This window comes from Cornus florida, unplaced genomic scaffold (genome assembly GCF_030987335.1).
Source record: "Cornus florida cultivar Cherokee Brave unplaced genomic scaffold, ASM3098733v1 CherokeeBrave_3.0.0_Hap2_Chr07, whole genome shotgun sequence".
Taxonomy (NCBI): Eukaryota; Viridiplantae; Streptophyta; class Magnoliopsida; order Cornales; family Cornaceae; genus Cornus; species Cornus florida.
In genome coordinates, this window is record NW_026775577.1 from 13,983,310 (window position 1) to 14,055,398 (window position 72,089).

The 72,089-nt window shown below is 35.5% G+C and overlaps 2 protein-coding genes across 2 annotated transcripts; both read left to right on the forward strand.

Annotated features, from left to right (window-relative positions):
* Positions 1 to 24,566: 24,566 nt before the first annotated feature.
* Positions 24,567 to 30,293, forward strand: LOC132316284 (uncharacterized). The gene is made up of 2 exons (XM_059814791.1): positions 24,567 to 25,029; positions 30,214 to 30,293. The coding sequence occupies exons 1-2, from the start codon at positions 24,567 to 24,569 to the stop codon at positions 30,291 to 30,293; spliced, it is 543 nt and encodes a 180-aa protein (XP_059670774.1).
* A 1,280-nt stretch (positions 30,294 to 31,573) lies between these two features.
* LOC132316285 (E3 ubiquitin-protein ligase RSL1-like) lies at positions 31,574 to 36,228 on the forward strand. Its single transcript, XM_059814792.1, has 3 exons — positions 31,574 to 32,187; positions 32,311 to 32,387; positions 35,981 to 36,228. The coding sequence occupies exons 1-3, from the start codon at positions 31,574 to 31,576 to the stop codon at positions 36,226 to 36,228; spliced, it is 939 nt and encodes a 312-aa protein (XP_059670775.1).
* Positions 36,229 to 72,089: the final 35,861 nt, after the last annotated feature.

Consider the following 72,089-nt stretch of genomic DNA (forward strand, 5'->3'; position numbering starts at 1 on the left):
TTGTTCTGTTGTGTTTATCATACGTGCTTTATGTTATTTTTTTTTTTGTTAATTACTCGGGATTTGGTATGTGGTTTAGTTGGGGACATAAGTGTGTGATCAATCAATTATTGTTTTAATAACATGGAGTTATAGCGCTATTTACGCTAAATTTGTGAGCATACGGTCATAGGATTTGGTAGATACACATAAATCTAACCAATCTATTGGACCTGGACATGTGTCATTATGGTGCGTTTTGGGATGGGATAATTAAACCATCACTACGAGTCAAACAATCTAGAACGATTAATTTGATATACTTTACGTTAGGTGTGGATTCGTATCATATTACAACGCCATGATATTGGTGATTGTTAATGTTTCGGTATATGTGAGGTAGTGGTAAATAAAGATCACTAAAACGCCATGATGATATATCAGAGGTGCTGGATTTGCTGAACATCTTCTTGAAAATTTTAGAAGTTGTTACCAAGTCGGAAGGAGGATTTAGTACTGGATTAAGTACTTATTGGAATGACACCGAGTGAGGATAGGAGACTGAATAAATATTCAGCACTAAATTCTTAATCAAGAATTTATTCAAGAGGGTGTGTCATTAGGAGGAATTTACCGGTGTTGCACATGGAAGAGGAAGCTAAGTATTTTTATTTCCATAAATAATATGGAATTATTTTTTTAGTCACAATTTACAACAAATAGTTGTTGCAAGGAAATTGATGACTTATGTGGAGGATGGAAAGATTTCATATTCTTTTGAAGTTAGACAAAGAAGTTGGATTGACACTAACTTGTCTTAAAGAAGCAGGGTGTGTCAAAGATAAGATGGAAATGTCATAATTTGTTGACTTTTGTTGAGTTAAAATCATAGTTGACTATTGATAAATGGAATTACCGATTGACTTTCAATATCGGTAAGTTTATCACAGATTAGTAGTGGATAGATTTAGTTGCAGAATTCGCTTTTGAAGATGCTCCAATTTAAACAATGGGTACAGACGAAAACTGGTGGTACCGGATTAACAGTACTTTCTACAGACAGATTGGATGGAGGATGCAAAGACTAAGTTTCACAACTCTTAGTTCTTTATTTATCCTAGTGGAAATATGATACTTCACGGTATGAAGTAGACGTTTATATATATAGTGCAAGAATCCTACCAGTTAATAGGGCATTAAATTGTCAAAACCACTCACCAATAATTAATTATCAGACATACCTAGACCAAGCCCCCCCTTTTATAATTTTCTCATAAAGTAAACCCCACTCACCTTAACTCCATCCTAAACAGTAATTTAGTCATTTAAACATATAGCAATTTAAATATGCACCGGCAAATCAACCTTACCTTTTATAAATATATTTATTTATATATTAGCAATTCAACCATGCTTCCTTCCGTATATTTACTTTTGCAATTAATTAGCAATTCAACCATGCTTCCCATATATGAAATTTATTCATAACCAATAAGGCAGTATATCAAAGCCTTTGGCAACTCATCCATGCCTACAATTCAACCATGTACTAACTTTAAACTTATAGACTTCTCATGCATATAATAAGCATGTCCTTAATTTAATAACCGTGTATCTATTACGATTTTAAATCAACCATACCATCCACGAATCAAGTCATACCAAACAAGATTTATAATATTTAATAATCTTAAATAATATATATACACATATATTTTATAATATATATATATATGTGTGTATCATACATTCCATACCAATTGTTGACTATTTAAAATCATATCTACATATATATATATATATATATACACCTCCTTTCATTGCAAAAATATTTAATTAAGTGTATTTATACCACTAAATGCTACTAGGTATCTTAGTAACACTCTGAGGCTCTCAGAACATCAAGAACACACCCTCTAATGATTAATTTTAACCCTAACACGCTTAAGATAAATACTGGAAATTCACCGGAGTCTCAAGCAACTTTCCAGGGCCTCACACGCATCCCCACGCGCCTCCACGCGCCACCACATACCCCTAGACTACTCCCACGCGCCTTCACGCGCTTCCCCTTACCGGCAGGCGCGTCCACGCGCCTGCACGCGCCCTCACGCGCCTGAGCCACTCTCGGCGCGTGTGTGGCTTGTTCCTATTGGCCAGCCTTCTGCGTTCTAGTGTATTTGCTTGCACTGGATCATTTTCCTGTTGACTGGACCACATCTATGGTCCAGATTTAATGCGTACACAAATTTTATACAACCGCAACACACTGAATCATCCTACACCCCTTATCTTCATCTAACGGCCCAACCTAGCGAGTGCAACCGTTTCTCATGTATTCATCCACATTGGATTATTCTCTTGTTATCAGGACCAAATGATGGTCCTGATTTGGGCGCACAAGAAAGACTGTGTGTTGCGCTGCACCAAATCCAACCCCGTTTTGTGCATGCGCCGATTTGTATGTTGCCAGTATATATAAATATATATATATATATATATATATATATATATATATAACCAAAAATTATACATAATAGTGTACATATTTTACCAACAATTTTATCAAAGGGAAAAAAAAACTAAAACAAATAATACGACTCATATGTATAAAATATCTAGAAAATTTCAGAAGCACTCAAATACTATATGTAATATTTTAAGGCCAACATTAACATATATAATAATTTAACCACCATATAATATAACTAATCATGCTACCCATCATTAAATCAACCTTTAAAAATTTCAGAAATTAAAATTAGAAAATCCTAATAGCACATACATGTATATAAAAGATTAAAGCTATATATATGCCAACAATAAATGTGATCCCAATAATCTGATTACTAATTTATTTTGATTCCATAAAATAAAATAAAACTATAATTTTGATAATGAAGGTGATAGGCTTATGAGCCCTAAGAGGAGAAGTAGAAAAGAACTTGCCTTTTCTTTTCCAAATCCGGTCTCCTCTTACGTTCTTTGATCCGGCCTCCTCTTCGTTAGCCCTTCTTCTTCTCTCTTTAATTCTCTTATTTTTCTAACGTGGAAAAACTCCTAACCCTAAAGTCTTATGTGTCTATTTATACACATCCAAAAACCTACATCCTTTTCCCATTAGGATTATTATCATATAAAATAAATAATATTTATCTTTTAAATAATATATATACATACATATATTTTAATATAAATATATATATATATATATATATATATATATATATATATATATATTACCTTCCATATATAACCATTAGTATAAATAGATTATATATACCTATATATATCAATATATAATTATATTGACATATATATCCCTCCTCATGATTTAATAATGAATTAATATACACATGTAATTATATAGGTATAATTATGCAAAGATAATTATTAAATATCCTCCCAACCACGGGCCTTTACCAATTAACCCAACAAGGCTTCCTTCAAGCCCAATACCACATCCGTTGGTCCAACTTCCTTTAATCCCAATCCAAATAACTTAAATACCTAAAATAATGAAATTAAATTTAATAGCTACCAATAATTAACAATAAAGTTACACCAACATAAAATCACGCAAATCAAATAAACACTTCACTAACTAGCATTCCACAAAGCAAACACCATATAATTTAACAAATAAAATTACAAAATATATAATTTAATTAAAACAATACAATTTACCTACGCACTTAATTAAATAAAACAACTCACAACTATCAAGCACCTAATTAAATAAAACAAATCACTTAAAAATAATAATAATAATATAATATAAATTAATTTAATTAATAAATCCTTTTCAAAATATCGGGGTATTACATTCTTCCCCCCTAATAAAAGGAATTTCGTCCTCGGAATTCACGAATCCATGAAATGAAATTTTGATTATTTGTCCCAAACTTTCATTTTCCCTTATTCCACTGTTTGCCATGTAAGATATTTAATATGTAAATATCTATAATAAAATGCTCACACTTGTGTAAATTACTTAAACACTTAGTGGTGTAATATACTAACAGTCAATGATTTGTATATATATGTATAAATATATATCACCATCATAAGCCAAAACCATCCAGATACTAATGAACATGATGCACTTATATCTACTAAGTCATTTCTACATCTACCTTGAAATAAAAAAAAACATACCTCAATTCTTCTGAGGTACCCATGCATTGCAAGGTGTGGCATTGTACACCATACCCTGATGCAACTGCTGTATAGGCTGTCCCTGCGGTGGCGGTGGTGCTGGTAAGGCCGGAAATGTCTGAGCCTGCACACGTGGAATCTGTGGAGTAGGTAATGGTTGCCACTGTCCCTGTTGCCCATGCTGTTTCTGAGCCAACCCAGGACACCGTTTGGCTGAATGCCCATAATCTCCACACTTATAGCAATGACCCCTAAATATACTTGACTGCCCCTCCTGGTGATTACCCTGTAGCTGTCCCAGTCCAGTCTGAGGTGCTCCAGTCTGCTGAGTGGAAACTCCCTCTCCCTGAACTTCTGAATTACCCTTGTGCTTCTTCCAAGGCTGCTGGCCCTGGAATCTGCCCTTGTCATTCTGTCGGTTCCCATTATCATTCACTTACATAGCTGGCTGATTAGCAAAATCTTTGCCACCCCGCTTCTCAGCCCTAGTCTGTCTGAAATCCTCATTCAGCTGATAAAGCTGCAAAGCTGCGTCCACCACTTGAGCATAAGTAGTGTAGGCTGGACTACCAGTAATAGCTCTCTTGATAGACCACATCAGTCCCTTGACAAAACTGTTGCGCTTCTTCTCCTCTGTATCCACCTCCTCCGGTGCAAAGAGAGATGAGCGTGTGAACTGCTGTTCATACTCCGCCACTGTCATGTTCCCTTGCTGCAGATTAAGAAACTCAGTCTTCATGGCTGCCCTAACTGCATAAGGGAAATACTTTTCTTCAAAGCGTGCACTGAACTCATCATAAGTCAATGCCATCCTCTCCTCTATGGTGGTAACTGACTCCCACCACTACAGTGCATCCCCAACTAGCTTGAAGGTAGCAAGCATCTGCTTCTGAACCTCCGTGCACTGAACCAAGCGAAGATGTCGCTCAATGTCCTGTTTCCACTGGTGAGCTGCTCTCGCATCCGTGGAGCCCGTGAACTCAGGTGGACTCCCTTTTGTGAAAGAAGTGTCCCTAGGGTGTCTTTCGTTATGTGAATTCCGCTTTGTGTACTCGTTTCTTTAGAGCTTAAGTTTTGGATACATTGTATTCCTTTACGGTCCGTTAAAATCGTACTGATGTCTGTCGTTCTATGTTAACAGCATGGTTAACACTGGAAGAGGACAGAATCTGAACCGTCGACAGAGGAGAGCTGCACGTAGGCAGCAAGAACACCTGCAACGTCAGCAAATGGAGGAAGAGCAGCAACGACTTGGGTTTCAAGATGAGGGTCAGCTTCAGGAGGAGCAAGAGGAAGTTCAGGCTCCGGCTCAGGGCAGGGATCCAGAGTATCCTCCTCACATCAATGACCTCATTGCTCGGGCTATAGAAGCTGGGGTAGCAGCTGTACTTCGGAATCAGCCTCAGGTACAGCCGGCACCGTTACCAGCACCGGTTGTTCAGACTGATACTTGGGAGACAATTATGGAAGTGGATGCTCTCAACAACCGATAAGATATTTAAATCTTTCGGTTAGTTGATGAGTTATCAGTTGAATTTATAACATGTGTAATAATAACACTTGTTATTAGCAAGATAATTTAGGAGGTCAACTTTGAATATCGGAGCTAACCCTCAAGAAGGTGTTACCTTACCCAGATGGAGTTTAAGGTACTGGAGGAGGAGTTAGTAGTTTCTATAAATAGTGATATGACGGTCGAGCGACTGAGATGGAAATTTATAATTTTTTTTTGGTACACCCAGACGGTTAGAAGGTACATCACGACATCAAATATCGGTTTTGATGAACAGGTACGGATAGGGACGTGTCTATAATTGCCCTAAGTGTAAAACCTGCTACAAAGGTGGAAAGTTGATCATTAGATATCATAGGAATCTTTAGCCACTTCCTATACCAAATATGGAAGTTGAACTAAACAGGAGTGATAGTCGGTGGGAATGATCGACATTGATTTGGAATTTCAATTTTCCATATGGAATCCGAGTGGTGGATTGAGAAAGATTGCTTGAGGACATAAATTTGAGTGATGCTTATTTTAGAACTTCATAGTAGTTTTATAGTTCAGTGATAGTGGTGTTATAGCATGTGGATGTCCATATTAGTGGATGCAAAGTGCTATTTCGAAGGAGCTTTATGAAGATTTTAGAGTAGCAGCTCTACTTCATAAATATAGACGGGGGAATTAATCGAGAGATTAAATTAGACCATAAAGAATATGTTTGAGGCGTATATCCTAGATTTTCATGGACTGTTGGAAGAATTTACTTCACTTGTCGGAATTTGGTCTGTGATATTGTTGGCACAAGGAGGTTAGTGTGACAACTTTGGAGGTTTTGTATCTTTCACAATGCATACCTCTCATTTATTGGTTGGAAATGGAAGTAAGGGTTGTACAATTAGACCTTGACTTCATTTAAAAATATGTCGGAAATAGATACTTCCCTTTATATTGAACTGCGCGCGGTTGGGAAGCAACAGTAGGATGTTGTAAATAGTTGAACTCGTATACTAGAGTTTTTCTATCAGGGAGTAGTTTGCTCGTTCTGTTTTCTATGTAGGAAGAAAGACGATTTTTGGAGAAATGTCAATTTTACTTATTACATTGACTTTTACACGATTGTGTTTCGCAATTGAGGCAGTCACCTCTGAATTAGCGTTACCAAATTATTAGCGCTGGGTGCATAGGAGTTTGTGCGTATATTCTATGGCACTTGGAGGTATGTAGATCATTCCCTTGTCGACATAGGAGGATTACGTTGTTATTTGATACGACCTACACATTGTATGATTATTGTGTTTCTTAAAATATAGGAACTCTGTATACCACTGGGTATATTAGAGTTAAGTGGAGCCCTTATAGTGAGGTTGCGTCTATTTGGGAATATGATGATGTTTTTCGCTCACAGTTTCCAAGCATAATAGAAGAAAGTAAGGGCGAATTCCGAGGACGGAATTCCTTTTATTAGGGGGGAAGAATGTAATACCCCTAATTTTAAAAGGATAGTCTCGGTATTTATTTATTTATTTTTATTATATATTTTTTAATTGTTTAATTGATTATTTGACTAATTGTTTATGTGTTTAATTGAATTAAGTGTTACTTGATTAATTGGTTACTTATCTATGTGTTATTTGTATTTTGTCTAGGTGTTATTTGTATTATTTGTTTAATTAGATTGTGTGCTTAAATGATGTATTTGATTAATGTTAATTAATTGTAAATTAAATGTTTTCATTTCTTTTATTATTTTATTTTATTTTTCTTTTATGGTTATGGTTAGTGGTAATTGGCCAACCAATTGGATCCCATGGACTGCTTGGATAGGAGGTTGGATGGGTATGGATAATTATCCATGGATAGTTGTATATGTATATATATAGATATATATGTATATACATATATATAAAAAGGAAAGTAATTTATTAATATTATAGTAACTTTAGTATTAATAAATAATCTGATGTATATATTTTATATATTTATATAATAAGGATATACATATATTTTATACGTAACATGTTTTAAGTTACCTTTTTAATATTATGGTAACTTTAGTATAAATAAATAATCTGATGTATATATTTTATTTATTTAATGAGAATACAGATAGATTATATACTTAACATGTTTTAAGTTACCTTTTAATATTATGGTAACTTTAGTATTACTAAATAATCTAATGTATATATTTTATTTAATTAATAAGGATATACATAGATTATATACGTAACATATTTTAAGTTACCTTTTTAATATTTTCATTTTTATTTTTTTTTATTAAGTTGACTTGGATTGGGAAAAGGAATAGGGTTATTATTTAGCCTATAAATACACAACTATAGGTTGAAAAAGGAGTGAAAATATATCACGTAATATATTCTAGAGAGAGAGTTAGAGAGAGAAGGAGAAAGAGGGAGGAAGGAGGAGAAAACCCTTTAGAGAGAAGATCAAGGAAGAAGAAGTTTAATTTTCGATTCGAAAGTTTAAGGCAAGTTCTTCTTCTATCTCTTTCCCTTTGGTTCGTGTTTCTGTACATGCCTAGGAAATTTCAGGATTTACTAAACACATAAAATTAAATAATTATGCATGTTTAATTGGATTAAAGTATAGGTTTTTGTGAAATTGGGTCATATCTGTTCTTGTGTTATAAATTAAAAAATGCATGATTTTGATTTGATTTCTGGTGTGAATTTTTATATGTTTGAATTATGTATTTTTCATATATGTGGAATGATGGAACGTAGAAACATGCCTAGGATTCCTGAACATTAAATAGGGACTAGGTTTGGGTTTAAATAAATTTAAATACACTCAATCATAACGATGCTTGCTATTTAAATGTTTACACAAACGAATGGATTTAATCTTTTAAAATGCTTTAGCAATTGAGAATAAATGTGTAGGATGAATTGGATATGGAGAATGCTTATTTGACGATATAATAAAATATCATCATATATAAGATTCAGTTTGTGTAGGACATATGATATATGAGCTTAAATAAATAATAAGTCATTCATATTCTGTGATAACTTGATATCATATTATCATAGTTATTTCTGGAATGTTTGATGTATTTCTTTAATTATTACATCAATTGTTGGATTGTGTGGTTTAATGCACCGGTATGGGACGGTGGCATTCTAGGGACGGATTAACTTATCAGTTAAGTCCTACCTATTTTATATAAGGGAATGGATTAACTAAAATGTTAAGTCCTACTTATATTTAAGTCAGGTCAGCTGAACAAGTTGAATGACTTATGGAGGATTAATTTATTATATAAGGGAATGGATTAACTAAAATGTTAAGTCCTACTTATATTCAAGTCAGGTCAGCTGAACAAGTTGAATGACTTATGGAGGATTAATTTATGCTGGATAGGATGGTTACTAGATTTTATATATATAAATATGGTGCCATGATATGAGCTTGAGTCTCAGGATCAATGGTTAGGGCGCGTATATCGCCAGGGATGTGTAGCTAGATATAGTGTAGTTGTGTACCCTGGTAGGTCTAGGTACTCATGCCCACTATATGTGCGTTTTGCATGTTGCCTACTATTCAGGTTGAGACAACCCTATAGTCCAGTGAGGTTCCTTTAGTGTGTATATATATATATACGGACTATTAGTTACTGTTGGATTGACTAGGATGTATACGTATATCGGATCTCTGCTTGGACTGTAGTAGAGTAGAACTTGTTTGTGGGCCTGACCCACCATTATTTTTCAGGTGTTCGTCACGAGTAGAGGTTGTTCGTGCTGAGCGGGGATCAGTCTACTTCATTCTTCCGATGCTACATAGGAGTTCTTTTATGATTCAGTTTCCTGTTTTAGATTACTGTCATTTGTTTAGTTTGGATTTTCTAGGGGTCCACACAGTATGGATTCCCGAGTTGTTTTTTGGAGGATCAGTTGTATCAGAATAGTTTATTAATTAATGGAAATATATTATGAGGTTTATTATTAGATTATCATTTTAGTTTTTGTCAGCATTTTATTTATTCTTCTTTATTCTTTTGTACTCTGTGTTCGTTTATTATCAATTTGTTTTGATATCCTCGGGTATTCGGGCGTGGGCCTGGCCAACCCGCATTCGGAAATTCGGGGGTATCACACTACCTATTGAGATGTGGTTGAAAGCTCCCATGAGACTTTGAAGTGGAGCTAAATGAGTAAAAAGAAAGGTGGAGACAAGTTGAATTGGGGAATTGCTGTCTGCTCTTTAGAGTGAAAGCCACCTAACTTAGAAAAATTGCTCAAAGACAATCTTATCTTTATACTTTTTGATCAATATGGTTTAGACAATGATTTATTGATAATTGATTGGAAATTGATGAGATGGATTGCACACACACGCTTGAACTTGCTAGATTGATTTTTAACTGTTTCATTAATATTTGCAAGTATAAATTCATGTTGTGATTACTCCCTGAGAATTGAAACTGACTGACTACTCTGTGGTGTCAAGAATTTTTGTTCATAGATATCTCTATAATTCTTTGGGAAATTGGATCAGGTATGGACTTGAAAAACTTTGGTTAAATTGCTCAATGATTTGTGTTTAGTTTTTTTTGTAAAGGAAAAATAAAAAAAATGAAAAAAAACTGAAAAAATTCAAAAAGATTTTTTGTTTTTAGATTAGTTTTGTTGAGGTTTGGTTTGATCATTGAGTATTTCACAAAGTCGAAGGAAAAAATTCTGAAAATTTTCAAGTTAAGAAACCATATTGTCCATTACCTACCGGTCCCCATGGCTCCTATTAGTTCTCAGTTAAAACCTTCGAGGTTCTAGTTTCTGGAGGCTTGTTACCGGTACATGATTCTCCTACCGGTTCAACAGTGGTTCAAACCATGTTGAAGTCACTGCCAAGTGGGAACCGGTATCCATTTTGGCAACCGGTTCCTGGCAGCGAGAATGAGCTTTAAAGTTTCACTTTTTGCTCTTTGTTGGGTCATATTGCATAAACCCATTCTCTCTCTAGAGTACCCACTTTCTCTCTCTATATTGCTCACATATATTCACATCTTCAAATGCATTATTCTCATAATATTGTTGTTTACATTCAATCATATATTGTTATCTTTGTATCAACATAAAGAATTGAAGATTGAAGCTTGGAAGTTGAAGAGAATTTATGGAGTTTAGGAGTTTGAGAAACTTAGAGATTGAGACTTGTTTGTGTTGTGATTGAAGCTTTGCTTGCTTTGATATTGGGTTGATTGTTGGGGTTTTGAAGAATCAAATCAAGCTTGTCCAAGAACAAGTGTTGAAGTTCACACTAAGTGTTTGATAGAATTCCTAAGAGAAGTTGAAAGCTTCAAAGTGAAAAATTGTGTGAAGAACATGGCATCTTAATTACTCAAAGAAGCCAAAGGTAAAAAAATTGAGATTTCGGAATCTCCCAAGCAAGCTAGAACTAGTATTGTCATCGTGATGCATGTGTGATCAAACAATGGATGCAGAGTCTGATGGGGATGATGATAAGAATGATGGTGGATAGTATTGATTTCTTTCTGACATTATTTCTGGACATACTAATGCCTGATATTTTGTCCTGCATCATGACATTACTTTTTGCTCAGTTTTTACATTGTCATGACTCGATATTTTTGGATGTTTTTTTTGCTCTTCGACATGTATGAAACTCTTACTTGGTTTACTCTGTTTTCCTGTTATTTCTCTATGATTTTTGTGTTATTACTTTGTCAATTTTGTTCCAAAAAGGGGGAGAACAAGGGTTACATTAAGGGGGAGAAGTTAGTTTTTAATTCATGGGGAGTTTTTAATTCATGGGGAGTTTTTAAGCTTTCACTGGTTGTTTTGCTTGATCCATGTGCAGGAATTCAGGTGAAATATTGTCCAAGTGCGGAAGAGAACAGAGTTAATCAAATTCCGTGTTTCCTTAAACAATTGTAATTTATTTTTCTGCTTTGGGTAGATTATAAATTATTTTAGGGTTTTGTCACGAAATTGCCAAAGGGGGAGATTGTGAGATATATTTTTGTAAATTGGCATATTTCGGTAACAAAACAAGTCCTAGTCGAGTTGTAATTTCAGTTACCATATCAGACTTGACATCTACTGCGGAATTCAGAGGTTGAACAGAAGAGGAAAGTACTGTTGATCATCGAAAAGGAAAAAACAACACATTAGGACATCGTTTCCCACTTAGGACATAATTACCTATATGGTATATGTTCAGAGTTACCAAAATACAGAAAATCCAAGTTTCAGTTGGATTCTGTCTAGTGGGAACCGGTTGGAAAAATGGGAACCAGTAGCCAAAGACGTCGGAAAGGTTTCTGACCTTCTTGAACCGATAGCCGATTTGGGAACCGGTAGCTCTTGAACCGATAGCCAATTTGGGAACCGGTAGCAAGAGTCCTGACAGCATTCGAACTTTCAGTTACCTGTTCTGCTGAATCCCTTTTTGATTCCACTTTCCTTTTAAAGTCTTATACACGAGATTTTCTTTATTTTATAAAGAAATAGGACTTTGCAAACCTCTATATAAACCATGTCATACACAAGGTTTAAGGGACGGCTTTTATTATACAGATTCAATATTTTTAAAGCCTTAGGAAGTTAATCCCTCTCAGAAAATCAAAGTTGATTTTTCTGTAGTCTTCCTAGAACATACACATATCCACCTAGTTAGGTTAGAGTTGTGGAGTTTGAATCCTGATCGTGATCATACAGTTGTATCAACATCGATTAGACGAAGCAGATCTTCTTCTATATCATTCAGACGATTGAAGAACAGAGGTAAATGCAATCACACTTTTGAAAGGGTTGGAGCATTCGTGGAGTGTTGTTTGATCTACCTGTTATTCTCTTACAAATATCAAGTGTCAGTCTGAGATCAAGTTGCTGTTGGATGAGGAGTCGCAAAGCCAGAAGATCGCCAGCGGTTGGTGTGGTGTAGAATGATAGGGTGTGAGCCAGAGTCAAAGTTCGGTATACTTTGTTTCAAGCATAGTGGATTGGTTTACTTTGGAATGCATAGTCCACGAGGTTTTTCCCATAACAGTTGACGTATTTTATCAACTGGGGTTTCCTCGCTAAAATCCTGGTGTCATCTCTAACTTTATACTTTGCATTATTTTATCTGCATGTGATTAACTGTTTAATTGTTAAAACATAAAATAAGCAAAGTTGTTAAGGACACAGATTTGTTTTTTAGAACAAACTAAAACTTTCTAAGAAATTTTCGCTGCTTACGACTCACAAGTCAGGCCGTGGAGTGGTGTCTACCAGCACCATGGGTCATAATATGTAATTTTTCACGTGTACAATCATAACAGCTCGTATCAGTTCCCAGCTGATGAGGTGAATCAAATGGGCCACGTATCTCAGCTGTACGTCATCAGCTCCATTCATGGAACTGGTGTCTATCGGATTGAATTTGTTCGGCGACAACATTTTTTTTGTAGTAGTAGCTTGCGTTGGCTGGTAACATGCAGTCACAACCTAATGCGGTGAATATGTTTGGCCAGTATGTATATGTGAGACTAGACATACCTAAATTTGAAACTTCAGTTGTGAGATGAGTTTGTATCATGTTAAATTGTTCGTTTTTATTATATATATATTTTTTAATGTTGTAAACAAAGAAAGGGCATATTGCAGCCTTGAGATTTTAAAGGAATAATAGTTTCAGTTATGCAAATTTGGTTGACATGGGATATCTTATTTATTATTTCCAAATTATAAGAGAGATATACATGAAATATTTGCTCAGTTCAGTATTTGTTTTCAGATTCTATATATTCAATTCCAAATTTTATACTTGATAAGGAAAAATAATCCTAACCTACCTTGACCTAACGATAGAGACAACTAAGTGTTGACCAACTGCAAGACCTCTTCAACTTTCGAACGATGATAATTTCATTGGATAAGAATGATAATATTTCATTATCAAAGATAATGAAAGATGACGTGGTTCAATAGTGTACGGATAAATTTGGCACAATTTGAGGAAGTCAAAAGGGTTAAATCATATCCCCGACAAATCTGGTAACAAACGGATCTCCTCTGATCTCGCACAAGCGGATCTCTTCTGATCCCGCAAATGAATTGAGGGAGAGTGACTATAGGAAAGAGATCCGACCAGTCAATAAAAGTACGTCAAAAAAATGATTATTACATCCCTGCCTTTCTTTTAGACCTCCGGTGACTGACTTGATCGTCGGAGAGCTCTTGGTAGGCACCACACCGGTGCCGTCAAAATTCATCGATCTTCTACTCTCTTCTGTGCAGGAAAACGGTGTTGTATCAGACCGCGTGGATTTCTCCCTCAACAATACTCTTATGGGAAAAACAAGAAAATTAGTGAATCAGCTAAAAAGAAAATTCTATAAGAGTGTAATTCACATGATGCAATAAACATCCAAGATGAAATAAAAAAGTATGAGAAGAAAAATGGGGTTAATAAATAATTGAATACATATATATACAACCATACTTTATAAAAATTATGACACAATTTGTGATACCCCTCGGATTTCCGGATGCGGGTTGGCCAGGCCCACGCCCAATTACCCGAGGATATCAAACCAATTAGCAACAAACGAACACAGAATACAATTAAGGAAACAGGAATAAATAAAAATTTGCTGAAAAGAAACTAGAATGATAAACCAAATACTGAAACCTCAGAATAAAATTAAATTAATAAAGAATTATTCTGATACATCCAAATTCTCCATTTCTAATACAACTCGGGAATCCATCTGGTAGACCCCTAATAAAATCATCACTGAGAAATGAACCACCGGAAAAGAATCCAATGCTAAACCATACAGGAACCGCCTACGTCGTCAGAAGAATGAGAAGTCGTCTCTGCTCAGCACGAACAAGATCTAAGACCTGGAACCGTCCATTACCTGAAAAATAATAGTGGGTCAGGCCCACGAACAAGTTCTATCCTAACTACAATCCAAACAGAGACCCGATACGCAGATACATCCTAGATATCTCAACCATATCTATATAGTTCGTAAATAGATATATACATATAACCACACTACATGACTTTCACTATACTATGCTGAGGGTCTCAACCTGAATAGAAGGCAATATGCAATACGCACCTGAGTGGGCATGACTACCTAAGCCTAACAGGGTATACCTCAACTAACATAGCTAGCTACGCATCCTACTGCATATACGCACCCTAACCGTCGACTATGAGACTTAAGCTCAGATCGTGGTACCATAATTTATATATATAAATTCCCATCCAAACAAATGTAGTGCCGCTCAACTATTCGTTGCCATGACACGACATAAAATTAGGATTTAAACGTTTTAGTTAAAACCCTATCCTTCCTAATACAGAAATATAAACAATCATCCAGTATGTCTTTCAACTGTGTTAGTTGACAGGACATGAAACCATGTAGGATTTAACTGTTTTAGTTAATCCATTCCGTATGTATGAATGGGTTGGAATTAGCGTTTTGATCTAATCCGTCCCTCCGTATGTCACCGTCCTATACCGGTACATACCATGTATATGATCCGTAAATGATGCATTAACTCAATTAGTACACCAAATACAATCCACATAAATCCATGTAGCTGATAAAACAAAATTGGAATAGTTTATCAACTAAATATCCACGACAATATCCATGAAATTGACGAGACAAAACCTAATCGTTCGTCAACTTAAAATCCAGAATCCATTCATATAATTGACAGAAAATATGCAATTAATTCTTCAATTAAGTCCAGGTTAACTCCCATGTAAATTACAAAACCTATGTTTTAGTTTAGCAATTTAAGTCCAAAACCATCATCCAGTTGAAAACCATCATCCAATTAATTGCAGAATAGTGTATATAATAATTTAGCAATTTAAAGCAAACCTTTTACTCATGTAATTGCAGGAAAATTAATGTTTCAGCAATATAAAAATCCAAAGCATGCACAGGTCCAATCTGTTAACTAAAAGACTCTACTATGCATCTAAAACAAAAATTAGAAACATGTTATAATTCATTAAATTGCTATATTAGAACAAACAAGTAATTTCCTATCCTTAATCTACGTAATTGCAGAACAGATTTATTAATTCAGCAATTATATTCCTGAGTGTGCACAGATCAAATTTATTAAGTAAATGACCCTAACGTGCATTTAAAACAAGATTAACATCATGTTATAATTACTTAAGTCGCCCATTTAAAAATTAAACAACTACTACTCTTCCAACCATTAACAGTATGTGAATTGTCTAAATTTCACACTGATCATTCCCTTCCTATAATAGGCTAAATTATGCAATTAGAGTGCTTAAGATCTCTTGAAATTACTTTTAAAATTGTTAGTTGACTCCCTGAAACAATTTAGAACTCCAAACATAGCCCAAACAGTTCCCAGACAGCTCTAGATTGCAACCAAACGTAACCTAACCAAAGAGCCTTAGAGCAGGCTCTTTACACCATGGAGCCTACTCTATAAAAACTTAGAGCCTGCTCTAGAAACTTAGAGCCTGCTCCATAAAAACTTAGAGCCTGCTCTTAAAGGCTTAGAGCCTCTTCTGTCCAGTTTTGCTCCGTTTCGTTTTTCAGCTTCGTCTCCGGCTATTCCCAACCTTCGGTTCATCTTTAATACTAAGTTTAAGAATCCTATTTACACCTAAAATCATCCCCATGAATGGTTTTATAATCCATTCAATCATTGAATTAAACTACACAATTTAACTTTCCTCCAACCGTTAACAGTACTGAAAAGTTGTTTACTTTCCTACTGTTTAACACTTTAGCGTAAATGTATAAAATATGCAACAAGAGGTTTAAATACACTTGAATTTTAAATTAAGAACCCCAAGTGCCCTCACAACACAATTCGAAAGAATTAAAATCATCCAAACGGTGCCTTGAAAATTAGAAAACACTAAAATACGTCAAAATAGGAGAGAGTCTGCTCTTGAAACTTAGAGCAGGCTCTTATATGCATGGAGCCAGCTCCATACCATCTTGAAGCCGGCTCTTAAAGAATGGGAGCCGGCTCTTGGCTTCCCAGAGCTGGCTCTCTCCCTCTCAGTGAGCCTCCAGTCCATTCCAGCCTTGTTTCCGACCTTCTGCTTCGACTCCGACCACTTCCAATCCCTCTGTTCTTCCTTTAAAATGATCTTAGCAGTCTAATATATATCCAGTAGCATCCCAATGATTTATTTTGGCAGTTGAAATTCATTACTGTAACTTAAAACCCCTATCGATTCATTACGCGTTACCACAAAACTTGAACTTCAATTTGCAAGCATACTTACAGATTATATTAACACGTATACAGATAATCAAAACCGATCTTAACCATCTTATATATATTCAATAACATCCTAAACCCTTGTTTATAGCAGTACGAGTTAAATCAACCATTAAAACAGTGTAAATCTGTAAGCTTAAAACATACGACGAACACAAGTCAATCAAGAATTGTTTCAGACAAATATATACACATATAGATAATCAATTTGACATATAATACGCAAGCCAGATTTGATTAATATTCAATTAAAATGCTAGAGACACCTAGGTATGCACAGAACACAGGCCAACGGGAGAGAGGAAGAACAGAACTTGCCTTTGCGGTTTCGGAATCAAAACCTTGTCGCCGTCTTCCTAGGTTTTTCCGGCGATCATGACTGCCGTCAAGCCTCCTACTGCTCAACCTTCCCTTCTCCTATGACCAATCCTTTATCCACAGTTGAAACCCTCACCAAAGATGGTCTGTTATTGTCTCACAATTTACGCTCTGTTCCTTTCTATCTCTCTGGTACGTGAAAAGGGTTTACATATTTTTTTAAAACCCTAAGTCAACATAATGATATATTTATAGGTTTAGAAAAACTAAAACCCTAATTCTAATTTTAATCCGAGAAAGAAAAAACAACCATAAAAGTTATAATGTAAGTCGGCTAAAAACGTGAGAATATATGTAACCCTAAAATTATAACCTATATTAAATTATGATTAATACCTCAAGTTTAATTATTAATAAATACCAATAATTAAAACTAACTCTATATACATATATACCCATATATATACATGTATATACTTCCATGGGTAAAACGGTACCCATTGACACTATCCAAATAGTCCGTTAATCATATCCAAGCCCAAGTTCGATTAAAAATAAAATAAAATGAAAACAATACATTTAATTTAACATTCAAATGCCACTTCATCACGCACACTTATAATTAAATAGTTAATTCATTTAAACAACAAAACAGGAAGCCACGTAACAAAAGTCATGAAAACACCTAAGAATAATAAAATAAAAAATAAAATTCCAATTATGTCCTTTTTAAATTTAGGGGTATTACATTCTTCCCCCTTAATAAAATGAATTCCGTCCTCGGAATTCACGATACTCTGAATTATTTATATTAAAATTTTGCTTCGTTCCGTTGTGGATTCTGCCTCGGTGTATGGGCTCCAATAATTTCCAAATCCGTAAAGAAAATATATAGGTCTGATATAAAGGAAGCACAAAAATTATCCAACACGTATGTTGTATTTAGCAACTACTCAGCCTTACCTAAATTTGTTTATATCGGGTAGAGGTCCACATTCTTTCAAGTTCCATAGCATAGATGTGTAAAGCTTCTATGCATCCCATCCCAATGTTTTAAAAAACACGATTCGATAGGCTACTGCCTAAATGGAGAAACACCATTCATGAAAAGTCCACTTAATACATAAAAACCGACCTTCCTCAATAACGCACCCTGCTTTTGATATGGAAGACATTCTCGATCCAATCCTCCATCTAGAGATATGAGTACAACTATAACTTCGTTGTTAGTGCAATGTAAAACTGATGCGAAATTCTAAAGTGAACATTTCGAGAATAAGGTCTAGCAGCAAACTTGCTCAATCCACCACTCTTAATTCGTACAGAAAAAAGATTCCAATAAATGTCGATAATCTCAACCAACCATCCACTTCTGACTAGTCCTACTCCAACTAATCCATATTTCCAATCCGGACAAATTAACAAAAATGAAACACGTAACCACAAAATGCAACACAGAACAACAAAAATCGAACACATAGATACACACAATACAACAAAACAACCAAAATATAATTTCTACTTAAGACATCCTCCATTTCAGAGAAGAATCCTCCTTTAAACTCAAGTTCCCAAATTATGTCACAAAAGTTCATTTCGTAGTTTCGTTGGTAATCATACAACCTTGAAACATATTTATAACCATACCTTAAAAACAACATTCTTTTGCCTAAGCAAATATCCAACGGCTTAACCCTCATCTTCCTTATACTCGGAATGCAAATCATCTATCGTGGCTTTACAACGCAATGTAGAACGTCATAACCTAATCCCCATTCGCTTCAGAATGTGATATAAAATTACGTCTTTGTTCTGTGAAGAACTTCATCCGATTCTTAAACTCCTAAAGAGTACAATGAATCCTAATATGGCTCTAAGTTTTACGAGACGCAACGCGGAAGTCTTATAATGGAAACACTTCTAAGGACACTAAAACCTGGAGTGCTCTGATACCAACTGTGATACCCCCCGGATTTCCGGATGCGGGTTGGCCAGGCCCACGCCCGATTACCCGAGGATATCAAACCAATTAGCAATAAACGAACACAGAATACAATTAAGGAAACAGGAATAAATAAAAATTTGCTGAAAAGAAACTAGATTGATAAACCAAATACTGAAACCTCAGAATAAAATTAAATTAATAAAGAATTATTCTGATACATCCAAATTCTCTATTTCTAATACAACTCGGGAATCCATCTGGAGGACCCCTAATAAAATCATCACTGAGAAATGAACCACCGAAAAAGAATCCAATGCTAAACCATACAGGAACCGCTTACGTCGTTAGAAGAATGAGAAGTCGTCTCTGCTTAGCACGAACAAGATCTAAGACCTGAAACCGTCCGTTACCTAAAAAATAATAGTGGGTTAGGCCCACGAACAAGTTCTATCCTAACTACAATCCAAACAGAGACCCGATACGCAGATACATCCTAGATGTCTCAACTATATCTATATAGTCCGTAAATAGATATATACATATAACCACACTACAAGACTCTCACTAAACTATGCTGAGGGTCTCAACTTGAATAGAAGGCAATATGCAATACGCACCTGAGTGGGCATGACTACCTAAGGCTAACAGGGTATACCTCAACCAACATAGCTAGTTACGCATCCTACTGCGTATACGCACCCTAACCGTCGACTGTGAGACTCAAGCTCAGATCGTGGTACCATAATTTATATATATAAATTTCCATCCAAACCAATGTAGTGCCGCTCAACTGTTCGTTGCCATAACACGACATAAAATTAGGATTTAAACGTTTTAGTTAAAACCCTATCCTTCCTAATACAGAAATATAAACAATCATCCAGTATGTCGTTCAACTGTGTTAGTTGACAAGACATGAAACCATGTAGGATTTAACTGTTTTATTTAATCCATTCTGTATGTATGAATGGGTTGGAATTAGCGTTTTGATCTAATCCATCCCTCCGTATGTCACCGTCCCATACCGGTACATACCATGTATATGATCCGTAAATGATGCATTAACTCAATCAGTACACCAAATACAATCCACATAAATCCATGTAGCTGGTAAAACAAAATTGGAACAGTTTATCAACTAAATATCCATGACAATATCCATGAAATTGACGAGACAAAACCTAATCTTTCGTCAACTTAAAATCCAGAATCCATTCATATAATTGACAGAAAATATGTAATTAATCCTTCAATTAAGTCCAGGTTAACTCCCGTGTAAATTACAAAACCTATGTTTTAGTTTAGCAATTTAAGTCCAAAACTATCATCCAGTTGAAAACCATCATCCAATTAATTGCAGAATAGTGTATATAATAATTCAGCAATTTAAAGCAAACCTTTTACTCATGTAATTGTAGAAAAATTAATGTTTCAGCAATATAAAAATCGAAAGCATGCACAGGTCCAATCTGTTAACTAAAAGACTCTATTATGCATCTAAAACAAAAATTAGAAACATGTTATAATTCATTAAATTGCCATATTAGAACAAACAAGTAATTTCCTATCCTTAATCTACGTAATTGCAGAACGGATTTATTAATTCAGCAATTATATTCCCGAGTGTGCATAGATCAAATTTATTAAGTAAATGACCCTAACGTGCATTTAAAACAAGATTAACATCATGTTATAATTACTTAAGTCGCCCATTTAAAAATTGAACAACTACTTCTCTTCCAACCGTTAATAGTATGTGAATTGTCTAAATTTCACACTGATCATTCCCTTCCTATAATAGGCTAAATTATGCAATTAGAGAGCTTAAGATCTCTTGAAAATACTTTTAAAATTGTTAGTAGACTCCCTGAAACAATTTAGAACTCCAAACATAGCCCAAACAGTTCCCAAACAACTCTAGATTGCAACCAAACGTAACCTAACCAAAGAGCCTTCTCTTGAAAATCATAGAGCAGGCTCTTTACACCATGGAGCCTGCTTTATAAAAACTTAGAGCCTGCTTTTAAAGGCTTAGAGCCTTGTCTAGTTTTGCTCCGTTTCGCTTTTCAGCTTCGTCTCCGGCTATTCCCAGCCTTCAGTTCATCTTTAATACTAAGTTTAAGAATCCTATTTACACCCAAAATCATCCCCATGAATGGTTTAATAATCCATTCAATCATTGAATTAAACTACGCAATTTAACTTTCCTCCAACCGTTAACAGTACTGAAAAGTTGTTTACTTTCCTACTGTTTAACACTTTAGCGTAAATGTATAAAATATGCAACAAGAGGTTTAAATACACTTGAATTTTAAATTAAGAACCCCAAGTGCCCTCACAACACAATTCGAAAGAATTAAAATCATCCAAACGGTGCCCTGAAAATCAGAAAACACTAAAATACATCAAAATAGGAGAGAGTCTGCTCTTGAAACTTAGAGCAGGCTCTTATATGCATGGAGCCGGCTCCATACCATCTTGGAGCCAGCTCTTGAAGAGTGGGAGCCGGCTCTTGGCTTCCCAAAGCTGGCTCTCTCTCTCTCAGTGAGCCTCCAGTCCATTCCAGCCTTGTTTCCGACCTTCTGCTTCGACTCCGACCACTTCCAATCCCTCTGTTCTTCCTTAAAAATGATCTTAGCAGTCTAATATATATCCAGTAGCATCCCAATGATTTGTTTTGGCAGTTGAAATTTATTACTGTAACTTAAAACCCCTACCGATTCATTACGCGTTACCACAAAACTTGGACTTCAATTTGCAAGCATACTTACAGATTATATTAACACGTATACAGATAATCAAAACCGATCTTAACCATCTTATATATATTCAATAACATCCTAAACCCTTGTTTATAGCAGTACGAGTTAAATCAACCATTAAAACATTGCAAATCTGTAAGCTTAAAACATACGACGAACACAAGTCAATCAAGAATTGTTTCAAACAAATATATATATATATATGTATGGAAAGGTAAACTCATATTCTAAAGCTAGAAGAAGTACAAAAAGATCAAACTATGAAAAATTAATGCTCAATTGATCCTTATATAAAAGTTTAAAACACCTTTTAAGTGTGAAACAATTAAAATTTTTTGAACTTTATGTGTAGAAGATTAACACCCACGAGAAAGAAAATTAGTATTAACAATTTCAGTTGTCTTAAGGCAGTAATTAAGTTTCATCACTATGGATATAACATGTATATATTAAAATATATAATAATTTCAAAGAATGAATGCAATGCAATACTAATATAAGACTCTCTATTAGTCTGCTTCTGGAGTAAAAAAAAAAAAGAAAAAAAGAAAAAGAAAAAGAATTGCAGTTCACAAAATGATCAAACAGACTCTGAATGAACGCGTATGCATTCGCGCGCATTCAAATGAATGTTGTGTGATATACATAATTTAAAAATATAGCTGAAGTATAATTAATTTTTGAAGCATAAAATGCATACTTATTCCTACTTTGAACGCTCACTATAATTTTAACAGACATTTGCTGTAACATATGGTCTAATAGCTCCACGAATTGAGTCCAATAATCCGCATTTAACTCAGCTGTGATTGACGCAAAACGGCAATCAAAACATTAAAACCAAATGAAGTCATCGATCACATTCAAGTGTTAGGGGCCCACGAATTGAGTCTACGAATTATTATGGTTTCGTGGAGTCTGATTATTTTTTAGGAATATTTAATCATATGGGAACTCCAACACTGCTGAATTTTAGGAAAAATTCAGTTTCCTGATCTGATTTAACTTCCTTATTGGTTTAAAGGAAATTCAGTTTCTGGATCTGATTTAACTTCCTTATTGGTTTTGGATTCTACAAAAGACAAGTTCTTGTAGGACAAGTTTGGATCTCCATAAATATCAACTCTATTCAGATTTTAGAGGGGGTGAAAGTTAGAGATAAATTTGTTCCAATACAAGAGAGAGCAATTGAGAGAGATTGAGAGAGAATTCTCCATTGTAATTATTCATCTTTTATATAGTGAATTTGTTCAGTGTGCTCCATGGGCGTAACCCTAAGATTTGGGTGAACCATGCATATCTTGTATTCTTGTGCGTAATTTTTTTTTTCGTGATTACTTGTTGATTCCTTGAACAGTGTTATTTATTTTGCGTTTCCGCCACAACAACTGGTATCAAATCCGTTTGATTGTGCAGTGCAACTCCAACAACTGGTATCAGAGCCTTTGGTTGAGAACCTAGGGCACAGAAGGTGTTTGACGAAATTTTAAAAGTTTTTCGATTAGATCTGTCCGTTCGAGTGGGAGTAATGTCATTAGAAGATAAGACATCCACATCCATGATCGAGAAGTTCGATGGGACAAACTTCAGTTTCTGGAAGATATAAATTGAAGACCTCTTATTTCAAAAAAATCTGTATAAACCTTTGGGAGAGAAGCTATAGGATACAAAGGATGTAGAATGAGAATTACTTGATAGGAAGGCTTTTGGCATCGTCAGATTGACGTTGTCAAAATCAGTCGCCTTCAACATCAAGAACGAGAAGACGACGATGTCTCTCATGGCAACCCTTTCTAGTATGTATGAACAGCCTTCTATAGCGAACAAGGTGCACTTGATCAAGAAGTTGTTCAACATGAAGATGGTCGAAGGTGGTAAGTTCAACGAACATCTAAATGCGTTCAACGAGATAGTTGGGCAATTAGAGTCTGCTGATATCGACTTCAAAGACGAGGTCCGACCACTGCTAATTCTAGGGTAGTTACCCGAGAGTTAGAGTGGCACAGTTACAACGATCAGTAGCTTTGCAGGGAAGACCAAGTTGAAGTTTGATGAAGTTGTGAGCATGATTCTGATTGAAGAAATCAGAAAACAAATAGCAGGGGTTTCCACCAGTGGTTTGGCATTGAATTATGAAAGCAGAGATAAGGGTTCAAACAAGAAGAAGGGTAACAGTAATAGAAATAGAGGCAGATCCAAGTCAAGGAATGAAAGGACACAGTCTCAAAATTTCAGGAATTCCATAGATCTCAGTGATGTTGAGTATTGGAATTGTGGAAAGAAGGGACATTACTATGTTGATTGCAGACTTCCAAAGAAGGGCACCGAAAGAAAAACTGAAGAAAACATTGTCTCAGAAGAATCAGATGATGCATTGATATACTCTTTAGAGAGCAAGACAGAGTCATAGGTTTTAAATTCTGGTGCATCGTTTCATGGCACCTTAAGCAAAGAGCTATTTAATAGATATGAACCGAGTAACCTTGGCAAGGTGTATCTTGGTGATGATCAGCCTTGCAGCGTCATTGGCAATTCTAACTCATATCAATAGATATATATAAACAGAGCACGTATGCGAGTCTTCTTCGTCTTATCCTCTGTTTAGAACATCGAATTAGACCATGGGAAACCCCGTGCAAAAGATTCAGAGAAACCAAAAGAGACCTCTGGAAGAAGAGGAATCAAAAGAAGACGAAACATCAACCTTCACTTGCGAGATATGTATCGAACCCATGTTATCATCATCAACCAAGAAATTTAAGAACAACAACAAGTGTGTTCATCCATTCTGCACAGATTGCATGATCAAGTACATCCACCAATTGAAGGTGGAGGAAAGCGTCGCTAACGTCCCATTTCCGGCATTGAATTATGAGCAGCTCTTAGATCATCTCTGTTGCAGGTCGATGATTCCAGCAAAACTGTTCCACAAGTGGTGCGATGTGCTGTGCGAGTCGGCCATTCTAGGGTTGGAAAGATGTTACTACCCGAATCGGAATTGCTCGGCTCTGGTTGTAAACGAATGTGGAGGGAATGTTAAGAGATCAGAGTGTCCCAATTGCAAGAGGATGTTCTGTTTCCATTGTAAGCTTCCATGGCACTCCGGCTATCGATGCAAAGAGAGTCAAGAGATTAGAAATATGAATGTTGTTCAATTTGGATTGGTTGTAGAGATGAACAATTGGAATAGATATCCCCGCTGCCACCATTGCATTGAACGTATTACAGGTTGCCAACACATTAAATGCAAGTTTCTCTCTCTCTCTATATATATATATATAATGCTGTGACTATTTTGTGTGAGTCTACGCAACGGAAAAAACTTTAGAAAGTTTTATATTTTGTAAAAACAGATCTTGTGTTTTTCTAACTTACTTTATTTTAACAATTAAATAGTTAATCACATGCAGATAAAATAAAGCAAAGTATAAAGTTAGAGATGACACCAGGATTTTAGCGAGGAAACCCCAGTTGATAAAATACGTCAACTGTTATGGGAAAAATCTCGTGAACTTGTGCAGTCTAAATAAACCAATTCATTATGCTTGAAACAAAGTATACCGAACTTTGATTCTGGTTCACACTCTATCGTTCACACCACACCAACCGTTGACGATCCTCTGGCTTTGCGGTTCCTCGTCCAACGGCAACTTGATCTCAGGCTTATACTTGATATTTGTAGAAGAGTAGCAGGTAGATCAGACATCACTCCACGAATGCTCCAACCCTTTCAAAGTGTGATTGCATTTACTTCTGTTTTTCAATCTTCTGAATGATGTAGAAGAAGATCTGCTTCGTCTGATCGATGTTAATACGACTGTATGATCACGATCAGGATTCGAACACCACAATTCTAAACTATGTTTATGTGTATGTGTTCTAGAAAGATATCAGAAAAATCAACTCTGATTTTCTACATAAATAATCTTCCTATGGCTTTGAATAATATCTGAATAACATTTGGAAGCTCTACCCCTATTTCAAGATGATATTTTGATTGATATGAATAAAACTTACTAATTGAATAGAGGACTATTCCGTATGTGCAAATTCAACTTTAATAACTCAAAATGCTAGAATTGTAGACAAGGAACTGTAAATTCAACTTTAATAAATCAAACATGCTAATGGTTGGCAAGATACTGTTGCACATGCCAAATCTATGTTAAGAAAAAAGGGTCAGGTCATAGCAAGGCAACAAAACTGTGCTATCCATATGATTTGTCTTACTCCTTTCCCAAAACTATATTCTATCTAAAAATTCACTTTTTATGTGTTAGAGAACTCAAATCATAGGTTTTATTTTATTTAATTATTTTTATTTTTATTTTCAACCTAATGAAAATAATTCTCTCAATTTTGAGTTGTGAGTTTATTAATTCAATTTTACTATCATTATTTCTAGTTTCCAAATTTAATATTTGCCAATACAATTAATTATAACAATAAAAGGTAAGTACTAAAAAAATAAAAATAATGATAATATAATAATAGTAGTATTAAAGAAAATATTAAGAAAAACAACTAATTTACAAAGAAAATCTGAAATTTAATAAAATAATAGCATGTTTTGTTGTGAATCTCCTCATTACATCAATAAATTTTTGTTATTATAGTAGAACTAGAAAAAATATATTGTGTGATTTATTTTGACAAATGAGTAATTGGAATGTGTTTACATCTAGTTAGAATTTATGACAAAGAGTTAGAGAAAAATAGATTGAATTTCTAATATTTAAATAAAATGCATTTAGGGAGGTATTCAATAATTTAAATTGTAATCTATTAATTTTTTTATGAGTGAAGTGTAGTGCAAATCACAGATTACATTAAGTTAATCAAGTAAATTTTATTTTTAATTTTTTATTATTTTTTAGTTAATGTTTCTTTGTTTTGTATGTCAATAGTGTAATTTTTAATTTCTTTTTTACACTCAAACAGATAATGTTAACTTTAGTATCAAGTTATGAAGCACGGACACCGACACGGGACACGGGTACGACACGACACGGATACGGTGACACGACAAATTTCAAAAAAATAGGATATGGACACGGCGGGGATACGACTATAAAATAATATATATATATATATATATATATTCAAAATATAATTACTAGAACCTTGCACATTCATTTTTTTTTTAATAACAAACAGGTATATATAAATACAAAATTGCAAATAAAACAACAACAAATAACATGACCAATTTCAATAATTTCATCTTTGTTATAAGAAAAACATAGACAAGACAAAATAGAAAATAAATGAAAAATTAAAGTTGATCCAAATTCCAAAACGAAGATGTGCAGAAGAGACATAGTTATAATGGGTTAAATATGTGCATGAATAAACATATATACTTTCAGTCTTTCACAAAGTCTTGTTGATGTAACTTTTAAAAAAAAAAAAAATTGTTTTGTTCATGTACAGAGATAATTAAAGAAGAGGAGAGATTGAGAGTGGAAGTGAGAAAAAATAAATTTACTGCGTAGTACTCTTGTCTGTAGTTGTTATTATTATTATTTTTTTTCAAAATTTTACTTTTAAACTTCTAAAGAATTACATTAGTTACCCCATTTATCTTAAAAAAAATTACAAAATATACCCCGCCGTGTCCGAGCCGTTTCCCCCGCGTGTCCGAGCCGTGTCCACCTGTGTTTGAGCCGTGTTCGAGCCGTGTCCATCCCATGTTCGGGCCTCGGACACGCGTGTCCATGTCCAAAAAGTGTCCGACACCGTTACGAGACCCCTAGGAGGAGTGTCCGTGCTTCATAGGTATCAAGTTATGGATGCAATTTTCCAACACTTACAAAAAAATTTATAAAAAAAAAAAATTCAATTAATTGTGAGACGTGATTTCAAGAGGTGAAGAGATTTCTATTTTTATTTTTTTAGTACTTACCTTTTATTGTTATAATTAATTCTATTGGTAAATATTAAATTTGAAAACTAGAAATAGTGATAGTGGTTTTGTATTAAAAGGAAAGCTATAGGTGGGTTTAGAATGTGACCATTAGATTTAATCTAATGGTCATTATAAAAAATGCGGAAAAATTTTCTTACTCTATGGGGAGCAAGAGATCAATACTCTATACAAATATATATTACTTAGAAATAAGTAAACAGATTTTCGTATTTTTTTTTAATAATAAAATTTCAATCATGTCCTTATAATGCTGGATCAGACAGATCTAGTAAAATCCTCTTGTGTCAATTAAAAATGAGAAATAGCTATCCTTCTTGTAAGATGTTAGTAAAAGAGGATAATTCATAAACTTCCCAAATACTGGAAATAAGTGCAAGAATGAGCGTGATATGATCATAGTCATTCAAATAATATGATTGATAGTCCTCAGGGCAAAACGGTGTTGGCAGAGATTTGGGAGGTAAGTTCTTGAGAACTCGCTTTCAAACCGCACTCCTAACTTGAATAGTGCGTGTATTATGGGGCCGAATGCCTTATAATGTGCATTATTTTCTTATTAATATATGAAATAAATTACACTCACAATTTCCTGATTTGGGTTAAAGACATGTAAAACTATAACTTAAACACTTTTTGGAAAATGCCACCCCCAGAGTTGGTAAATTAAACAATGACGCCCCCAAATCAAGATAAAAGTATCTTATTACCTTTTAACTTATGAATTGACTTTTTTTGTATTACGAATTTACTATTTTAACCTTCTCAAAATATTTTAATGGACAAAATTAACCTTCACGTACACTGCAACTTTATTTTGACAATTATGATCATTGGCCCTGGGAAGACACTATATCCACACTCTTCTAATTATTCAAGATTATATGATCTTTATTTGCCAATAAACTCTTATAAGTCCTAAACTACTAATAATAACTGACCAATAACTAAAGACTTTTTCTTTTTTCTTTTTTCTTTTCTTTTTTTTTTTTTTTTTTTTTTCTTTTTTTTTTTTCATGAAAGGTAATAACTAAAGACATTGGACCACATGATTTTTGTCTTTTTGTTTTTATTTTTTTTTCTCGACAAGAAACTCATATACCTAAACTTTAGAACAAATTAAAAATATTATTATAATTAGTATATATTATATACTACTACAAGTACTAGTACCTATTCATGAAAATATTCATTGACTATTTTTATATGATTCTTGCATTTGTTACGGATTTGATTTATATAATTAAACAGAAGTGGATTGAAAGTTATGCCAAAATAATGATGTTATTATCTTTTCTATCGCTTATCAATGTCAAATTTTTTATTTCTAACAAAAGATTGATAAAATTTAATATTTAATAATTCTATCAATTAATAAATTTTGCATCTAACCAATGCAATTGTTGAGTAATATAACTTTTTCATTTTATGAACATTATGCTTTTTGTGACAAACTATAATTTGTAATTAATTTGATATATTGTAAATAGTGGAATACAACTTGTTCATAAGCATTTTAATGGACAAAATTAAAATGCTTTTAAAAGGTTAAAATGGTAAATTCATAATTCAAATAAGTCAATTCGTAAGTCAAATTGCAATAAAATACTTTTACCTTGATTTGGAGGTGTCATTGTTCACTTTACCAAACTTAAGGGTGTCATTGTCCAATATGCCAGTTGTAACTTCGTGTCTTTAACCAAAATCTAGAGAGTGTGAGTGCAATTTATAGTTTGAATCAGAGTAAGTTGGAGAGAAGAACACTAAAGAGCAGACCCACTTGATCGAGTGTTTGTTTTAGGTGTAAATTATAGTCTTTGTTTTAGGTGTAAATTCTAATATGTTCTTCTTCTTTTTTTCATAAGTAAATAAATTTCAATAAACTCTAACGTAATGAATCTAATCTCATATCCTCAACTCGGGACTTCGAAATTTCATATCCACAATATTGGGAGTTGGAATATTCTTGTCCAACATGTAATTTGCCGAAATATTATGTATTATTTGAGTATGCATATATATATATATATATATGCACTTAAATTTTTTTTAATTTATTAAATTGCAATAAATCTTAAAAGTTTACTTTTTAATTTAATTAAAATAAACAAAATAATTACAAATACATCAAGAATTTTTGTTCAAGTCCAAAATACCCTCAAATCTCTCATTCTAAAATACCAAAATATCCTTCTTAATATCACATAATTCCAAAAGGATAATACTTAGGTCCTTAATAGTGAGGATTTACAACATACTCATCGCTGATGTGGACCAATAATAAATGGGTACGTCCTATTTTAACAAATTACTATCTTTGATTTGGTAAGTGAATGTTGCAGGGTTTGGTGGCCCGAAATTGACTTGGCTTCGCCAAAAGGCCTCATCTATAGAAGCCCAGCTCGCTTTCCACCATCTATAATTTTGTAATTTTTCACATCTTCACTAGTGAGAACCTAATTATTGTCCATTTCAAAATGCCAAAAAAATTAGGAAACTATCAAATCCTGCCGAAGTGGGTGGTTTCTGTGCTTGGAAAAAGCGTTGTGCAGGAGAGAAAAAAAATCCATAAAGAAAATGGAATCCATTACAACAAGAAGAGCTATTAGAGAGTCCCTGTATTACTCAATCAGTATTGATACAGCATATGATAGCCTCCTCTTTGTTATTGGTTCTGGTATCATCTAACACTTCGATTTGAGTTTGAAAAAGCAATTCGGTTATCCATATGCTTAGCAAGAGTACTCTCTTATTGGCACTAGGTTTGAAATGGCCGGTGTTCGACTCTTTTCAAGCCATCTATTTCTCTCGATTTATTGCTGCGTGTGTTGAGGGACCGGTGCGCATGGCACAGGTTTGTAACTTGGGGTGGGTCCATACGGGCCCTGCCCAGGGGAGTTCCTGTTTCCAAAAAAAAAAAAGAGTACTCTCTTATTTTGGCCAAAACTAAGAAAAGCCACAAGGGAATGATTTCATCATTACCTCCCTCCTTTGTTCTTAGCAAAATAGTATAGGTTTGTTTGGCAAGTTAGTTTATTTATTATTTTATATTATATTATTCTGAATTTGGTCTTAGAATAGATTATACACACAATTACTTTGAACAGACAACTTTCTTTGATTATTACTCCCTCTCACTGTCCTATTTTAGATGTCGGGAATTGAGACTCACAAAACAAGATAGTATTATATAGATTTTATTGGGCAGTTAGAAAGATAGTTTATTCTTTTATATTCAACAGTTAAGATTTAATTCACGAATAAATTCCTTACACACCAGAACAGTGAATAGTCATATATATATATATATATATATATATATATATATATATATATATTATTTTGTTGATAATTAAAAAAATTTATTGAAAAAATAAATAACAACTAGAGAGGGATTATTTTGGAATTATATTATCTTAAGAAAGATATTTTGGTAATTTAAAATAAAAACTGGACTATTTTGTCCTAAACAATAATAATTGATGCATTTACAATTATTTTATAAAATTCAATAGAATTAAAAAATGAATTAGGACTAACTCTACTTATACATAATTTTCCCAATCCTAAATGGAAAAGAATTACAATTCCGAACCTAACTGGAACTCTTTCCTTATTCAGGTTACCTTACTATATATATATATATATATGTAAAATCAGTACCAATTAATCACATAATATCCCCAGTTATGTTATTACACGATGGGAAACACAGTGCAAAAGCTCCGGCAAGAAGAAGAGGAATCGAAAGAAGAGGAGGCATCATCAACGTTCACTTGCGAGATATGCATCGAACCCATGTTATCATCGTCAACCAAGAAATTCAAGAACCAGAACAGGTGTGTTCATCCATTCTGCACAGATTGCATGATGAAGTACATCCAAGTGAAGGTGGAGGAGGACAGCGTCGCCAACGTCCCATGTCCGGCACTGAATTGCGAGCAGCTCTTAGATCCTCTCTCCTGCAGGGCGGTCGTGCCAGCAAAACTGTTCGACAAGTGGTGCGATGTGCTGTGCGAGTCGGCCGTTCTAGAGTTGAAAAGATGTTACTGCCCGAATCGGAATTGCTCGGCTCTGGTTGTGAACGAATGTGGAGGGAATGTTAAGAAATCAGTGTGTCCCAATTGCAAGAGGATTTTCTGTTTCCACTGCAAGCTTCCATGGCACTCCGGCTATCGATGTGAAGAGAGTCGAGAGATTAGAAATAGGAATGATGTTCAGTTCGGAATACTTGTAGAGAGGAAAAATTGGAAGAGATGTCCCCGCTGCCTCCATTGCATTGAACGTTTTACGGGTTGCAGAAGTATTGTATGCAGGTACTCACTCTTTCTCTCTCCCTATATATTTTGTATTTAAAGCAATCACTTTGCTATTTCACTTTCTTTATTTCATTTCAAGTTCGTTTTCTAAATATTTACTCTTAATCTATTTGAATGTAGATGTGGGGCCCATTTTTGCTACGACTGTGGAAGCGAGTTTAAAAATCTTCAGTGCAACTGCAACTCCAGCCTATGCAGTCAGATATTTATATTTATATATATATGTTTTGTTTTTGTAATAATGTGTATGGTAATAATTCACAACATGAAATCAACAAAATAATTTTTAGAAAACTGAATTAAACAGAATTTTTTTTAATAATTAAATTATTTATATTTTATTGGAACTATACCACTTTTTTTTTTAATCTATTTTTATTTTTTCTTCTTCTTTTATTACATAATCATATATGGCGGAAATTGAGTTTGCTTACCTCCTCTAAACTTAAGGAGTGTAGGGTGGTTGTTTAATTGTCCAACTATGACACAAAATTGGTAGAAGTTAAAGAAGTCATTGAGTCTCTCTCTCACAACTCAGATGAATTTAGTTATTATGAGAGATGAATTATGAGAAGATTGAATGGTCAAATGCGTGCTAAACTTATCATATATATATATATATATATATATATATATATATATATAGTGTGTATGAGTTTTATTTAAACTAAATCAAACTCAAATTGACTGGCCCATATGCCGTCCTTACTTAAATTTGATGGTCTTATATTGGCCTTTTGCTCTAACTTTTGGGCAATGATATTGGAGTTTTTTTTTTTCTTCTCTAATTTGTGAGATTTATTCGATGCCCGACTGTTCAGCCACCAACCAATAGATATATATACATGATTCAATTTTTAGTCTTTGAAAGAGAAAAAATTAGAAAAACTTGTTTTCTTGCTGGCCAAACAAGTAAAAGAAAATGATGGTATTGAAATTAGAAATGAATTACCTGTTTTCCATTTAGCCTGTTGATGTATCTATATTGTATCATGATCATATCTAATATTTCGTGTGTGAAAATTTTGATAGGAAAGTTTTAAATTGTTTTTTATTTTTATTTTTTTCAAGGTAAAAAGTGTTAGAAGTTAGATTAGTAGCAGATACAGAAAGTCGAAGTCTGATACTCCAAAATTTACGAGAGACACTAATTTACTGAACTATCGAGACATTTACAAGTTCTACCCCTATTTCAAGATGGTATTTCACAGATTGACTAATAAAATTTACCAATTGAATAGAGGACTATTCTCTATGTGCAAATTTAACTTTAATAAATCAAAATGCTAAAATTGTAGACAAGAAACCGTAAATCTAAAATCGTTGGCAAGATACTGTTGCACATGCCAAGATACTGTGTTATCCATATGATTTGTTTACTCCTTGCCCAAAAGTATAATCCATCTAAAAATGCACTTTTTATGTAGGGATTTTTTTTTTTAAAGTTATTATTATTATTTTTTCAACCTAATGAAAATAATTCTCTCAATTACTACTGTCATTATTTTTTTATTTTTTGAAAATTCAAGTAATGGCATGCGCACTTATTATATTCAGCTCAAACACTCAACCTGTGTTTGAAAAAAATGATTGTTTATACGGGTTTGTGGCCGAATGCCTTACAATGTGCACTCTTCTCTTATTATTAATATATTAGATAAATTACACTCACAATTTCTTGGTTTGGGTTAAAGATATATAATTATAACTTAAATATTTTTTTGAACAATGACATCACTAGATTTGGTAAATTAAACAATAACACTCCAAATCAAAATAAAAGTACTTTATTGTCTTTTGACTTATGAAGCGACTTCTTTGTATTATGAATTTGCTATTTTAACCTTCTCAAAGCATTTTAATGGACAAAATTAACCTTCACACTGTAACTTTATTTTGACAATTATGATCATTGATCTTGGGAAGACATTATATCTACACTCTTTTATTATTCACGATTATGTGATCTTTATTTGCCAGTAAACTCTCATAACTCCTAAACTACTCATAATAATTGACCAACAACTAAAGACAATTTATTTATTTATTTATTTATTTATTTATTTTTTTGTGAAAGGTAATAATTAAAAACATTGGACCACATGATTGTAGATAGTTTGTTTTTTTTCTTTTTCTTTTTTAATTTTTTTTTATCTTGACAAAGAAGCTCATATACCTAAACTTTAAAACAAATTAATATTATTATTATAATTAATATTACTACCTATTCATGAAAATATTCATTGCCTATTTTTATATGGTTCTTGCGTTTGTTACCAATTTGATTTATGCAATTAATTAAACATATGTGGATTGAAAGTTATGCCAAAATAATGATGTTATTATCTTCTCCATCGCTTCTCAATGTCAAATTTTTTATTTCTAATAAGAGATAGATAAAATTTAATATTTAATAATTCTATCACTAAATAAATTTTGCATCTAACCAATGCAATTGTTTATTCCTCTTTGAAGAGTAATATAACTTGTTCTTTTATGAACATTATGTTTTTTGTATAAATTATGGGATGTAACTTGTTCATAAACATTTTAATAGACAAAATTAAAATGTTTTTAGAAGGTTAAAATGATAAATTCATAATTTAAATACATCAATAAAGTTGAATGACAATAAGATACTTTTATTTTGATTTAGGCTGTCATTGTTCAATTTACCAACTTGGGGATGTTATTGTCCAAAAAATATCTAAGTTGTAACTACATGTCTTTAACCCAAGTCTAGAGAGTGTGAGTGCAATTTACCCTAATATATTTGCTTCATCTTTCAGAAAAAATAATAATAATAAATTATTATTTGAATTGCTTAGACCATTTGAATCAGAGTATGTTGGAGAGAAGAACACAACCCAATTGACCGAGTCTTTGTTTTAGGAGTAAATTCTAATATGTTGTCGGTCTTTTTTTCATAGGTAAAAAAATTTCAATAAATTCTAGCAACAATGAATCTAATCTCTTATGCTATGTTTGGTTGGAGGGATGGATTGAGGAGAGATGGATGAGAGGAGGGATGGATGAGGCTTTTCGTGTTTGGTTGGAGGGAAGGGAAGAGAGGGAGGAAGCAAGGAGGGATGCTTCATCCTTCCTTTCTTCATGTTTTTCTATCCGCCCAATTTTGGGGGGAAGGGAGGAGAGAGAAAATGAATAACTACCAACAATATGCAATTTTCAATTTTAACCTTTGTCAAAAAAATTCAAATGGATATCTATTTTTTATTATTTTATACAGTGAGGATATATTGGTAAAAAAAATATAAAAAATCTATTTCCCTTCCTTCCAACCAAACATAAAAAAATATCACCCCATCCATCCTTTCTACTATCTATTCCATTCAACCAAACAAAAAATGGAGAAGACACCTTCCGTTCCCTAGGGATTCCTCATCCATTCATCACTCTATCTCTTCCATCCATTTTTCCATCCCTCCAACAAAACGAAGCATTACCCTCAAGTTGGGAGTTCGAAATTTCATATCCTCAAGATTTGGGAGTTGGACTCTATTTTTTTATTATTATTTTTTTATAATGATAATTATCCCACATATAATTTGCCGAAATATTATGTATACATATTAGTAAAAGACACCTGTGGTCAAAATTTAAAAGTTAATTTATAATAAAAAATTTCTTTTATACATAACTAATTTCCAACTGTAAGTGCAAAAATTCATCAATTATAATAAATTGAAGAATAAAAACAAAACACTCAAAATAATAAAAGCAATGCACAATAGATACTTAGAGAAATTTTTTGATATGTGGAACCCCCAAGGGTTTCTCAAGAATGTGTTCGAATTCGTTTCTCGTGAGTCTAATCTCTTCAGAAGCGAGTCAGTAGTTAGGGTCGTAACGGCATTAGCTCATTTGGTGAAAGAAATGGTGGAGGCTGAGGAAAGAGGGAGGAAGGAGAAGGCGGAAAAGGAGATAAAGACGAACGGTGTTTGCTTCTTTGCCTGCGGTGGAGAAGGAGAAAGAACCAAGAAGGCTAGAAAAATGGCCCAAGACATTCTTAGTTCTTAGGTTTTTTTTAGCTGGTACTCACACACCCGTAAGACTTGATGTTTTCGAAGATTCGATTAAGTCTTTTTAAACTAGACGAAATAGGTTGTCTTTTTTAACTATACCAACCTCTTGAGATTAATGAAGTGCTTGTTTATGCCATTATTATTATTATTTTTATTGTAAAATAAGGAAGTGTTTATTTCAGCATTGAGATTTTGAAGAAAAAATAGTTTCAGCAGATATTTTGTTGAAATATGTTATCCAATACAATAAATACACATGAAATATTTGTTCAGTGATCGAGTTGATTTAAAACAGGTCAATAATAGTTTTAAATTTCTATATATTCAATTCCGAGTTTTAAACTCTCATGGGAAAACAAGAAATTATGCAATAAACATCCGAGATGAAATGGAAAAGATTTAGATGAGATAAAAAAGGGATCAATAATTACCTATATATAATTATATTACAAACTCATGCTTTATAAAAATTATAACACACCTGGTTCCACAACCATATATATATATATATATATATATATATATAAAGAAAAGAAATATTACAGAGAAAAAATAAAAAAGATGAAGATATATGTGAATAAAAGTATTTGTTTTTTTTTTTTTTTTTGTTTTTTGTTTTTTTTTTTTTTTTAAAGAAAAATAAAAAAGATGAAGATATATGCGTTCCAAAATATATTTGAATTTCGGAATTTGCATTTACTTTTTTTTTTTTTTTTACAAAATTTGCATTCTCTAATTCAGCTATAATTGATGCAAAACACGTGCGTACAATATCATCACATTCATTTGGTAATAGCCCTACAAATAGTGTTTAGAAATCTGTCATTACTAACTCAATGCAAAAGCATCAGCAACACGCATTAGCCAAATGAAGTCTGTCAAACTGTGATTTTCATATATTGTGATTTTCATATATTATTTCATAGAACAGAGTACAAGATATATAGATACAAGAAAACTATTTTAGGATACAGTATCTATGGCTATAATTAAGTTTGACCCTTGATTGAAGGGATTCCTATATCTAAGGTTTCTATAGCAGGCTAATTACATGACTCACGCCAGCACTCCCCCTCAAGTTGGTGCGTAGATATCTCTAACGCCTAACTTGTCAAGTGAATCATGGAAGCTTCTACTAGAAACTGTTTTGGTAAGTATGTCAGCCAGTTGATCTTCAGATTTGACGAAAGGAAACTGAATGATCTTCTCTTCCAGGTTTTGTTTGATGAAGTGCCGATCCACTTCCACATGCTTGGTGTGATCGTGTTGGATTGGGTTGTGAGATATGTTGATGGCAGCCTTATTATCATAGAATAAATTTATTGCCGAACCAGGAAGAAAACCAACTTCAGTTAGCAAACTTCTAAGCCACAGAAGCTCGCACAATCCTTTTGCCATGCCTTAGAATTTAGTTTTAGCGCTGGACAATGCCACTACTTTATGTTTTTTGCTCCTCCATGTAACTAAGTTGCCTCCCACAAATATGAAGTAGCCTGAGATAGACTTTCTATCCAAGATGTTCCCTGCCCAGTCCGCATCCGTGTACCATTCAATATTTAGATGGTCATTCTTGGAGAACATTAGTCCTTTTCCTGGTGATGACTTCAGATAACGGAGGATTCGAATTACTGCACCCATATGGTATTCACTAGGACAATGCATAAATTGGCTTACTACACTTACGGCGTAAGCAATGTCTGGGTGAGTGTGAGATAGGTAGATGAGCTTCCCCACTAGTCTTTGATACCTCACTTTATCAGCCGGTACCTGGTCCGAGTATTCCCCAAGCCTATGGTTCTGCACAATCGGGGTATCCACTGGTTTGCACTCCAATAATCCCACTTCTATCAATAAATCCAGTACATACTTCCGTTGAGAAAGAAATATGCCCCTTTCTGACCTTGCCACCTCTATTTCTAGAAAATACTTGAGCCCTCCCAAGTTCTTCATTTCAAACTCATTAGACAATTGCCCTTGTAGCCTAGAGATCTCTTCGACATCATCCCCCGTAATTATCATATCATCTATATAGATGATCAAAGCTGTCACTTTGCCTTGTTGGTGTTTCAAGAAGAGAATATGATCAGAATTACTTTGGCGATAACCATACTTTCTCATAGCTGAACTGAATCGACCAAACCACGCTCGAGGTGACTGCTTTAGCTCATACAATGCCCTCTCCAATTTATACACAATTTTGGTCTTGGAAGATCCTGTATATCCCGGCGGAATGTCCATGTATACTTCCTCGTCAAGGTCGCCATGAAGAAAGACGTTTTTCACGTTGAGTTGATGTAGTGGCCAGTTTAAGTTGGCTGCAAAAGACAACAAGACTCTAATCGTATTCAGTTTGGTTACTGGTGAGAAGGTTTTCGAATAGTCGATGCCATACGTTTGAGTAAAACCCTTCGCGACGAGCCTTGCCTTATATCGGTCGATGGATCCATCAGCCTTGTATTTTATAGAGAACACCCATTTGCATCCTACTGTCTTTTTTCTTTTCGGTAATGAGAGTAACTTCCATGTGTTATTTTTCTGTAAGGCTTCCAGTTCTTCTTGTATTGTTTGTGCCCACTTTGGATCGGATAAAGCCTTCTCAACGCTGCTGGGAATATGGCAGGAGGATAGTGCTTGAGTGGAAGTCTTAAGAGGCTTGGACAGACTTTGAGTAAACACATTATTTGCAATTGGGTACTTGGTCCTTCTTTCTTTCTCATCTGGGGTGTATCTATCTGGTGGTTTCCCACGGTTGTGTCTGAAAGGCAAGACATAACCAATAGAAGAATCTAGGATATTAGCATGTAAAGGTGCAATAGGGGTACTTACCTCAGGAACATTCTCAGGAGGAAGAAGGTCTTCGGGTACTAAGGAGTGAGGGGACTCTATATTTTCAGGTTCTCCATTTCGGCCTCTTCATGTCTAGGTTCTTTATTTTCGGGCACTGCACATGTCAATTTTGCATTTTCTGGTGATGCATCTTGTGGTTCAACTTCTCTAGTTCTAGTTTCATGCTCACTCGCAGGAGCCATCAACCACCAATTTGGCTCTTCCACTTGAGTCTCCCCCTGAAGGGAAGAATTGGGTACCAGTGAAGAGTAAAATGTCTGAGACTCAAGAAATGTGACATCCATGGTGATATAAGTTCGGTTGGTAGTGAGATCATAGCATCGAAAGCCTTTTTTATGTAAACCATATCCTAAAAATAAGCACCTAACTGCACATTGATCCAGTTTGGTACATTGATTCTTGTGGAGATGGACAAAAACAACACATTCGAAAGTTCTAGGAAGAAGTATCAATGTAGTATGTAGGGAGGTATGGGTAGAGAGGATTTGTAGGGGAGTTTTAAATTAGAGAATTTTAGATGGCATACAGTTGATTAAGTACACGGCAGTAGCCACCGTATCCCCCCAAAGGCGACTTGGTACCTTTGCTCCAAGGAGTAATGCTCGAGCAGTTTCAAGAATGTGCCTATTTTTCCTCTCGGCGACGCCATTTTGTTGCAGTGTCTGAAAGCATGAGGTCTCATGGAGGAGACTATGTTACTGGAAATAAGCCTGAAAGCTTTGGTTAATGAATTCACTACCATTATCGGAACGGAGGATTTTTATCTTTGAGGAGAATTGGGTCTGAATCATGGCATGAAATGCTTGAAACACGGTGAAAACTTCATCTTTAGTTTTCAGCTAGTAGAGCCATGTCATTCGAGTACAATCGTCAACAAAAATTACAAACCAACGGAAACTAGAGGAAGTAGTTATCGGGGATGGTCCCCACACATCGGAGTGTATCAAAACAAATGGAATATTACTTTTATTCAAGCTTATTAGATAAGGGACTCTGTGGCTTTTAACCATGATACATGTATCACATTTAAAATCTATATTCTGCAAACTGGAAATAAAACTGGGAATAAATGTCGTAGATAACCAAATGATGGATGTCCTAAACGCCGATGCCACAGCCAAATCTCCCTTTTCTTTTCTACTGATCTGATTGTGCGTGCGATTTGCTATGCCCGGGCTGAAGTCATCTACGTAATACAGTCCCCCCTCTTACTACTATGCCCAATAATCTCCTTGCTGAGAATATTCTGAAGAAAACAGAAAGTAGTGTATATCAGTACTACACAATTGAGTTCTTCTGTAACTTGACTCACAAACATCAATTTATTTGAGAGAGACGGAATAAGGAGCGTGTGAGATAAAGAAAGAGAGGGAGATAAGGGCACGGTTCCAGCCCCTGTGACTGGGTAAGTGGCCCCATTGGCATTGGCAATGCAAGTCCTCCATGGTTGAGTTGTGTTGGAGAAGTTATTTGGATCAAATGTCATATGATCAGTTGCCTCGGAGTCAATAATCCAGGCGCCATCATTCCGAGAAGTAAAGGTATATAAAAACATGACCACAATTACCTTGATCCGGGAGTGAAGTGGAAGATTCAGCTATGGGAACAAGTGGCAATTGAGATTCCGCAGTGGCCACCACTACTCGACCCGTGCCATCTTCAATCACAGGAGCATCTCGTTTCTTTTGGGCTTGTAATTCATGCCACCAGTTTGGATAGCCATGTAGTTTGAAGCATGTTTCCCGGGAATGTTTTGTACTGCCACAGTGAGTGCAATTGTTCCCATCAGCGTGACCCTTGGATCGTGAGGATGACCCAGACTTCACCAAGGTTTATGACTGGGTAGATTTCATACCTTTGGTGGCCATAACAGCACCACTAGCCACTGTCTCTGCTCCTGATGCCATCACAGATTGGCGGATATCCTCTCTTCGAACGTGAGCATATGCTTGCTCAACTGTGGGGAAAGGCTTCAGTTGGAGAACATCACTTCGAACATTGTCTAGTTGATCATCTAGCCCATCTAGAAAAATATACACTCTCTCCTCCTGTAGAATTGAGTTGTATTTCTGTATGTCGGTTGCACATTCCATTGGATTGGGACGATGAAAATCGATCTCTCGCCACAAACCCTATAGATTATTGTAGTATTTCTCTATCGATCCGCCTGCTTGTTTCATCTGAGAAATACGACGTCTGAGATCATATACCTGCGAGGTGTCAGTTCCATCAAAGTATGTTGTGGCAGTAGAGTCCCATACCTGCTTAGCTGTTGGGTAGCGAATAAAGTTCACAACTAAGGAGTAGTCCATTGTGTTTAACAACCATCCTTTCACCATGGCATTCTCAGTTCGCCATTTACTAAATGATGGGTCAATTTTTAGTGGTGGAGGGTAGTCTCCATTGATATATCCCAGTTTGTCTTATCCTGAGATGTGCATCTTAATAACCTGGGACCATAAAACATAGTTAGAACCATCTAACTTGATACTTATTGGAACTGTTGGGGAATTAGTGATGGGTAAAGAAGAGGTCTGGGCCCTTGTCAAGACCTCCGTCATTTTTGTGTCAGATTGTTAAGGATGGTTTCGGTGGAAATGGGAGGTGGTGTCAATTCGGTGGAGTCAGCCATGGATGCCGAGCAGTTTGGACCCCAGCTTAATCAAGAAACAGGGAACCCAAGATCATGCTCTGATACCATGTCAAACTGTGATTTTCATATATTGTTTCATAGAACAAAGTACAAGATATATAGATATAAGAAAACTATTTTAGGATACAGTATCTATGGCTATAATTAAGTTTGACCCTTGATTGAAGGGATTCCTATATCTAAGGTTTCTATAGCAGGCTAATTACATGACTCACGCCAACAAAGTCATGACAGTGAAGTCTTATTAGCCCCACAAATGGAGTTTAGAAATCAAGATTTACAAACCTAACACTAAACCGACATTAAGCAAGTTTTCATATCCAAGTGTCTGGTTAGTGTCACAAGCCACGAATTTGCATTTACTAACCAGTTGTAAATGATGCACTATATATCTTAAAACTGAAGAAATTACACCAAGACTTGCTGTAAATATGGTTAGGTCACAGTTTGAGTTCAGTAATTTGTATTTACTAACTAGTCTGGTTAGCCCCACACAATGAAGCCACGAATTTGCATTTTATGAAGTGTTGAATTAGAGACAACAATCTACTTTTATTAATCTAACCGTAAATGATGCACCACGTTCAATAAAATGTTGCAAGTAACATCTACCACACTCATGTCCAACGTTCAAAAGACATTGTTCCACAAATTGAAGCCACGAATCTGCATTTATAGTCTAGGTAGCCCCACAAATTGAAGCCACAAATCAAAGCCACACATGTGCATTTACTAAGCTAGCGGTAAATAAATCACAAAACTTTTATGGGTAGATTGCACAAACCCACAAAAATGTAAAATCTGTAATTACGTGCGCAAAAAATCAAAATTTACTAATGTAAAGATGCATAACATGTTACATGTTATGCATGCATTACCTTTTCAAATCTCCAAATAGTTTTGGCAAAGCAAATGAAGTAATAAAGTTCATGCTATCCACACTTTTCATACTAATACATCGTTACCTTCTCAAATCAAAAATGCATTTACGAACCTATCTATTATGATGTACAAGACATTACAAACCATTAGAGTGATAACAGCGTTGCAACGGTAGTGTTGCACGATATAGTCTCTACCCATACTTGTCACACCGATGATGATGTTGCAACGATAAGATGTATTACACATGGTTCACACTATCACATGGGTGGTAACACGAGTGCTGCAGCGATATGATGTACTACACATGTGGTCCACATTATCACACCTGTGTGACCACAAGTGTTGCAACGGTATGATGATGTACTACACATGTGATCCACACTAACACACTTGTGTTACTACAAGTATTGCAACGGTATGATGTACTACACATGTGATCCACACTATCACACCTGTGTGCTAACACGAGTGTTGAACCACACTATCACATAGGTTGGGTGGACTACACATGCGGACCACACTTGTCATAGGTTTGTCATATAGCGTTGTCTTACTTTCTCAAATCTCTCAATATAAATTCACTTCGTCTCCTGATAATAATTGTCCTCTTCTTGATTAGTGCAATGCCCAATTATTCAGTTGTTTGTCCAAGTTTCCAAATATAAGTGTTCCTACTTCTTTATAAGTAATAGTGCAATAATGAATTGCAATCCAGATCTTCAATTCTTTGTCCCAGATTTCTAAATATAAGTAATCGTTTTCCGCAATTCTCATACTCTTTTTTGGTGCCCGTGTACTATCTCATCTATGTTCAAAGACTTATCGGGAAAAGTCATTTCTTCATAATTCCTAATTTTACAAATTCATTCAAAATTATTTTGATATCTTTCCGAATCTTAAAATTTGTGATTTGGGTTTGTAAATCCTCTAATTTGATTTTGTAAATAGTCTAACAAGCTTCTCATTTGTTATCTTTCTTTTGTTTTGTGCTTGAGAACCCATCTCAGATTCAAATTGGGATATTATTCTTTTTTTTTTTTTTTTTGTGTGAAATTGGGATATTATTCTTTGTTTTGTGTTGTGTGCCTTACAACATATAGGGAATTGATGCGAGCTGTTGTGGTTGTACATGTGAAAAATCACAGATTGTTTGTGGATCCCATGGTGTTGGTAGGCTCCATTGCACAACCCGACTCACTAGAATGGAGCTAGCTCTGTAATTATGGATAACATTAGTTTGCTCCACTCCACCCAGGGAATGTGAGTCTAAGGGCGTGCATAGTGGTGGTGATCTGACTCGAACTTGACGGCATGATCACTTTTGAAGGATGTACAAGTGATCTTGGGCGTGGGTTGCCTCGATAGATGAATTCGAGCAGTCCTAATTGTGATCCGATTCAGTTGGCATAAATTCGGATCACAATCAGGATTGCTCGGATTTATGTCTAGAGGCAACCAACGCCCAAGATCATTTGTACATCTTTCAAAAGTGATAATGCCATCGAGTTCGAGTCAGACCAACATCACTACGCACACTTTGGACTCACATTCTCTGGGTGGTGTGGATCAAACTAATGCTCAATTGATCCTTAATTAACGAGCTACCTTCAATCAGGCAAGCTAGGTTTTGGAGTGAAGTCTACCAACACAATTGGTTCGGCAAACAATATGTGATTATACACATGTAGTACAATCACAACAACCAGTATTAGTTCCCCACATACACACTGATCAGGTGAATCCAATGGACGAATATGCTGGGTCGAATCTACCAGGCGACAACTATTCTGCTGCAACTGCTTCTGTTGGCTGCAGCCTAATGACGATCAAAAATATTTGTTCTTTTTGGTCTTGTATTTTAAATTTTAAATCTTACGTTAAATTTTAAATCAGGTTTTTTTGTTGACATGTGGTGTCTTATTTATTCAATTAATCTTTCAAATTATAAGAGAGAGACACTCCACACGAAATATTTGCTTGATGGGGAAGAGATCAGTAATCGTTTTCAGATTCTAAATATTCAATTCCGAATTAAAACTCTTATGGTGAAACACGAAAATTAGCCCGTCTTCCATTCTATAAGATTTTAATTCTTATGATGCAATAAACATACAACATGAAATGGAAAAGGTTTAGATGAAAACAAAAAAAAAAGGTTAATAATTCGAATTCATTTAGAATAATAATTTTTCTAAACAAAAAAGTTCAACCAAAATTGACGCACTAAAGTGTAAAACCAATTATTAATTATATATATATATGTGTGTGTGTGTGTGTGAATAAGTTATGACTAAGTTTCTTGATTCGACGATTGGAGAAGAATCCGTGAATTAGTTCCAAGAAAGGTACGTTACAATTGTAAGTAATGACCACATCTACAAGAACAATGGCATAGATGGACATTAAATTGTTTTGTTTAAGAATGACATTATTGACAATAGTAGAGTAATTTTAAGATATTTTATCTAGCTAATGGAGATATTTCTATCACAAACATTTTGATCATTTTAACAATAGAAAGCAAAAACATTAAGAAAACACATCTTAGGCTAAAACTAAAATATTTGATTTTATCTCTCTATATATATTTCATTGGTAAGAAACTCACACATTATCATTCTTAGGGGACTCAAACAATTTAAAAGTAGTTAATTTTTCTATATATTTTATGTAATTATCTATTTTTTTTGTTCTAAAAAATAATTTTTTCTTTTCAATAAAGAGTGAGAATAAAAAAAATCCTCTCACCCACATGAAGAAATTATAGTATGACTAACAATGTCAAAATGAATGGTGAATAAATTCTACTCAATTAACCATAAATGCTCATCTCAATTAGCATGGAATTCAAAAGAAAAACACGTGAAAATTTTATCCATGTAAGAATTGAAAGAAGGGTGTTATTTCCGACGGATATAAATTAATTTAAAGTAACATTTTTATCTATTTAATAAAATTTTAAAACACTTTTTAAGTGTGAAACAATTAAAATTTATTGAACTTTACGTGTAGAATGATAGATTAACACCCACGAGAAAGAAAATTAGTATTAACAATTTCAGTTGTCTTAAGGCAGTAATTAAGTTTCATCACTATGGATATAACATGAATATATTAAAACATATAACGATTTCAAAGAATGAACGCAATGCAATGCAATACTAATATAACACTCTATTAGTCTGCCTCTCGAGTAAAATAATAATAATAATATGAATAGCAGTTCACAAAATGATCAAACAGACCCTGACATTTGCTGGCGTTCAAATGCATGTTGTGTGATAGACATAATTTTAAAATATATTTGAAGTATAATTAATTTTTGAAGCATAAAATGCATAGTTATTCATTCTTTGAATGCTCACTATAATTTAACATACATTTACTGCAACATGATTCAATAGAATACGTTGCACTTAACGTTTATGTTATACAAACATGTCTTTACTAACCTAATGGTGAATGATTCAAAAATTGAATTCCATCACAACTTGCAATGACAATATGGACTACACAAAACACATACATGACATTGTGTTACCTTCACAAATCTCCAAATCAAATATTCATTTTGTAAATGATTTACAACACATTATGAAGTCATTACACCTCAGTATTGCAATGGCGTGCAAGTAATTGAAGTCATCACAGGTAAATGTTGTAATTAAGTTGCAAGCAATTGAATTCATCATTAAAGTATTGCAATGACAATGTGTACTACACATGCGGCCCACACTTCTCACACGTACACGTGCAGTCTCCAAATTGAATCAACGTATCTGTAAATGACACACAATTCATTCCAAGCTATTGAACTTATCTCATCCCATTATTAAAATGGCGATGTGGGCTACACATATGGCCCACACTTATCACACGAGTGCAATGTGAAACTACCTTACCTACTCAAATCAGCAAATATAAATTTGCTTCTCGTGCTTGTTAATACTCGTCCCCTTCCTTTATCCCAGTAAAATGTAAGTCTACTCATTCTTGTTAATACTCGTCCCCTTCCTTGATATCTTATTTATTCTTTCCAATTATAAGAGAGATATACATGAAATATTTGCTCAGTTCAGTATTTGCTTTCAGATTCTGTATATTCAATTCCAAATTTTATACTTGATAGGGAAAAATAAACCTAACCTACCTTGACCTAACGATAAAGGCAACTAAGTATTGACCAGCAACCAAACCTCTTCGACTTTCGAATGATGATATTTACATTGGATAAGAATGATAATATTTCATTATCAAAGATAATGAAAGATGACGTGGTTCAACAGTATAAGGATAAACTTGGCACAATTTGAGGAAGTGGATCATATCCTCGACAAATCTGGCAATAAACGGATCTCCTCTGATCACGCATAAGTGGATCTCTTCTGATCCCGCAAATGAACTGAGGGAGAGTGACTATAAGAATGAGATCCTACCAGTCAATAAAGGTACGTTAAAAAACGATTATTACATCCCTGCCTTTCTTTTAGACCTCCGGTGACTGACTTGATCATCGGAGAGCTCTTGGCAGGCACCACACCGGTGCTGTCAAGATTTACCGATCTTCTATTTTCTTCTGTGTAGGAAAACGGTATCGTATCGGACCGCGTAGATTTCTCTCTCAACAATACTCTTATGGGAAAAACAAGAAAATTAGTGAATCAACTAAAAAGAAAATTCTATAAGAGTGTAATTCACATGATGTAATAAACATCCAAGATGAAATGAAAAAGTATGAGAAGAATAATTAAATACATATATACAACCATACTTTATAAAAATTATGACACAATTGGATCCATAACTGAAGATACAAGAAATTCCTTCCCCCACTCTCTCTCTAGAATTCCTATATCTCAACCAAAAATCCCCCTTTTCTTTACCTTACTCCTCCTATTTATAGAGATTTACAAATGTCGATGGACTGCTGGATCTAGGCCCGTTCCTCCATGAGTCCCGGTCCTCTTTGATGGGCCTATGCGCGTTCGGCCCATATGGTAGTGCCTTTTTATGGGCCTGACCCACCTGTACGGACTAAATGCCGCGTTTGCAAGTCATATCCGGCCCATGTCCTATCGGGCCTCCTCAACTGCCCCCATAATTACCCCTTGTTTAATAAGGGGGTAATTATTGAAGGCGTCTCATCATGACGTTGACGGCTCGAGAAACCCACATGGGGGAACGGACGGTCAGATCCAGAATCAATGTTCAGGGGCTCGATGAATTTCTCACCTTCCTGACGCTTCGGCCCTCGGGTCCCCCTCGCCTTTATAAGGCTCTAGAATACCACTCCATGCCTTTTTACCGTCTCCATCATCAGTCAAATCTCTCTCTTTTTAGAACAGCGCTAAGCTTTTTCCGGTGAAATCCTTTAAGAGTCGTTCTTCCAGCGGTCTTGCAGTGCTCTTTGTTGCTTTCTACCTCAGAGGTTAATTTTGTTCCTTTTTACTTTCGGCAGGCTTTTTTTTACCCCTTTTAGATCCTTCAAACACTTCCACCATGGTTGTAGATCTAGATGTTCTTCGTATGAGACTTAGACTTCCTGACAACATCGAAGTTAGGGTTTGCCCTAAGGATGTTAATATTATGACCGGTGCCGGCCTCCTGCCCGGCGAAGTTTTATTTACGAACCTTCAACTGAATGTCGTTAGGTTCCCTCTGCACCCCTTCTTTAGTTATGTCTTCAATAGACTGGGGATATCCCCCCTGCAGGTAAACCCCAATTTCTTTAGAATCATATCCGTTATGCTTCTGTTGATTCGTGACAGAAGTCTGGACCTTGACCTCATAGATCTTCTTCTGTGTTATAAGGTCAGTAAGATCCGAACTAACGAGCCCTTCTACCACCTCTACCCGTTCGAGAAGATGTCCATATGTACGGACACAATCAAATCTGAAAAGGGTTGGAGGGATAACATCGTGGGCATTAGTGGGGCTTGGTCTTCGCCGGCTGCAGAGGGTTACCCAATCCCGAGCGCCTTTAGCGTCTGTTCTGTTTCCTCATATAAGAAATTCAAATCTCACAAACATGATTGCCCCTGCGAAACATGCGTTCCCTGCTTTTGTACTTTCTTATGCCGCTCCTTAGGAATACCTTGTGATGACTTGAGCTACAGTGTTTGCAGGGATATGAGTAATTACTTGAAGAAATACGTTCTGAACGATATTCCTTCTTGCTCAAACCTCTTCACTTCAGACAACCTCCTAGCGCTCTCATCCCTCGGCTACAACATGAGCAGGCTTCAGATTCCTTCTTTTGGCAGGAAGAAAAATACTCCCCCAGCCACTCCTGCTGCTGGGGCTACCTCCTCTCCTGCATCAGCCTCTTCCTCAGCCACCATCTCTGACACTATCCCAAGCACGGTGGCTATTGACTCTGTTGTCAGCACCCCTGCTGCCAACCCGAGCGCGTCTCCCCAAATTACCACAGCCCCTGCTGCCGCGGGGGGCGCTCGGGACAAAGAACGAGGCAAAAGGCCTCATCCTGATAGTGGAGTCAATCCTGAGGAGGAACCTCTCATAAGAAGGACCCGGGTCTCCGGGCCGGGTGCTCTCTTGCATCGCCCGGTCAGAGCTCCTGCCCCCTCCGGGCCTATTGCAGCTGGTGCCTCTGCTTCTGCTTCAGGCTCCCCTTCTCTTCCCACTTTACCACCATGGGCCCCTCGGTACACCCGAATGGATGGGACGTTCGTGAAACCGAACGAGACCATGCTGAAGGATGGCCAGACCGCCATGGCGTACTATAGGAGCATGTGAACTCCGAAAGACCTTGAGGCGGCGAAAGGCCTATCCCAGAAGGATGTGTTCAGCCGCTTTCCCCAATCTGCCATGGAGGTGACTTTTATTTTCCAACTCATGAATTCTCTCATATTATTTGGTCTTGCCTTCCCCCGACCAGACTATTGGCTTAACCGTTATTAATGTACATCTATGCAGACTTTGTTCGGAATGATGGTTATGCAGAAGCAGGTAGAGATGGGGAACGCCAGGGCTCGTAAGTTTTCTGATAGCCTGGAGGTGGCCAATAAAGAAAACGACCTTCTCGCCAGCAAGAATACCGAGGTACTGGCTCGGCTTGAAAAAACTGAACAAGAAAGAGATGTCCTGAAGAAGGAGAACGACTCTCTTCAGGATGAGAAGGATGCCCTCCAGCTTGAAAAGAGCGTCTGGCAGACTGAGCGTGATTCAATCAGAGACGAAAAGGCAGAGCTCCAGCGCCTTCTGGCTGATGAACAGTCTGCTCGGATGGCTTTTGAGAAGAGAGCTCTGGACGAGCGTACCGCTCTGATTGATACAATCAGCAGAGTAAACGGTGGGATGCTGGCTCTTCATGCTCGGTTCTCAAGGGTCGGCGCTCTTAGATATGCTCAAGGATTCCGAGAAGGTTTCTCCGACCGAGTTCTGGATGAGGGACAGACCAGCTCCACTCCAGATGAGGTCGACAAGGATTTAGGGATCGACCCTCTGGGGGTCTATGTTGACCCAGAACCCACCGAAGCGGAGCGCATATTTGATGAGTGCCAGGACATTGCTTCCTCAAGGATCATTACAGCTCCTCCTACCGCTCTGCCTCTAACCTCTCCTCAATCGTCAACTGTGGTACCTCCCATAGCCACTGCTGATTTTGACCCCCAGCAGAATGATTCTGTCATTCATCTTGATTCCCCACCTCGTGAGGGTGAGACGGCTGATGGGACCGAGGAGGCGGGTCGGCACAACCAGGATGCTGTCGGTACTGAGGCAGCTAGCTAGGACTCCTCCGGACTCTTCGATTCCATACTTTTTTGTAACAATGTGACTTGAATATCTCATTTTTTGTAAACTCAATGCTTATTATGAATGAAATGACAGAACTCTTTTTCCCTTTTTCCTTTGTGTTGTGCTCTGTTCAACCTATTTTCAATACATATATACCTTTTCTCTCTTTTCTTTTATATTAACTTTGTCGTGTGCTTGTTTATGGCAAGTGCTTGGCGTTCGGCTTGCGGTGCCAGCTGTCACTCTTCTTGCTCAAGTGCCTGGCGCTCGGCTAGAATGCCACTTGCCACTTGGCTTTTCATTTTATATCAAGTGTCTGGCGTTCGGCTTATGGTGCCAGCTGCCACTTGTCTTGCTTAAGTGCCTGGCGCTCGGCTAGAATGCCACTTGCCACTTGGCTTTAAATTTTTAGCAAGTGTCTGGCGTTCGGCTTATGGTGCCAGCTGCCACTTATCTTGCTTAAGTGCCTGGCGCTCGGCTAGAATGCCACTTGCCACTTGGCTTTAAATTTTTAGCAAGTGTCTGGCGTTCGGCTTATGGTGCTAGCTGCCACTTATCTTGCTCAAGTGCCTGGCGCTCGGCTAGAATGCCACTTGCCACTTGGCTTTAAATTTTTAGCAAGTGTCTGGCGTTCGGCTTATGGTGCCAGCTGCCACTTATCTTGTTCAAGTGCCTGGCGCTCAGCTAGAATGCCACTTGCCACTTGGCTTTTAAAAAAAAAAATTCTTTTATTATTTTTATTATTTTTTATTTTTAGCAACCCATTGAAGAGAAAAGTTACTTTTGTTACTTTTGTAAACTTCAGTAATTTGCACATTCATACGTACTTGATTGACAACAAATAACATCCAATTAAAGCCGAAACTTAGCTTTTATTGGTAGTACCTCTTCAGAGACGTAGCGTTCCAGGGCTTGCTGACCAACCTTCCCGCCATGGTTTCCAACGTATATGCTCCCTTGCCTATGACTTCTGCAATTCTGTATTGGCCTTCCCAGGGTGGCATCATTTTTTTGACTATCCCCACCTTTCTTTTCAGAACCAGATCACCAGGGGCAAAATCCCTGTGTTTCACTCTTTTGTTGTGACTATTCGCCAATACTTGCTGATATGATGCTAACCTTATAGCTGCAGCGTCCCTCCTTTCGTCTATTATATCGAGGTTCAATCTTAACATCTTGTCGTTCTGATCTCGACTCCATGCTAAGCTTCTGATAGTGGGGACCAAGTGCTCAACCGGTATAATTGCCTCGGTACCATATGCCATTGCAAACGGGCTCTCCCCAGTCGGCCGCCTTGGGGTGGTTCTGTAAGCCCATAGGACGTTCGGGAGCTCATCCAACCACTTCCCTTTATGGTCTTCCAGCTTCTTCTTAATGCAGGCGAAAATGGTTCTGTTTGTGATTTCTGCTTGTCCGTTGGCCTGAGGATGACTTACTGCAGCCAACTTCTGGTTGATTCCATACTCCTCCAACAGCTCTCTTACTTGCCTGCTGTCGAGGTTCGTGCCATTATCCATGACTATTGATCTTGGAACGCCGAAACGGCAGATAATATTGTTCCAAATAAATCGTCTCACATAAGTCTGAGTCACGCTAGGATATAGTTCTGCTTCCACCCACTTAGTGAAGTAATCCGTGGCCAGTAACACATACTTGTTCTGAGCTCTTGCAGTTGGCAGAGGACCGACCACATCCATCCCCCATTGCGCGAAAGGCCATGGCGAGGCCATTACGTGCAATTCCTCAGGTGGTTGGTGGATCAATGGTCCATATCGTTGGCATTTATCGCACCTTCGAGAGAACTCCTCCGTATCTCTTGACATGTTTGGCCAGAAATACCCTTGTGTCATTGCTTTATGCGCTAACGATCTTCCCCCAGAATGATTGCCACACACACCCTCATGAATAGTTCGCAATACCTGCTGCGACTCCGCGAGGGTGACACACTTCAAGTATGGGCCAGAGTAGGATCTTCTGTACAGCTGGTTATGCACGATGGCGTACTTTGCATCATTCTTTTTGAGTTTCCTAGCTTCATCCCTTTGCATAGGCAAAACGTCATCTCGAATATAAGTAATGATGGGGTCAATCCAACTCGGTTCATACGGTATGACGTTGACTTGCCAAGGGTCAGAGTCCAAGGGTTCTTCGAAAATAGATGGCTGGGTCAATATTCCTACTGGAATCACCCTCGCCAATGTTTCACCGGAACTCGAAGCACTACATGCTAACCGGTCCGCATCTGCATTCTGTTCCCTCGGTAACTGTATGAATTCAATCTTTGTAAAGTCCTTGGCTTTATGCAGAACGGCAGAACGATATGCCCCCATCGTGTCATCCTTGGTCGCGTACTCACCATTTACCTGCAGAACAATCAACTGCGAGTCACTATAAACAGTCAAACTTTTGACCTGTAGCTCTCTGGCCAACTTTAACCCATTCAGCAACGCCTCGTATTCCGCTTCATTATTGGTGGCTCGGAACTCAAGTCTGAGTGCTTGACTCAAAGAAGTACCCTCTGGGGTTTGCAGTTTGACCCCAATTCCAGCCCCCATCTGGTTAGAGGAGCCATCCACAAAAAGTTTCCAAGAGCCGCATCTAAGGTCTTCTTCCGTATCCTCGGAATCACATTCTAGCAGGAAATCGGCTACCGCTTGCCTTTTGACAGCTGTTCTCGGCTCATACGTTATGTCAAATGAACTTAACACTATGGCCCACTTTGTCATTCTGCCCGAGAGCTTTGGCTTGTGCATAAGCGTTCTGATTGGAAAAGTTGTTAGAACAGCTATAGGGTGGGATTCGAAATAATGCCTCAACTTTCTTTTTGCATTTACAAGTGCAAGTATCACCCGTTCGGCCTTTGAGTATCTTTGTTCTGCCTCTGTCATTGTTTTGCTTACATAAAATACCGGGTATTGCACCCCTTCCTTGCAACGAATCAGAACGGCACTTATCGCGACACCAGATACTCCAAGATATAGAAATAACTTTTCTTCTGGATCCGAGGCTGACAGGACTGGTGGATTCTGCATATATTCCTTCAAATGGGTCAATGCTTGTCGTTGTTCATCCCCCCAGACCTGTCTTTCATGGCTCCGAATCGTGTCAAAGAACGGCTTGCAGCGATCTGACAATTTTGAAATGAATCGACTTAATGCAGCTATTCGTCCTGTGAGGGCTTGCACCTCTCTGATCGTCTTTGGCTCGGCATTCTTAATCAAAGCCTCTGCTTGAGCGGGGCTAACTTCGATGCCTCTGCGGTTGACCACGTGTCCCAAAAACTGACCGGAACTCACACTGAACGAGCACTTGGTTGGATTGAGCCTCATCCCATATCGCTTCAGTACATCAAATACATCTTGCAGATGTTTCAGATGATCATCCTTCTTCCTACTCTTTACCACCATATCATCAATATAGGCTTCCACAGTCTTTCCTATTTGATTCTTGAAAATTTTGCTAACAAGTCTTTGATAAGTTGCTCCGGCATTCTTTAGTCCGAAAGGCATAACTTTGTAGCAGTATGTTCCTCGCTCGGTTACAAAAGAAGTTTTTTCTTCATCTGCGGGGTCCATAGGGATCTGATTATAACCTGAATAAGCGTCCAGAAAGGTTAAACGCTCATACCCGGTGGTGGCATCCACCATTTGATCAATCTTAGGCAGCGGGAAGCTGTCCTTCGGACAGGCTTTGTTCAAATTGGTGAAATCAATGCATACTCGCCATTTCCCATTCTTCTTTTGCACGACAACGACGTTGGACAACCAATCAGGGTAGTGTACTTCTCTGATAAATCCCGCATCAAGCAGCCTATCAACTTCTTCCGCTATGATTTGATTGCGTTCTGGAGCAAATCTTCGTTGCTTCTGTTTCACTGGTTTGAAATTGGGATTGACATTCAGGGATTGACAGGATACGGAGGGATTAATTCCAGGCATGTCTAGGTGACTCCATGCAAATACGTCGGCATTGTGGGACAAGAAGTCCACTAGCTCTTGCTGCTCTTCTCTGGTCAGTCTTATTCCTACTCTGGTAGTTCGTTCTGGCCTGGACTGATCGATCTGCACATCCAGAAGGGGCTCTTCGGTCAAGTCAACTGACTCCTCCACCCTGTTCTGCTCGGGCGGAGGTTCCTGTAATTGCTATCTGGGGCTTGCCGGTCGGACGGACGCCTTCCCTTTCCCAACATACTTTAGTGTGACGGAATAACACTCTTTGGCTGCAACCTGATCCCCCCGAATGTCTATCACTTTATCTCCATCGGGTCCGAGGCACCTCATGACCTGATGCAGAGTTAAGGGTACACCTTGGACTCTGTGAATCCATCCTCTTCCCATCAGGAGATTATACGAGGGGTGAATTTCTACAACCACAAAAGTTTCCATAAGAGCCCGTTCTGCAGCTTGAACTTCTACTTCCACCATTCCGACGGGCTCCACCCTCTTGCCATCGAACCCTAACAGGGGATTTCCAGTGGGCTTGAGCCTCTCTGGTTTAATCTCGAGCCGATTAAATGTGTCCCTCGGCATGACATTCGCACTGCTCCCTGGATCGATCAGAACTCTGCGCACCAAGCAGTCCGCCACTGTCAAACTGACTACCAACGGGTCTTCATGGAGGAGTTGAACACGCTGCAGGTCTGTCCTGTCGAACTTTATCTGCATCGACGGGATCTGCTGGTGTAGAGTATTCACACTGCTGACCCTTTTCTTCATCTGCGCCTGCCGTAGGCGCGCTCGGAGTAGCTCATCTGACTCTTCGCTAGGCTCGGGTCGACCGTGGATAGCATTGATTATACAAACTGGTTGTGAATTGTGGGAGCTTTGTTTATGACTCCTTTTTATTTGTTCCACCGGTCGATTCTGCTCTATCGCCGAGCCTTGAACATAACTCGCAAACTCCCCTCTAGCTATCAACATCTTCACTTGCCTCCTCAAATTCCTGCATTCGTTAGTCTGATGACCGAAATCGGAATGGAAAGCACAATGTTTAGTCTGATCCCTCTGTTCGAGGGGTTGCCTAATTGGCAGTGGTGGATGAAACTTATCTTTGTTCTCCTGATATAGCCTCGCCAGAGTGACCTTCAGCGGAGTAATCAGCTCCTCCTCCCTGGACCTTTTTTCTGCCTTCCAGGAGGTCTGACGTTGCGGCTGAGCCTGCTTCTGCCTGATCTTTGCCTTGGACTTTTCCTCGGTCGACACGAGCGACGCTGTCCGAGCATTGGCTGCCTCCTCTTCTTCTAGGCGCACAAAGCCATCGGCTCTTTCATTGAGTTCATCCATAGTCGTCGGCGTGTTCACTACCAGACTGGTGTGAAATGGAGTTCCACGTGTCATGGCTAACTTGAAGGCTTGAACTGCTGTAGAAGGGTGGCATTCGATCACCATACTCTTAGTGAGATTAAACCTGGTGAGAAAAGCCTGGAGACGTTCATCTTTGTGCTGTCTCATTGTGAATAGGCTCGAGATGTCCTTCGGCGGATGCTTGTTCCCATAGTACTGGCTTATGAACCGATCGCACAGGTTTCTGAAGCTACCAATGGAGCTCCTAGGCAGGTTTTTGAACCAGCTGAGCGCCGGTCCAGCTAGGCTTGTAGGGAAACATTTGCACATTAAAGAGTCGTTTTTCGTATTCAGGGCCATTTTCAACTGGATATGGTACACATGATCGATCGGATCGGTTGTTCCGTCAAACAGAATAAAGACTGGCATAGCAAACTTCCTTGGATGCGGGGCATTCAGGATCTCGTCGGTGAATGGTGAATCAACCGTCCGAGCTGCGGATCGGAGAGCTTCATTCTCTCTCTGGAGTCCAGCGGTAGCTCTGTGAGTTACGGTTCTGCCCTCCGAACCGCGATGAGTGATTGTAGCCATGGAGGGCCGGTAAGACGGATCGAACGACCGTTCCTCTATGAACTCTCTTTGCCAAGGCGACGCTACTTGACGGCGATCAACCTCTATCACTTCTTCTCGGTTGAACCTTTCCCGATGCGGATCGAAGGTTATGGCTTCATTCTGTCTAATCTGCTCATGTCGCGGATCAACGTGAGTCGATCCTTCGTGATCCTCAACTCGACGAACATTTGGCGGCAAATTGTCCATCATCCTTTCATCACGGTGGTGAGCTGACTGATTGTTCTCGTCCTGCTCGCCTTGACACACGATATTAGATTGAACACCTCCTTCACCGACCGGAAGTGGATGCGAAACCGTAGGTATTTGCTGATGTTGCATTCCAGCTTTCAATTCTGCATTCTCTTTTTTGAGAGCTTCGATCAAGTTCATCAACTCCTCAAGCTTTGTTTGCTGGACAGCCTCCATCGGATTGGAGCTTTCACCTATCATTATTCCTGAACGGAGTAAAGGCATTAATCTCAAGTTCGCGAGTAGATCCGAGCTTCGTGAGTGGGAATTTTTCAGATCTGGTTTCGAATTCTCCGAATTGTGCTCACCGTTGACGAGATCTGAATTGTCCGAATTCTAAATCCGTCAGATCCTGCCACAATCGAACAACTTGTTGTTGCGTAGATCTGAAGCCACTTCTGCCAAAGCTTCAGGAACTGAAATTCCTCCAGAGTAGGTCACAATCGCTCAGATCTGGATCCAACTCCCAAAGATCGAGTCTCGATCAACCGAATTGGTCTGAATCCACGCGATATTCCTCATTGATCAACCAAACTTCCATGCGCTTCCCACAGACGGCGCCAATTGAAGATACAAGAAATTCCTTCCCCCACTCTCTCTCTAGAATTCCTATATCTCAACCAAAAATCCCCCTTTTCTTTACCTTACTCCTCCTATTTATAGAGATTTACAAATGTCGATGGACTGCTGGATCTAGGCCCGTTCCTCCATGAGTCCCGGTCCTCTTTGATGGGCCTATGCGAGTTCGGCCCATATGGTAGTGCCTTTTTATGGGCCTGACCCACCTGTACGGACTAAATGCCGCGTTTGCAAGTCATATCCGGCCCATGTCCTATCGGGCCTCCTCAATAACCCAAAATAATAATAATTAAATAATAAGAAAAGAAAAGAAAAAATAGAGCAAAAAAAGTCCTTAAACAGTTTTAATCCCATAGAGTGACCATAACATTAATAATAGCCGCAATATTTCTATATAAAGTCAAATATGCCACTGCTTTAGTCATATATTTGAATCAAAGTGTTTCTTTTTTTCTTTTTCTTTTCTTTTTTTTTTTTTAAAAAAAGAAAAAGAAAAAGAAAAAACAAATGAAGATGGGTCATTCTATGGGATTACACTAATCATTTGCCCACAAATTGTTTTATGATGATCTTAAAGTTTCTAAGAAAAGAATGGTGTCTAAAGATCTACACTAATAATTTTCCAACTATATATATATATGTATGTATGTATGTATGGAAAGGTAAACTCATATTCTAAAGCTAGAAGAAGTACAAAAAGATCAAACTATGAAAAATTAATGCTCAATTGATCCTTATATAAAAGTTTAAAACACTTTTTAAGTGTGAAACAATTAAAATTTATTGAACTTTATGTGTAGAAGATTAACACCCACGAGAAAGAAATTAGTATTAACAATTTCAGTTGTCTTAAGGCAGTAATTAAGTTTCATCACTATGGATATAACATGTATATATTAAAATATATAACAATTTCAAAGAATGAATGCAATGCAATACTAATATAAGACTCTCTATTAGTCTGCCTCTGGAGTAAAAAAAAAACGAAAAAAAGAAAAGGAAAAAGAATTGCAGTTCACAAAATGATCAAACAGACTCTGAATTAATGAACGTGTATGCATTTGCGCGCATTCAAATGAATGTTGTGTGATATACATAATTTAAAAATATAGCTGAAGTATAATTAATTTTTGAAGCATAAAATGCGTACTTATTCCTACTTTGAACGCTCACTATAATTTTAACAGACATTTGCTGCAACATATGGTCCAATAGCTCCACGAACTGAGTCCAATAATCCGCATTTAATTCAGCTGTGATTGACGCAAAACCGCAATCAAAACATTAAAACCAAATGAAGTCATCGATCACATTCAAGTGTTATTGGCTGTAATGACCCACTCCACCACATGGTATGATATTGTTCGCTTTGGACCTGAGCCAGCATGGTTTTGCTCTTAGGTTTCACCCCAAAAGGCCTCATATCAATTGGAGATGACACACTTATATATAAGCACTTTACCTTTCCTCTACCCAGACGATGTGGGACTGTGCACCCGTAGCTCGCCAGTATGGTAGCCTGATAGTGTCTCTTGCACCCGCCCACGGCACACCCACCCACAAGGTCATCACAATCCACCCCTCTTGGAGGCCCGACGTCCCCGTCGGCACACTTCCGATTGGGTCAGGCTCTGATACCATTTGTAACGACCCCACTCTACCACATAGTATGATATTGTCCACTTTGAGCCTAAGCCCGCACGGTTTTGATCTTGGGCTTTACCCCAAAATGCCTCATACCAATTGGAGATGACACACTTACATATAAGCACTTCACCTTTCCCTTTCTCAGGAGATGTGAGACTTGTGCACCCGTAACTCGCCAGTGTGGTAGCCTGACAATGTCTTTCGCACCCGTCCACGGCACACCTGCCCACAGGGTCATCACAATCCACCCCTCTTAGAGGCCCGACGTCCCCGTTGGCACACTTCATGGTTGATTTCGGAGTTGCCTATTGGTATGACTTTGTTTAAAGATTTGTATGGCCGATCTTTTAAGATTTTTTATTCGTGCATCGTTGTTTAAAAAGAGATGACTTATGAGTCCTACACTAATTACGGACATATTTGTGGAACTTTTATTAGAGATCTTTTGTGCGCTAACAGAATGGACGGATTAGTTAGGTTATCATAAACTCGTGTATTAGAGTTTGAAAATGGGAAGCGAGTTATTATCTAAAGCATTTTTTGTGATTGGTCTAACGTGGTTTACCAATAAAGAGGAGGTTATTACCTTATTATGTGGATTATTTATATTTTGTTTGATTAGGCAAAAGCTGTTGGTGGCGATGTTATTTATTTCGCGTCATGTGTGTAAAGTGGTTTATTTGTTTCGCTGCAAGAAAAGGCAGCAATGGGGATATGTGGCAACGTATATAAGTTGGTGAGGTTAGATTGCAAATAAATGCAACAAGTATGGATTAGTTTAGCATAGTTTTAATAAATTATGAGATATGTCTACTAATTATGAGTAGGCGTGGATGGGTTATTTCCACACGGATAAAGGAAGAATGAAAATTTGGATTAAATAACCAGAGTTTCATATCATGGATTCGTGAATTCCGAAGACGGAATTCCTTTTGTTAGGGGAGAAGAATGTAATACTCCGATATTTTAAAGGATTTATTAATTGGAATTAATTACTTTTTTATTTTAAAATGATTTATTTGATTTAATTTGAATTAACTGCGTTTATTTTAATTTTTAATTGATTTGTTTTATTGAGTGCTTAGATTAATTATTTTATTTTATTTATATTTCGTGAGTTATTGATATGACGATTGCTGTGTGTGTGTTTAATTATTGATTGAATTGTTGGCGTGTTAATTTTATTGGTACGGTGTGACTTGGTTGTAATTTATTGTTTTGTTTATGTGCTTAGTGTAATTAGTTTTAGTTTTTTTATTTAAGTGTTTATTTAATTATTTAGTTTATTTAAATTAATTGGATTTGAGCTTAAGGGAAGTTGGACCAAAAGATGTGGTCTTAGGCTTGTATGAAGCCTTATTGGGTTAATTAATAAAGGTCATGGTTATTTAATTATTTAAATGATCATTTTTGTATTAATTATAAATATATATATATATATATATATATATAATTATATATATATATATACCTTCCATAATTACTCATATATATATATATATATATATATATATATATATATATATATATATATAAATTATTTAAAGATTATTATTTTAATTCATAATCCTAGTTGAATAGGATTTGAATTTGAATGTGTATAAATATACACATAAGGCTTTAGGATTAAAAGTTTACACGTTAGAAAAATAAGGGAGGCAGAGAGAGAGGAAGAAAAAGGGCTGATAAGGAGGAGACCAGATCTGAGAAGGAGGACGTTTGGATTGGAAGAGACAATCAAAGCTTGAAGCGTCGGTTTCGTTTCGAAACCTTCAGGCGAGTTCTTCTCTAACTTTCCTATTAGAACTTATCAAGGCTTTAATTAATTTTATTAATTAAATCATAGCTAGATCTTATAAATTAAAAGCATGAATTATTATATTTTAATTTAATTTAATTTTATTTTAAATTTTGGGTTTTTTTTTTTTAAATTGATAGATGTATATGTTGTATTTATTGTTAAATCAATTGTTATGCTTGATTTATGACCCAAGAGGGTTATTTTAGGGTTTATAGAATTTGTAGGATTTTTTTTTGTATTTTCTGGGATTTTTCTGGAATTGTTTTATAATTTCTGAAATATTTTTAGAATTAATTTAATAATTTTTGGGTAATTAAATAAATTATTAAATTGGGGGAAGGATTCTGTTCAGGGGCGTGAGAAAAAGGGCTAGTGATTCAGTGTGGCGTGGTACATGGAAGTATAGTGTGCCGCGGAAGTGAGACATAGATGTACCATGATCAAAGGTAGATTAATCCGGTGCGGCGTGGTGTACTGGAGTTATTATACGCGTGGATCTACACCATTAATGGGGGATCAGATCAGTGGATTGATTCAGTGTGGGCGAGCTCACCGTAGGGCATGAGCTCAGCCAATACCAGCACACACAAAGGCTTGGATCCAGCGCATGCAAGTGCATGGTAAGCGCGTGGGCGCGCGTGGGAAACTATTGTTGGCCTAATTCGACACTTGAAATTGAAACAGTCATAACTCAGTCATTTTAAATCGAAATTGGGTCATTCTTGAGCTCAAATTTAAGGATTTTTCGTCCTCTTTCTAATGGTACCAATTTCGTTATCAGATTCCTATCCTATTAGGAGATTTAGTTGCAGCAGGATGCAACATATGTGGAGCCACCGTGTCGCATTATTGACCGTAAGGATCATGTTCTTCGCAATAAAGTCATATCGTTAGTACGTGTCCAGTGGAATCACCATAATGATGCTGAGTTTACTTGGGAACAAGAGGATGTCATTCGCTTACAGTTTCCAGATATAATGGAAGAAGGTAAGGGCGAATTCCGAGGACGGAATTCCTTTTATTAGGGGGGAAAAATGTAATACCCCTAATTTAAAAAGGATAGTCTCGGTATTATTTTAATAGTTTTAATTGCATTTAATTATTTAGTTGTTTTCTTGGCTAATTATTTACTTGTTTAATTGATTTAATTATTTGTTTAAATTGAATTGTATGTGATGATGTGTATTTATTTAGGAATTTAATTGTTTTGTTTTTATTTTTATTTTATTTATTTTATTTTTATATTTTTAAGGAATTGGATATGAATAGTAGTAATTGACCAATCAATTAGGCTCCATAGACTACTTGGGTAAGGGGTTTAATGGGTACCGATAATTACCCATGTATATGTATATTTAATAAATAAATATATATATATATATAAGGAAAGTCCTTAAATAATAATCTGATATATATTTATATATTATATATAAAAAGGAGTACACATAAATTATACGTAACATATATTTAAGTTACCTTTTTAGTATTTAAATTTTATTTTATTTTATTTTAGTTTTTCTTGGAATGGAAAAAGGATTAGGGTTATTTTAGTTGCCTATAAATATATAACTATAGAGTTGTGAAAAAGGTTAGAAAATATATCACGTACTATATTTTAGAGAGAGAAAGAAGGAAGAGGAAGGAAGAGAAAAAGGAAGAAGGAGGCTAGGGTTTTTATCAAGTCCCTAAAGACAAGTTTTAATTCTTCTCTTCTCCTTTAATTCGTACTCTATGCATGCTAGATTAATTATAAGTTCATTGAATAAAAATTAATTAAATCAAATTACATAATAAGGTGGCCTTAATTTTTTATTTATTGTATTTTATCTTTACATAAATTGTTGGTTTCATGAACAGTTTTGTCCTTAATAGATGAAATCATAATTGGTACTTAAGGTGCGCGCCAAACGAGGAAGTTACTTTTATATACATGAACATAAATCAATTTGAGCATCTATACGAGATCAAAATCTGTTATTCTTTACACCTTAGGCACGCCAAACGAGGAAGGAGTAAACAAAAGTCAAAGATGCATCAGTTTTATTAATGAAAATTTCATGTTTTTTTTTCTTTTCTTTCCCTTCTTAAGACATACACGCTGAATGAGGGGAATCAGTATTTGCATGAATCAGTTTTGCATGTAATACATGACATAAAATCTATTTTTCTTGATCAAGCATGCACATCGTACGAAACGCGAATATTGTTGGAGTATATGCCTGAAATCAGTCAGAAGTTATTCATTTATTTTTTTACATGAATTATTTTTTTAAAATATTATTTTGATGAAGGTTGGGATATTAAACTGATATTTATTATTATTTTTGATTGATAGATCTGAATTTAAAAATTTAAATAAATTCATTAAGAGTTGGAATGCATGATTTAAGTTTACATGCTAAGTAAGAAATTTAATTAATTTTTAAAAAGGATAAATTAATCAAATATGGTTGGATTAAATTATTTTAATCAATTGTTTAGATTTAAATTAATTTAATCAGATTATGGAGATGTACAATTTAGTTGGGATGCATGTTAATTTCTTGTGATGTAAATTAAATGCATGCTATTTGGAATTTATGTTTTTGCTCAAGTAAATGCAAAGGATGTGTATATGATTTATATTATATTTATTTAAATTGTTATATGTAAATATTATTGACATTATACTTGGATTTGAAACTTTTATTTGATTATGATATAGATTAATGCATCATTATGGGATGGGGGCATATTAGAGACGGATTAACTTAAGAGTTAAGTCCTACCTATTTTAAAAGTGTTAAGTCCTACTTATTCATGTCAGGTCAACGGAATAATTGGATGACATATTATTGAAATAATAATTGGATATGTTATTTTGATGGTTGGATAGGACGAATTTTACATATAGAATTATACGCCACTATATGAGCTTTGAATCTCAGGATCAGTGGTTAAGATGCATATATTATCAGGGATGTGTAGCTAGATATAGTGTAGTTGTGTACCTAGTAGGTCTAGGTACTCATGTCCACTATATGTGCGTTTTGCATGTGCCTACTATTCATAATGATACTTTTGTCAAACAGTACGTAACTCTACTTATACAACAGTACGTAACTCTACTTATACATAATTTTCCCAATCCTAACTGGAAAAGAATTACAATTCCGAACCTAACATAACTGGGGGGAACTATAGTACCATATACCATATCATATATTTATAATATAATGTACATGTATATAAGTCAATATTTATGAGTGTGTATATATATATAGAAAGAGATAATGATACTTTTGAAATGAAATTAATTTATAAATATAGAATATAAGGATTAAGGAAACAATTTAGGATAAAAAAATGTGAAACATATATAGAATTCTACGGAGAATGAGAAAATTGAGGGGGGGCACTTTCCATATTTTCATTAAAAATATATATATATATTATTATAAAATATATATATAGAATATAAGGGAGGGAGAAAATATTTATGAGTGTATATATATATAGAAAGAGATAATGATACTTTTGGAATGAAATTAATTTATAAATATAGAATATAAGGATTAAGGAAACAATTTAGGATAAAAAAATGTCAAACATATATAGAATTCTACGGAGAATGAGAAAATTGAGGGGGGCACTTTCCATATTTTTATTAAAAATATATATATATTATTATAAAATATATATAGAATATAAGAGAGGGAGAAAATCCGGGCACGTGCCCCTCCTGGTCCTTAATTGGCTCCGTCCCTGGTTACCTTACTATATATATATATATATATATATATATATATAATCAGCTCAGAATCCACGGGCTTATTAGACGATGGGAAACACAGTGCAAAAGCTCCGGCAAGAAGAAGAGGAATCGAAAGAAGAGGAAGCATCATCAACGTTCACTTGCGAGATATGCATCGAACCCATGTTATCATCGTCAACCAAGAAATTCAAGAACCAGAACAGGTGTGTTCATCCATTCTGCACAGATTGCATGATGAAGTACATCCAAGTGAAGGTGGAGGAGGACAGCGTCGCCAACGTCCCATGTCCGGCACTGAATTGCGAGCAGCTCTTAGATCCTCTCTCCTGCAGGGCGGTCGTGCCAGCAAAACTGTTCGACAAGTGGTGCGATGTGCTGTGCGAGTCGGCCGTTCTAGAGTTGAAAAGATGTTACTGCCCGAATCGGAATTGCTCGTCTCTGGTTGTGAACGAATGTGGAGGGAATGTTAAGAAATCAGTGTGTCCCAATTGCGAGAGGATGTTCTGTTTCCACTGCAAGCTTCCATGGCACTCCGGCAATCGATGCGAAGAGAGTCGACATATTAGAATTTGGAATGATGTTCAGTTCGGAATACTTGTAGAGAGGAAAAATTGGAAGAGATGTCCCCGCTGCCTCCATTGCATTGAACGTTTTACGGGTTGCAGAAGTATTATATGCAGGTACTCACTCTTTCTCTCTCCCTATATATTTTGTATTTAAAGCAATCACTTTGCTATTTCACTTTCTTTATTTCATTTCAAGTTCGTTTTCAAAATATTTACTCTTAATCTATTTGAATGTAGATGTGGGGCCCATTTTTGCTACGACTGTGGAAGCGAGTTTAAAAATCTTCAGTGCAACTGCAACTCCAGACTATGCAGTCAGATTTTTTTATTTATATTTATATGTTTTGTTTTTGTAATAATGTGTATGGTAATAATTCACAACATGAAATCAACAAAATAATTTTTAGCAAACTGAATTAAACAGGATCTTTTTTAATAATTAAATTATTTATATTTTATAGGAACTATACTACATTTTTTTTTATGTATTTTTATTTTTTCTTCTTCTTTTATTACATTTGCTTACCTTGTCTAAACTTGGGGAGTGTAGGGTGGTTGTTCAATTGTCCAACTATGACACAAAATTGGTAGAAATTTAAGAAGTCATTGAGTCTCTCTCTCACAACTCAGATGAATTTAGTTATTATGAGAGATGAATTATGAGAAGATTGAATGGTCAAATGCGTGCTAAACTTATCGTATATATATATATATACACAGTGTGTATGAGTTTTGCTTAAACTAAATCAAATTCAAATTGACTGGCCCATATGCCGTCCTTACTTAAATTTGATGGTCTTATATTGGCCTTTTGCTCTAACTTTTGGGCAATGATATTGGAGTTTTTTTTTTTTTTTTTCTTCTCTAATTTGTGAGATTTATTCGATGCCCAACTGTTCAGCCACCAACCAATAAATATATATACATGATTCAATTTTTAGTCTTTGAAAGAGAAAAAATTAGAAAAACTTGTTTTCTTGCTGGCCAAACAAGTAAAAGAAATGATGGTATTGAAATTAGAAATGAATTACCTGTTTTCCATTTAGCCTGTTGATGTATCTATATTGTATCATGATCATATCTAATATCTCGTGTGTGAAAACTTTGATAGGAAAGTTCTACCTTGTTTTTTATTTTTATTTTTATTTTTTTCAAGGCAAAAAGTATTAGAAGTTAGATTAGTAACAGATACAGAAAGTCGAAGTCTAATACTCCAAAATTTATGAGAGACACTAATTCACTGGACTATCGAGACTTCTACAAGTTCTATCCCTATTTCAAGATGGAATTTCACAGATTGATGAATAAAATTTACCAATTGAATAGAGGACAATGTGCAAATTCAACTTTAATAAATCAAAATGCTAAAATTGTAGACAAGAAACCATAAATCTAACTTCTAATACTTTTTACCTTGAAAAAAATAAAAATAAAAATAAAAAACAAGGTAGAACTTCCCCAAAACTATAATCCATCTAAAAATGCACTTTTAAGTTATTATTATTATTTTTTCAACCTAATGAAAATAATTCTCTCAATTACTATTGTCATTATTTTTTTATTTTTTGAAAATTCAAGTAACGCACTTATTATATTAAGCTCAAACACTCAACCTGTGTTTGAAAAAAATGATTGTTTATACGGGTTTGTGGCCGAATGCCTTACAATGTGCACTCTTCTCTTATTATTAATACATTAGATAAATTACACTCACAATTTCTTGGTTTGGGTTAAAGATATATAATTATAACTTAAATATTTTTTTGGACAATGACATCACTAGATTTGGTAAATTAAACAATAACACTCCAAATCAAAATAAAAGTACTTTATTGTCTTTTGACTTATGAAGCGACTTCTTTGTATTGTGAATTTGCTATTTTAACATTCTCAAAACATTTTAATGGACAAAATTAACCTTCACACTGTAACTTTATTTTGACAATTATGATCATTGATCTTGGGAAGACATTATATCTACACTCTTTTAATTATTCACGATTATGTGATCTTTATTTGCCAGTAAACTCTCATAACTCCTAAACTACTCATAATAATTGACCAACAACTAAAGACTTCTTTTTCTTTTTCTTTTCTTTTTCAATTTTTTATTTTTTATTTTATTTTTTATTTTTTATTTTTTTGTGAAAGGTAATAATTAAAGACATTGGACCACATGATTGTAGATAGTTTGTTTTTTTTCTTTTTCTTTTTTATTTTTTTTATCTTGACAAAGAAGCTCATATACCTAAACTTTAAAACAAATTAATAATATTATTATAATTAGTATTACTACCTACTCATGAGAATATTCATTGCCTATTTTTATATGGCTCTTGCGTTTGTTACCAATTTGATTTATGCAATTAATTAAACATATGTGGATTGAAAGTTATGCCAAAATAATGATGTTATTATCTTCTCCATGCTTCTCAATGTCAAATTTTTTTATTTCTAATAAGAGATAGATAAAATTTAATATTTAATAATTCTATCAATTAATAAATTTTGCATCTAACCAATGCAATTGTTTATTCCTCTTTGAAGAGTAATATAACTTGTTCTTTTACAAACATTATGTTTTTTGTATAAATTGTGGGATGTAACTTGTTCATAAGCATTTTAATGGACAAAATTAAAATGCTTTTAGAAGGTTAAAATGATAAATTCATAATTTAAATAAGTCAATAAAGTTGAATGACAATAAGATACTTTTATTTTGATTTAGGCTGTCATCGTTTAAACCAACTTGGGAATGTTATTGTCTAAAAAATATCTAAGTTGTAACTACATGTCTTTAACCCAAGTCTAGAGAGTGTGAGTGTAATTTACCCTAATATATTTGCTTCATCTTTTAGAAAAAATAATAATAATAAATTATTATTTGAATTGCTTAGACCATTTGAATCAGAGTATGTTGGAGAGAAGAACACGACCCAATTGATCGAGTCTTTGTTCTAGGAGTAAATTCTAATATGTTGTTGGTCTTTTTTAAAAAGTAAAAAAATTTCAATAAATTCTAACAACAATGAATCTAATATCTTACCCTTAAGTTGGTAGTTCGAAATTTCATATCCTCAAGATTTGGGAGTTGGACTCTATTTTTTTTTATTATTATTTTTTTATAATGATAATTGTCCCGCATATAATTTGCCGAAATATTATGTATATACATTAGTAAAAGACACCTGTGGTCAAAATTTAAAAGTTAATTTATAATAAAAAATTTCTTTTATAAATAACTAATTTCCAACTATAAGTGCAGAAATTCATCAATTATAATAAATTGAAGAATAAAAACAAAACACTCAAAATAATAAAAGCAATGCACAATAGATACTTAGAGAAATTTTTTATATCTTTCATTGTAGGCTCATGCCTCTATTTATAGAAGAATAGGTGACAAAATTATGGTAAGACTCGCCTAACTTGCCTTCTATATTTTGTTTCATATAAAGATTTCTTTCTATCCTGATTCTTCCATGTGAGGCTTTTCTCCTATATAGAGTTCTTTCCTTATGTAGATTGATCTCATCTGTAGCTTGGACAATGTCTATCCCAGCAGTATCTTTAATTAAGAAAAGATTAAGCTTTTCTTATGATGGGCTGACAATGTCGTCTTTGGGCTAGATTGAACTGGGCTTTGAAAGTGATACGGCCCAAGAATGGAGAAGTTGTAATTCATTGATGATGTGACAGGTTTTTATTGGTAAGGAGATTTTTCCTTTCACACCCACTTATTTTAAATAGTTGATATTTAATATTTATAAAGTCATTATAAATATATATTTATAAGAGTTCAGTTTTATTATTTCTTTTATTAGTAAATTTTATAAACAATAATCAATTATAATTAATAATAAAATAATTGTGATCCAAAACTAAAATAAACAATAATCAATAGAAATAATATAGATGACAAAAAAACAAAAAATAGAAATAATATAGTATCTATACGTAAAATATTAGATGTGATCCAAAACAAAACAAAACAATAATCAAACAGAAATAATATAGCTTCTATATGTAAAAAATTAATTATGATCCAAAACTAAACTAAACAATAATCATGCATAAATAAAACAGCTCTTATATGCATGGACAAAATTAATTGTACTTGCAGAACAAAAACCAAATATATCAAGTTACTAATCAATTACCAAAATCATATCAAAAAGAGATAAAGAGAAATTAAAATTTTAAAGAAAAAATTCAATTTACTGAAATTTTTTAATTTGTTGTCAAGTTTCTAATCAATTATTGAAAAAATCTCATAATAGAGAAAAAATTGCTAATCAATTATTAAAAAAATTCAAATATAGAAAATTAATTAAAAAATATCAGAACAGAGAAAATTTATTACAGTTGCTAATCAATTATTAAAAAATTCAAAATAGAGAAAATGAATTGAAAAAAAAAAACTTTGTATATAATAAACCTAATTAAATCCTAACTTTGCACTTACAATTTTTGATTCTTCTCCCTCGTGATTATTCTTCTCCCCCATGTTATCATCGTCTTCGTCAACCAAGAAATTCAAGAACCAGAATAGGTGCGTTCATCCATTCTGCACAGATTGCATGATGAAGTATAACTTAATGTTGAAAAGATTGTGTAACTTAATGTGAGCCTGCACAGAGAGAAAACTATAGACTCTTTTAATGGCCAAATTGATGTTGGTTGATATGGGTCATCTTAGTGTTCGGTTTACAAGATAGCTCAAAAAAAAATAACAAAAAACAAAAAAAACAAAACCGTACATAATAAACAAAGCACAGACAAGAAAAAAATAAAAAACAAAGCATACATAGTCTTGGGGAAGGAAATAAGTAATGCACGGTAGAAAGACAAAACCGTGACAAATGCTTTAGATGGAAAATAAAAAACGAAAAATTTAAGAAATGTATTTTAAGTAATAAAACTTGGAAATTGCTTGCTAGTTCTACTGTTGTTACTAAAGTCTTGAAGTTTGGAAAAATATAGATAGTGCTGCTTCTTGATCGAATTCCCTTAAGCATTGTAATAATTATTTTTATTTCTGATGCATATTTTTGTGTTAAATAAATTATTTATTTCTGCCAAAAAAAAAGTATAAGAGGAAGTATAGAAAGTACTAAAAGATAAAATTTTAATGAAAAGAATAGTTATAGTATTATAAGTGTTGATGCCAAAAATCCACATGCTCCAGAGTCGGTGGCGATTCCTGCAAAACAAGAGAAGTGATAACTGGCATGGTATCGGCCGGGTGCACTCCGACGGTCAAGTTAGTACTTGACGATCTAATATCCGATAAGGATTACATATAAAATCTGTGGCGTACCTTTTTAGGTTGACCCATCATCTCTTTTATAGAAGTATTAATGGTAGTAGTTGTTAAAAACGAGATTCTCCCCGATCTAAGAAGATATCGTTTCCTTCTTACAAGAATGGTAACTCTGGTTATATATGGTAACCAAATATTTTTTATGATTCCATAGAGATTATGGGTAAGATAAATCCTTTACCCTTATCTTATTTCCATAGAGATTTTGGGTAAGATAAATCTCTTACCCTTATCTTATTTCTCTTTTGACTTTGAGTTGCCTATTATTTTTATCCTTATTAGTTGCCTCCCATTCTCGTGCTTGCTTGTCAAGTATCGAGAATGTCAGAGTGTTTTTTTGAGTGACGTCTCTTTAATAGAAATCAATTTCTTTTTAGGTTAACCCTTGTTGGGCGACCTTTTTTTTTTTTTTTTTTGGTTGATCTCATAAGATTTGCCCGAACTTCATGAGCTGAGGGAGTAGGCTTTTTTAAGCTGAATGAGCTTACCTTTTAAAAAAGGGAAGTATATTTACGAGTTTTACTCAGCTCGCCCCTTAAAAATATATATATATTTTACGAGTTTCACTCAGCTCGCCCTTTAAAAAGGAAAGTATATTTTACAAGTTGATTTTTGATTTCGACCCCTTTTAATACGGAGGACAACAATCACGAGCTTCTTTCAACTCGGGCCCTTATAGTACGGGGCACTTTTATATCAATCCCTTATAATATGGGAAATGGCAATTACGAGCTTCATTCAACTCGCCCTTTAAAAAGGAAAATATATTTTACGAGTTTCACTCAGCTCACCCTTTTAAAAAGGGATGTATATTTTACGAGTTTCACTAAAGCTTGCCCTTTAAAAAGGGATGTATATTTCAACCCCTTTTAATACGAAGGACAACAATAAAAGTTTCATTCAGCTCGGGCCCTTATAGTACGGGGTAATTTTATATCAATCCCTTATAATACGGAAATGGTAATTACGAGCTTCATTCAACTCGCCCTTTAAAAAGGAAAATATATTTTACGAGCTTCACTCAGCTCGCCCTTTAAAAAGGGAGGTATATTTTACAAGTTGATTTCGACCCCTTTTAATATGGAGGACAACAGTTACGAGCTTCATTCAGCTCGGGCCCTTATAGTACGGGGCACTTTTATATCAATCTTTTATAATACGGGGATGGCAATTATGAGCCTTTTAATATGGAGGACAACAGTTACGAGCTTCATTCAGCTCGGGCCCTTATAGTACGGGGCACTTTTATATCAATCTTTTATAATACGGGGATGGCAATTATGAGCTTCATTCAACTCACCCTTTAAAAAAGGAGTAGGTTCTCCAAGCTTCATGAACCTATCCTTTTAATATGGGAGGTTCATCCTCCTGAGTTTCGTCATCTCATCTTTTTAATAAGAGAACTAATTTTCGATAGTTGCGTGAGCTCATCTATTTGATAAGGAAGACTGATTTTCCAAAGTTTCGTGAGCTCGTATCTTTAATAAGAGAGGTTAATTTTCTGTCTCCATTCCCAAGCTTGCCTTTCATGCGCAAGGAGCACTAATATGTACAGTTTGAACGGATAATATATATACATACATATATATATATATATATATATATATATATATATGTATATCAGAATTAATACAATTAAGGCAAAAACTTATCATTGAGCATCATAGGACCAAAATCATCCATGGAGCTAGCGATTATTCTCTAGAATATATTTATTTATTTATTTTTTTTAAACCGTGTGAACAGTACCCGCGGGTACTATTCATGTGAATAGTACTCACAAAATAATATATATATATATATATTTTTAAAACCCTGTGAACAGTACCCGCGTGTACTATTCCTATGGGTACTATTCATATGAACAGTACTCACAATTTTTTTTTTTTTTTTTTCCCTG

What these genes read in the sequence shown, in the direction of transcription:
- LOC132316285 (XM_059814792.1), top strand. Translation starts at nt 31,574, where the DNA reads ATGGGAAACACAGTGCAAAAGCTCCGGCAAGAAGAAGAGGAATCGAAA. An exon ending in TGCAGAAGTATTGTATGCAG is followed by an intron (nt 32,188 to 32,310) that starts GTACTCACTCTT and finishes ATTTGAATGTAG; the next exon opens with ATGTGGGGCCCATTTTTGCT. An exon ending in CTGCAACTCCAGCCTATGCA is followed by an intron (nt 32,388 to 35,980) that starts GTCAGATATTTA and finishes GGAACCCCCAAG; the next exon opens with GGTTTCTCAAGAATGTGTTC.
- LOC132316284 (XM_059814791.1), top strand. Translation starts at nt 24,567, where the DNA reads ATGGGAAACCCCGTGCAAAAGATTCAGAGAAACCAAAAGAGACCTCTG. An exon ending in GAGGATGTTCTGTTTCCATT is followed by an intron (nt 25,030 to 30,213) that starts GTAAGCTTCCAT and finishes TGAATGTTGCAG; the next exon opens with GGTTTGGTGGCCCGAAATTG.